The sequence below is a fragment of the Neopelma chrysocephalum genome, unplaced genomic scaffold (genome assembly GCF_003984885.1).
Source record: "Neopelma chrysocephalum unplaced genomic scaffold, ASM398488v2 Primary Assembly neopelma1_25, whole genome shotgun sequence".
Taxonomy (NCBI): domain Eukaryota; kingdom Metazoa; phylum Chordata; class Aves; order Passeriformes; family Pipridae; genus Neopelma; species Neopelma chrysocephalum.
This window is the reverse complement of record NW_020897694.1, coordinates 36485167-36549192: the sequence shown is the minus strand read 5'-3', so window position 1 is coordinate 36549192 and position 64026 is coordinate 36485167. Positions and strand designations below refer to the sequence as shown.

At 41.0% G+C, this 64026-nt stretch overlaps 1 protein-coding gene across 2 annotated transcripts; it reads right to left on the bottom strand.

The window, feature by feature from the left end:
- Positions 1-25787: 25787 nt before the first annotated feature.
- On the bottom strand, positions 25788-45750 carry LOC113963622 (interleukin-1 receptor type 2-like). Of its 2 annotated transcripts, none has more exons than XM_027674956.1 (9): positions 45651-45750; positions 37959-38089; positions 37606-37864; positions 35278-35452; positions 33698-33872; positions 32554-32619; positions 31121-31256; positions 29549-29694; positions 25788-28185 (listed from the first exon to the last, which is right to left on the bottom strand). In XM_027674956.1, the coding sequence occupies exons 2-9, from the start codon at positions 38035-38037 to the stop codon at positions 28058-28060; spliced, it is 1164 nt and encodes a 387-aa protein (XP_027530757.1). In that variant the 5' UTR covers positions 38038-38089; positions 45651-45750; the 3' UTR covers positions 25788-28057. The 2 variants fall into 2 exon arrangements, with proteins under 2 accessions (XP_027530757.1, XP_027530756.1); XM_027674955.1 differs by lacking the exon at positions 45651-45750 and adding an exon at positions 39758-39988.
- Between the last annotated feature and the right edge of the window lie 18276 nt (positions 45751-64026).

Sequence of the window (64026 nt, the reverse complement as noted above, 5' to 3'; positions counted from 1 at the left end):
CCTAGTTTTCAGCAATTAAATGAGAACATTTTTGTGTAATATAAAATCCAGCTGTTCAACAGGGAGGGATTTTGTCCAGGCCATAATAGGCACTACTTAAATCATGCAGTGATATTGCGGGTATTCAACTAGTTTTGGCTAAACCTTGAAACCTGTGCCTGAAGTGACTGTCATCATCCCAATGCTTATACATCCTTTTCCTTCCCCACCTAATCCTTTTCCTCTCTCTTTCATGCCTTAGAGTTTATTAACCCATGCATAACTTAGAAATACTTTAAAGTCCTTAAGAAATTGGAAACAGTCATTTTCACTGTATGAGTGTATCAAATTATGAGCAACTAAGATTGTCTTGGTGTTTCTGGAGATAGTGTTGGCTCTACCTCTTCACACTTCTCTTCCTCATTTCCAGGCAATTGGAAAAGTATAAAACAACGAAGGGATGTGCTGAAGGTTCCTGTTTTATCTCCTTCTTCCATGTGTGGCAGAGAAAAGGAGAGATGCTGCCAAACTGTCTTCCTCTGTTTTCAAGTTCTACATATTTTTAGATTAGATCAATAGCATTTGACTTGAGAGCAATTCCCTAGCTGCCTACAAAATTGCCATTATGCCTAAATATTTCCCTAACTCTCACAACATTTGCATCCCTTACAGGTAATTTTTCAGTCCTCTTAAAGCTTCAGAATTGGAAAGTGGCTCAGTGCTTCTTGTTTTCTCATGCTCTGCATCTCTGCGGGGGCCTGGAGGTGTCCCCAAGATGTGAGCTGAGTAGCACTCCCGGGCACATCTTTGCTCCTTCACGATGTGCATCAGCTCACTCTTTCCTATAACCTGCTTCAGTCCTGTGAGGGAAACAGAGGCTTCCTGAGAAATCCCACATCTCATTGGTGAGAATATTTGCACCTTCTAGTAGGTATGTGTATACACACCTTACAAAGCTGAGCAAAAATCTCTGCTGTGCCTTGATAGTCCAATACTGACAAAACTGACCACACCTAGACTGGCTAACAAGGTCATCATATCCATTATGAAGTCTGCAAGGGATGAACTTGCTGTACATGAGAGAGTCACATTACACTTTGTGTTGCTCCACATGTATGCCAGTGTAAGCAATGGTGTAGAGATTGAGAGTGGGTCTGCATTAGCAATGTAGCATACAACACAAATTATTTTTATATGAAAAAACTTTTCAGCATCCATACTTGGGAGTTACAGCTTTTTCCAACTGAAAGAGCCTTATGTTGCAGGTTTCAAGGCTGCAACATTTTTTGCCATGTTCTGCCTGTTTGCCCTGCCCCTTTCTCTTTTCTGCCATAAGAAAATTCACAAAAAAATTGAGAACTACTCCATAGACCTTCATTCCTGTGATGTTCACTCAACTCCTGCTCAGACTTTGGCTAACACACAGCTAATAGTAAGGCCTGATGTGTGCTGGGAACAATGCCACTAGGTCAAACCAAGGACAACACGTAGGCAGGACACAGTGGCCAGTAAGGGCTAAAGGTCATTATGCAGCCACAGTCACCTGCAGCTTACTCTTTCCAGCAGCCATCATGCTTCCATATCGACTGTCTGCCAGTTTCTTCAGAATAAAATAACTCATGGAAACTGTATAGACCAAACTTCCAAGCTAGAAGGTATAAATACCAAAAAAAAGATTTTGAAAGAGATCCAACAGTAGCTAGATTGCTGAGGCTTTTAAGCTTCACGGTGTGAAAAGGGAATCATGAAAAATGGGGTTTCCACACCATCAAGGAGGAGGAAGGGTAAGCACTCTCACCATCAGCTAGGTAACTCTTTTACAGAATCACAGAATCACAGAATATGCTGCATTGGAAGAAAGCACAAGGATCATCGAGTCCAGCTCTTGGCCCTGCACAAGCCCATCCCCAAGAGTCACACCATGTGCCTGAGAGCATTGTCCAAATGTTTCTTGAACTCTGTCAGGCTTGGTGCTGTGACTACTTCCCTGGGGAGCCTGTTCCAGCACCCAACCACCCTCTGAGTGAAGAACCTTTTTCTAATATCCCCTGACACAACTTCAGGCCATTCTCTCAGGCCATAGATGCAAAAGTTAGGATTTGTGAGTTATGAATTAGAGACCTTGTGAGTTAGAAACATCATGAATTAAGTGATGAATTAGTGAATTCACATGGTAGACTAGTCTGCACAAAAGGGAACGAGGCTTGTTTGTTGGGTTTGTTTCTTTTCTTTCCTAATGCTTATACATTAAAGTTTAATTTACAGATTATGTTGTGGTGTAAATTTGAGAAATCTAGATGGACCATGACAATCCGGAGTTATCTTAGCACCAACAAAGAACAGAGAGGTCTCTCTCCATTTGGCTAAACTAAATTCCAAAGGGTTGTCTCAAAAATTGTCCTCAGCTTCATTTCTGACTGGGAAAAGTCCCTAGCCTGGGCTAGTCCCTGTACCACAGGGTATTTCCTAGCAGAGTGCTAGCTGACACAAGCCAGAAGTGTGCCAGGGAGCATGCAGTTAAAAGACATGGTCATAGGACAGAGCTTGTGCCTCTGTCATGGACCACTTTCATTTATGAGCATGTATGTAGGTTGCCTATCTCCAAAGGAATTTCTGAACACCATCAGATAACCTTTCAGACAAAGACTTTTACCTGAAATTCCTCCATATATAAAACAGAATGAAGAATAGAGAAAATAGGCATGTACTGAATTTTTTCAGAAGTTTCTGGGTTTTTTTGAAATCTGTTGATGCATGTCAAAAGGATTTTTAGAGTCCGATAATCCATAGCAGCTGAAGATATGGCCATGCCCTTATTTCTTTGCACAGCAATTACACTCTTTTTTGCATCAGTAGAGAAAGTAACAAAGAGAAAATTTCAGTAAGAACCACAAATCAAAATCATAACACCCATGTGTTTCTTGCAGGCTGGTAATGAACCAGGAGTCAGGTCATGATGCAGCCTGTTTAAAAATGGAGCAGGAAGGGAGTAATTTGGTTTAATATGAAAAATATCAGTAAGTAATAAAACTCCTGATGTCCTCTTCATTGCCTGCCAAGAGCTTAGTACATGTTAAGCAACACACAAAGAGCATGAAAAAGAATTGCTTGTTTGTACTCTTTCAACGGGAGGAATTTAGTAAAAAAACATTATCAATTCAGTTCCAGGAACATGAAAATTTTGGCGTAAAAAACAAACAAACCCAAAGCAAGACAAACAAAATCCTTTTCCAAAAAGGTGGAAGAAATCTCGTCATCCCTAGTCTGCTTCCACAGCCAGAGAATGTACTAGTCTGATATTTTAATAGATTTGAACAAGGTGCCATGTATGAAATATCAAAATATCAAAACTTTCATTTGGCTTGCACACATAGCAGAAATAATAAGTCCAAATCTGTAAGTGAGGGTCTCAAGACACCATATCTTGGCTGACCTGGGTTTCCCCAGTTAGCTGCTGAAATGAGCTATCTGAAATGAGTGACTGGTCTGACTCGAGTTTACTACTTGAATTCAGCAAGATAAATGAAAGTTGGAGAACTTTAAATAATCTTAATGGAGGAATAGTCTGGAAACAAAAGTCAGAAATAATAAATAATTTATGGTCATCTATTTATAGTTCACTGTTTAAAATATTTACAGGGGTAATGGTGAAAACCTGTATATTAACCACATGAGCCATGGGACTATATTGTGTAAGTGGTAACATCATCTCGTCTGAAATAACATCTGCCTTTAAGTGTATCCCTCTACATAGCTATGAATTTTTTCATCTTTTTAAATTTTTTTCTACATTTTGAAAAGAAATTTCTATTAACACAAAGCTATTACAAATTGCAATATAAAAGAACAAATTATAATATGAATTTTTGCTTGTACAGGACAAGCTTGTGAAGCTTTCAGTGACTATTTTTCTTGTTGAGTCTAAAAATTTGAAGACATTCATCCCAATAGACTTTTTTTTTTAAACTTGAATGACCAGTGGTCTGCTCGTCAGAATCAGAGCCTAATCATTGTGAATGTCATCACTTTTTTCTACATTTTACATTGTTTTCACCTTTCACCCTTTTAATGTGATACACCATACTTGAAATTCTACTTCAGTTCCAGTTCATTGCCTGCAGTGCACCACCATGAAGGTTTGTTAAGTATTCATCTAAAAACATCTTAGTTTAGAAAGAAAGATAATAACATGTTATGCAAGAAGGTTTAAATTGCTGGTATTCCCAAGAGGAAATGTCAGGTGTGATCAGTGCTCAAGCCTCACAGAATGCAGAGTGCATGGTTTCTATCTACCTTTGCTTTAAAATCAGACAGAAGGGCAGCTTGGGACCTTTCTTAGCTAGAAAAACCCTTTTGGAAAGTGTTCAGGCATCTTCAAGTACCCTCCATAAAAATGTGCTATATTTCTAGACAGCTTGAGCTCAGGATGATTTCAAAGTGCTTATAAGATGCCAGGATGGTGTTGGCATCTCCTCTGAGTCTGATGCATTCCCAAGAGCTGTCAGCCAGGCACAGAACAAACTCAGTTAACTGCTGCCACAGCCGAACTCCCATGCATTTAGTGCAGTAGTTCTGTGTAAGCCTTTACTGGCTGAGCCACAAATGTCATTTTTTCCGAGAACAAAACTATTCCAACAACTTTCAAGCACTCTGAGTTTCAGTCCATCAGTTGATTTAAGCATTGAAAAGTCAACTCACTCTCTCTCTAATTAAATATATTTTTAACAAAAACTTATGATACATAAACAGAAACTATAGCAATAATACAGATTTTAATATATAGTTTATATATTGAACTATTTCTTTAAATGCAGTCTGAGAAAGATTTACAGGGAAAAACCCTATCAGATAATTTAAAGCATTTTAAAAAACAAAAACCACAACTGCCTAATTGTCCTGATTTTGGCTGGAATAGAGAAAATTTTCTTCCTAGTAGCTGGTACAGTGCTGTGGCCTGGATTCAGTACGAGAATAATGTTGATAACTCGCTGATGTCTCAGTTGTTGCTGAGCAGCGTTCACAATAAGTCAAGGACTTTTCGTTGTCTCATGTTCTGCCAGTGAGCAGGTGCACAAAAGGATGGAAAGATGGAGGAGAGCATGGCCAGGACAGCTGACCCGAAGTGGCCAAAGGGATTTCCCTTACCACAGAACATCATGTTCAATACGTGAACTGGGGGAGTTGGCTGGGAAGAGATGGTGGATGCTCAGGAATGGACTGGGCATCCGTCAGTGGATGCTGGGCAGTTTTTTTCTGCATCACTTGTTTCTCTTGGGGTTTATTCCTCTCTCCTCTATCTCTTTCTCTCCTTTTCAGGTTTGTTATTATTATTATCATCAACCCTAGAAGTATTAGCCCTATATTAGTATTATTATATTATTATTAGTAATAGTATAGTATTATTATTATCTCTCCTCTTCAGTATTACTACCATCATCATTATAATTAAACTGTTCTTATCTCAGCCCATGAGTTTTTACTTTTTTATGATTCTTCTCCACATCCCACTGGGGGTGGAGTGGGCGAGTGAGCAATTGCCTGCGTGACACTCAGCTGCTGGCTGGGGTTAAAAACCACAAAACCCATTTATTCCATTTCCTGTGACACCGTGTTTCAAACTTATTTAGGAGTTTTCTTGCTAAAGACTAAAAACAATTCAAGGTGATGACTAGATTCCCTTTAGTGACACAGGGGAGAGAGAAGCTCTGAAAGAGCACAGGCAGGCAGGCAGCCTTCTGGCATCCGGTAATCTCAAACAGTAATCTCAAATAGTGGAAGTACAGCGTGTACTTCAGCATTTGCAGGGATTGTGTTTTCACCCCTACTCCTGTGAATCCAGGTGAACTGAAGAACTCACAAAACTCCTTTGAAACCCCACTGAATATTAGCAGGGAATTGCATGGGGCACTTCACTTTTCGTTTTGCAACACTCCATCTCATTTATTTTCTCTCATCTCTTAAGTGCATTTAGTACTTCTATCTGACCTCTTCTGACTTCATCCAAAGATTCAGGGTTCTTCTGAAAGCATCATTCAGCAAAAAGAAGCCCTTGCTGCTCTGGTTTGCCCATGGATTCCCTAGAGCCTGCATATGTGGCTTTTGCACACAGAAGCCCCCACTGAAGAAGAGGATGAAGGACAACTGCTTAAATGCTGTGTTCAGCTTTTTTCCCCTTTTATAGCTGATCTTTAAACACTCTTTTCTATTCTCCTGGCTATGTTTTTAGTTTCTCCCCCAGACTTTGTTCAGGGTGCAGATTTGAAGTTTCCTGTTGGACAGCATGTGCTTCAAGTTCTCTGATTATTCATCCTTGGAGCTCTTCCATCCACTTTCACAATCCTGGTTCTGCAGTGTATGAACTACACAGGAAAATACATTCACAGTGCATATGGTGGGGAGTGCTTGGTGCTTAGGAGTCCGTAAGAGCTCTCTTCCGTTCTGCCTCCAGTTCCAGCAGGGTATGCTTGCAAGATCGTCATATCATCCCCCTACACCTCCTGTCAACATACCATGCTTTCAAATCCATATCTGCTGAATGTCCCTGAGGTCACCGTGTCTCTGAGTCCTGCCAGCTGTTCACCCCAAGCCTGGAAGCCCTACTGAAAGGAGGACTCTGGGATGCAATCTTGTCCCTTTCTGTAGTTCTTGTATTTTACTAATTTTTGGCAGAGCTTGAGCACAGGAAGACTACTTTCTGCCATTCTACAGTTCTGTGTCGTATATATATCTTCAGAAGAGAGAGCTGGGACAGAGAGCTGGGACTCTTAGCAGAGCTATGAGTACAATGTAGTAAAAACCATAGTCATGCTTTCAACTGTATGGTCATATAAACAGTATGTGGAAACTGTCACACAAGCAGCAATGCGTAGAATATGTGGAGCTCAGACTGTCCAAAAGTAACACAAAAGCTATGCAGGTAACAAGGTGGAGACAACACCTGTTTGGAAAGGTCAGTCATCAGCCTTAGGAGTGTTTGATGTCTACAGGCCACTGTACAGATTGTCTTAGACAAACACAGAGTAAGTATCCCTTCTCTAATATATCTCCCTGCCAGGTTTCAGCTCTGTAAAAACAGAAGATAGTAAGTCAGGTCAACTCTGCTGTCTGAAGCCATTGGTTCCTGCAATCCATACCCTCTCCATCACTTGCAGGAAATATAGCTCTTAGGATGCCAAATCCTACTGGGTTAAGTAAGACTGTTTGTTCTGCTTTTTCTTTGTTTTGCAGCCAATTCCTGGTGACTCTAGTAACAGTTTCAGTGCTGCAGGCATTCTAGTTTTCTTCTTTTTGTTAAAGAAAATACTACTAGATGACCACCTGCGTTTTTGTTCCTGTTGTTCCACAACATAGTATTGTACGGCAGTCTAACTTCACAGCCTTGCAAAAGATGTCTTGTTTTGATGCAATTTTCTATGAGCCCACTGCATCAAAGTAGTGATCAGTAGTAGTGACCAGTTTTAAGCTTGCTTTTCTGCACACTGTTCAAACACAACCATCACACTTCAGCTAATTGTTAAGAATTTATATAGCAGATATGCAGCATATAATTAAATCTGGAATACACAGATTCATTTATAATCCACAGCCACAATGAATCTATAGTTCAAGAATAAATTTCATAAACTATCAAATAAAACTCACTGAAAGAGGATTTGGAACTATGAGTAAAAACAGTTTCCTACACAAAGCGCTCTGCGGTCAGGAAATGACTTTATTTGCAGAACAAGAAGTGCATCAAAGATATCTGAGTCCTCCATCAATCTCTCCTCCAGATAGAGACAACCCACAGGATGCTGAGTTTTGGTTAACCAAGTGGGTCAAAAAATCAGCACAAGGGAGAGATTGTACAGGACATTTTTGAAGTTTCAAGAGATAAAGCGATCTTAAGTCATGCCAAACTGGAAAGGGAAATGGAACTGGTAACCCCATGGTAACATGGTGGCTCAGACACTACTGTCATTCTGTGCTGTGTATTCCCTTGGGGATGGGATGAGTTTCTTTCTGCAAAGAGCTTTTGTAATGTATCATTTTGTAAGGTAATGATATTACAGCAATGGGACCAAATAAGCCACAGGAAAAAAAAGTTTTGTTTTGTGTAGCATGGCGACTGAGAGCACATTGTAGCCCTTAGCATTTCAAGTTTCCTCAGCAATGTAGGCTGACTCTTGTGAGGAAAACCACAATTTATGAAAATTATTTTAAACCTACCTTCCAATCATGTTTGTCTTCCCCTTGCCTCCCATTATCATTTTGCATTGGTTTTATGAAGACAACCATGGCTTAACTTCCCTCTAGTCCTCAGGTCTCAGTACCCTAGAACCTGCCCCAGCTACAGACCTCAGCCATGCTTTCAACCCACATCAGGAAGGCACCTCAGTACACGGTAAGGACCCCTCATCCCTTGTTTTCCCTGCAAATTAAACCTCACTTTGAGAGCTAAAGTGTTATTTTTCCTTTATTCAGATTCACAGTGTATACACCTAGAAATTCAGAACTAAAGTCACAGCCTGTGCCTCCTTTGCGTCTAGAGAGAGGCTGAAAAAGTTAGTTAATTAAGAGTTCAAGTAGTTGGCCAAATTATGGTTATTGTACCATATGAAGTAGTTCATGCTTTCACCCTTAGAGTGAGTAAATTGATGGAGACTGAGCACCAGGTCATAAAGTTTTAATTGCTTGTGAGATTGAACTCATATCAGCAATATCATGGGCTTGTTCTGTGCATTTTAATAGCATAACTGCCAGGTTATGCTGTAATGACAATTTAAACATAGTAATGAGTTTATAATTAAAGGAAAACAGAGAGTAAATCTGAGCTGACAGAAGGTGAGCTTTGTGTGAGCTATGCAGACCTGCAGCTCTGGGCTATCTGGTGCACTACTTGGGATTTAAAATGCTGCAGTTTATGTTAAATCTTTCCCTTAATATGGTTTCTGTGACACTCGTGGGTCAGCCTGTCCAACATCTCTGAAAGACCATGGGTTTCCTGAATCCTTTACTTGTTAGTGTACTTCTAATTTTAGAAAGACGAGTTGAGTCATGTCATTTTGTTTTCACTGTGCAGATGGACAAAAACCCAATTAACAGCTGCCATGTGTTTGCTTGAAGTGATGATCTTAGCAAAGGACCTGGTCAGCAGCTGTCATTACTTGGAAGCGACAGTTTTATCTGAGCAGATGTCATGGGTATATCTGGAATAATTCTCACTGTTCTTGTATTTATCAATTGTTCATACCTCAGTATGGTAGGGTGTCTTTAGTCTGCCTTTCCCCATTCACAAGTAACAAAATTCACTTGATCCAATTAGCTGCATATTCTTGTTATAATGCCTTCAATGATGAGAAATCACCGAGGAATATAAATTCAATTGCATATCTATATTTACACCTTGCAGATCTCATTCTAAGTTTGTGATGTGGAGGAGAACTCTACTGTCTTCCACCAGGTCTGGTTTAGCTCCTAGCCAAGAGTCAGAGGACATCCTGTCAGCTTAAAAACACCCACAAAAATGTCAAATGTTTGACTAACATTAACTAATGCAAAGATTGTTTTGTCACAAGCAGAACAGGATCCATATCTTCACTTCATTGTTTATTTCTCGTGTGACAGGTCTAACTTCTAGCTAATAATACCAATCTGTGGCTGGTCCTTTAAAATAGGTTAATGACCGAATTCATTACAAAAGCTCTTTCATTAAAATGCCCTGTGGAGAAACTTGTGCAATCCAGATATTGAAGCACACAGGCAGCATAATGTCTCACTTTTGTGGCTCCTAAAAATGATTGCTCTGTTTGTGAAGGAGCCAAAACAGAAGAGAAATCACTGTCCGCGTGATAATCCCTTCTTTATGCTTCATCATTTACTACTTGTATCCTTTAGGAAGGCCAAACAGGAAACTAAACAAGCAGTGTCTCTAAGTAGCCCCAGAAGACAGAAAAACATAATAATTTGTTGTGTTATGATAAACAGGAAGCAGCACATTGTGTTGTCTTAACCTTATTCTCCTACTTTTCCACTAAATAACTGAGCTAGACCCTGTTTTAGGCACAGACTTATGGCATTAATATTTAATGTAGATTTGAAACCTTTTCATATCCATTCTCCACGGCACTACCTTCCCACTTTCCTTTATGTTGATATGTACAAATAGGGCATTATCTGATCTCATGTTGATTCTCTATCTGTTTCTATTAAAACTTATTTTTTTCCAGAAGCCACTGATTAAAGTGAAATCATTGACCTGCATTTGTTCTTCATAGTAAATTTAAAAATTGGCACTTGCTAGAGCCAACGGGTCAGAAGAACAGACATACAATGCCAAATTTAGGGGCCATAAGACCCCTGTCTCTGACTATGGCCAGCTGCAGGTACTTGTAAAAATAGTAGTGGAACAAGCCTAATAAGAGTTTGTCTGTATTTTTTATACTCTCCTATTTTCCAGTAATAACATTTCAGGCATCCCATTAGCAAAAGGTCATGCCCATATTCAGTAGTTACTAATTAACTTTCCCTTCATAGATCTGCCTAGTCCATTTTTAAACTTCTTATCTTGCCTCCACATCCCATGGAAATGACTTGCACATTAATCATTTTAACATTAGCCACACTCTGTGATTAAAAAGGAACACTGCTGCTTTTTCTTAATCTGCCACTCAGTAACAGCGAGGCACCCTTCGGTCTGATTATGTGAGAAAGCATGAACACCTCTGTTCTTGTTCACTTTCTCCATTACTGTTCATGACTCAGAGGATCCTGTCTGCATTTCCAAGCTGAAGAGCCTTCTAGCAAAGCCATTCCACACCACAAATCATCTGTGACAGCCTTCTCTGAGCTGTATTTTTTTGGTCATGGGAGGACAAGGACTATGTGCTCTTTCCAAGGCACTGGTGTGCTTGCTTTGACACAACCACTTATCTTTACACTATGTACCTAACACTACATTGAATTTGGACCCTTTTAGTGCCATTCTCTATTCCTTTCCTAACAATACCAGAGAGCCCATCTGACAGACTGCTGCTTATCACTGAGCTGTTGCTTTCAGAGAACTTTCCTGAACACAAACAGCTAATGAAGAGTCAGCTATTGGTACAGTTAATACTGTTCTTCCATGGGCATAAAAAGGCTTTGTATTTTCCTACATGAAATTTAAATCTCTCATTTATCAGACAGTTCTGTGAGAAGATTTAATAAAACGCTTCCACAGCCCTTACAGTATGTTTTAATGGATTTGACTAGCTTAAATAATTCTGAAGCACACATGGAGTCTGTCACTTTGCCTTTTTGAGAGCAACAAACTTGAAGTCCCAGATCCCAGCACAGATGTTAGTAGAATCCCCTTGAGAGCTCTCCTGGCAGGTCAGCAGCATCAGTGACCTGAATCTGCATAAGTGAGGTAGTATGAAATACCATCCTTTTTTACTTAACAGCACTCAGATAAAATTGCAGACTAAAGTACTGCTATCAACAGTGAGTGGGAAAGAGGATGCCACTCTCTTCTCTCTCTTGTAGGAATCCAGTGCTATCATTCAAGAAGAAGAAGAAAAGTGATTCCAGGCTAGAAGTGACAGAACTTTGCAGCTTTTCTCATGTTCATGTGGAGATCAATCCTGTTACGCTACAGATGATGGAGAAAATTCTTGCTAGACACAAGAAAAAAATGAAATGATATGCAAATAAGAAGTATGATGTAAAACACATTCCCATGGTATTTCTGCAGCTCAATGATCAACATGATAATCAATCCATTCTCGTGTGAATTGCATTCATCCTGCAGCTGACTCATATAAAAGTGCCAAATTTGATGTCGCAAAAAGCACCAGTTTCTTACTGTGACATTCTTGAAGCTATTTGTGGTGTGTGCTAATGTTCAAGCTATTGCAATCTATGAATGAAGAGCTCAAGAGTTGTGAAAATATTACTATTTCTTATTGCCTTATCAGTAGAGACTGAGAAGAAATCCAAAAATATCTATGGCAAGCCACACAATACATTCTTGAATAATACCTTGAACCTGAGTATGAACAGGAAGAGCAACTACCACAGAATTATCTGAATTAGGTCAAAGTGCCTGTGGAATCTCACTCCAAAATCCAAAGGATTTATGAGGAAACAAAAAAAATCCTTATGGTGAAGATATCAAAGCACTGGATATTTCTTTTCTTAGCACATTGGGTTGAAGATCAAATCTTCCTGAGTTTTTTACCAGAAACCGAAACAATATGCTAGTTCCTGAAGAAAAACCAAAATTGCAGGGGTGAGAGAGATTCAATCTCATGCTTCACTTGCTTTGGGACAAAGAATTCAGCTCGGCTCTCCCATGTCCCAGGCAAAGGTTCTTCCTGGAAATTATTATGGCCAAAATTAATTAATTTCTAAAAGAAGTTTAGGTTTTAATAAATTGGTGTTTTCCAGTGACTAAAGTCTTCCGTCAGATGGAAGGAAAACTTTCCATCTTTTTAATGAAGTTGTCTAATCAAGTAATTTCCTGTTTTTCTTTTATTTCTAAAGCACTTGCAGTCAGAAGTGTTTTAATTTGAGCCCAACCATACCAACTTACTCATTGGGCTACATACATAGCCAAAAATTATCCTAACTGCTTAAGCACTAACACCAGCTTCTTATGCCTTTGCAGAGCCTGCTAAACCAAAAGGTCTTCTTTGTGTTTTTGTCATTTATTTCATTTGACAGTGACATACAAAAGAGAAAAAAAATATGCTGAGGGCTGATCTGCTCCTTTCAATAGGGTTTATCAGGACCTTAAGCGAGCCACAACAGAAACAAAGCTCTGTTTGGCAGTCCATGTTACAGCAGGTAAAGCCTACCTGGAGCACCTCTCCTTAAGGAAGAAAGCTTTCATTCTCTTACTTAGCTACAATCTTCATATATTAGGAACTTAACAGTTAAATATTTCAAGGGTTGGTAAGGAAAGGTGGGAAGTTGCCAAACCCACATTTACGGTAGCATAAGTCAAGTGAGGGCTTGCCTTTCTGCAGTTGTATTGTCATACATCCCACTCATACTCATCATCTGCCAACAGGGCAATTCTCAGTGTGCGTATGTACGCAGGATAGGAACTTTGAAGTTAGTGGAAGCTTTGCCCTTAATTTGAGTGGGAATAGGATTGTACCTGGTTGTATGCCTCAAGTATCATTCATCCTTAGAAACCATGTGTTCCATTCAGGTTCATTGCAGCACCTAGTCACGTGTCCTACCAGTGACTGGGAGCAAGATGTGCTCTCCGGTAGCTAATTGCATATGCTAATTATTAAGACAAACCTTTAGACCCCTACTATGGAAGAACTGCATCAGCACAGAGTTATCCAGCATGCGTCCTGTTTGTTCTGAGCCTTTTGTGCAAGAGTTCTGGGCGAATGGATTTACTGGAAAAGGCATCAGCAGAGCTCTTTTATAATTCTCAGAAACAGTCATTTAAAGGAAGAGCTGTCACTTGACACAACCAAGTGCTGTTTAGGAGAATTCTGCCACCACCCCACCACCACCCCCTCCCCCCAAAGTGTTACTTGCTTTTTTTACTCCTTTTTTGAAAGTCAGGCTCATTGCACAGCTCCTCTTTGCACAGGGAAGTGCTATGTATGCCAGTGAAGCAGGCATGTCTTCCATACAGCTTCTTCTACTTACAGACCTGATTGGCTTCCGAATAAAGTTATTGGAAAGGTTTGGTTACTTACAGGGTGATGCTGATGGAAAACTGTAGAATAACTGGAGTTTTAAATAAGTTTGAAGAGCCACAGAAATATACATATCTGCATAAAGGCAAATCAGTGCCTGTTTTGCTTCATATTCTCTGAAGTACAGAAGACAGTCCTGATCCTGCTTGGCATACTAATATAGGAGGAATAAAATGCAGCAAGACTGCTTGTCTGCAATTACTGGTGTATTTATTTTTTGTGCAAGCTGCAGCCCACAAAAACAATCCACAATTGTCCTTGGGAATCTCAGGCTCAGCTAGAAACCTTCACAGTCTGTGCTGAAGATGTTTCCACTGGTTTTTACAAGACACATTTCTCAGTCCTTATTCACTGATTGTTTTTGCTGACCTAACTGTTATACTTCAGGGTTCAAGTTATCCACTGAGCTCACATACCCACCAAGTCCTCAACCTGAAGAGAAGTGGATTTGAAGCTAGGACAGTACTGAGAAAACAAAACAAAAATAAGATGCTAGGACCTAATCAAACACCTATAGGTATTCATACTGTGATTGTACTGCTGCCAACCTGTCTTCCTTTCCTCCAGGCACTGCCTCTTTTCAGATTCACAGCTTTGGGCATAGGTTTCTAAACTTTTAGAATAATAGACTATCTCAAGTTTGAAGGGACCTATAAGGATCTCTGAGTCCAACTCTTTGCTCCTTGCAGGACTACCTGAAACTAAATCATACAACTGAGAGCATATTGACACTACATCCTGTTTGGCTTTTGGACAAGGCTCATTTTGTTCTGCCTGACCATATCTAGCACAGTTTGTCCTCACATATATTTAATGAGGTGCTACCACCAAAGTTGTCAGGGTGGTACCTCCCTGTCTCAGCACCTTCAAAAAGCATAGCTTCTGAAAAGAAACAGCCCAAGAGCCTTCTGAGTTGTGCTATGGTGGGGTATGTGCTTGAATGACAGGCACATTTTGGTCAGCAGCAATCAGCAGACAGACTAGGTATGAACTGAAAGGGCAGCTGTGTGCAATTAGGAATAGAGGCAAGCTATACAAAATGAAGAAAAAGTGTTTCAGGTTTGATCTAACTAATTTCAGGCCAAATTCCCACTGAACATTTAGCCTTCAGCCAAATTATTACTGAACAATCTCTCTCAGTGATATCTTATGTCACAGGTCTATTTTTTTAAGAGAAAACTTGATAAAAAATCTGGGCTCTTCCCCAAGCACACTCCACTGCCATCTGCATTGCTGAATCAAAAGCTGCTCTGTGCTCTCAGACCCTGTTCTTTACATGACTGCTGGTGAGGACACCATCACACCACACTCAGTTGCTAATCACAGCAAATTTCACCCAGCCTTAGACTAATCCTTACAGGAATTTCTTCCCTATGTAATCCAAACTGTCTGGATGCCAAGCCATGTACTTGTAGCTGGTATATTTATGATATGTTCAACAAGGATGTGCAGGTAGAGTGTATGCAGATGGGAGAAGGTTTTGCTCTTCCTGAAGGGCCCATCTCCTGTTTTACCATTACAGGGCTTTTCCAGAACAGCTTCTTGCAGCCACTTATTCCAATGGGCCACTTGTAGACACAGCATTTCTCTCCACATGCAGGCAGAAGCTCATGATTTGTACCATCTGCAGCTTTATAACCACAGGATTATTGCTTGACCCTCCTGCAAGGGTGGAGGCAAGGGGAGGAGAAGTTCTTCCTTATGACATTGTAACTGGTTTTATCCCTAGAACATGAGTTACTTCCAGCTGATTTTCAACTATGGCATGTAAAAGTCCCATTAATCGACTAAACATGACAAATTAAAAAGAAAAGGTGGGCAATAATTTTATTAAAGGAGTTTGCTTTGCAATTACCTTTATTAGGAAAAGTTCCTGCAATGATCTGATTAGCACTGATTTTTCCTATGATGAATAACCATTAGAAAGCTGCACATTGGCTGTGACATTGTAGTTCTGAACTATAAATTTCGGATATACTTTTTTGAAGCCGTTTTTATTTCCTTTTTAATTTCTTCCAAGGTATATCAGGGTTTTACAGCACCTCTTATTGAAAATCCAAACGTGCTTTCTGAAATTGGTTACAAAACTACCAGAGGACAATCAGAACCCAAATTCAATAGAAAAGCCTTGAGCAACTTTTGCAGACTGCATGATCAATACAAGTATCAATGTGAATAACCTGACTTGTTTGTTACCTACCTGATGACGTCCAAATTCCTGCAGTCAAAATAGACATTGTGTAAATCACCCAAAAATCAAACACTAAAGTAAAGAAACTGCAGTGTTTTCCTGGTTAAAACAAATAATATAGGGTGGAAGTTTAGAAAGAAAGAAAATATTCAATAAATGTTCTTAAGTTCTTTTGGAAATGCAAAATCACAAAGTCAATTATATAGCTATATTGTTAGTTATCTGTGAACCTGAACTAAAACTGAACTGTATGTTTATATAAAATGTGTATTTGTGTTCAGAGACGTAAAAAGGCAGCATGCGGAAGAGCTGTTAAGGTGAATTTTGCATCCTGCTATTTGTAAATGTCACTGAAGGCTTCCAAAGAAAACCTCTCAGATTTTATACCATACTGAGTTCAAACATTCAACAATGGAACTCAGCCTCAGAGAACCAAAAACAGACCTGGCATTTCTGTCAAGAGGTTAAACCACATGTTAGTCCCTAGACAGAAGTAAAGGGAAAATTTGGGCTGATGAAAGGGACTTGAATCTCCCTTTCAGGTGGAGTCTGATTTTTGTTCATTTAAGTTTTTCTTGTTAAAGAATGTTTCCAGCATGCTCCAGGAAAAGCTCCAATGGATTAGTGGGGTAAAAAACAAACCAAGTTTTCTCCAGTTCAGTGCACACAGAGAAAAGTTAGACTCAGAAGTAGTCCATAGGAACTCTGATAAAGCTGTTGGAACTACAGAGAGAAGCATGTTAAACTGATGCATCGGGTACATTGCCACCTCCACAAACCCTTGCACAGGACCTTGGAGGTAAAAGCTGGGATGTACCTTGAAGTGTAGCTGAATATGTCCCCCACTTCCTTCTTCCTTCCACAGCTTTTATATGCTGAGCATGCTGCCATATGATATGGGATAACTCTCTGGTCAGCTGGGGCCAGCTCGCCTGGCTGTGTCCCCTCCCAACTCCTTGTGCGTCCCCAGCTTTCACAGTTACAGGAAGGGGTTTTTTTCTCTTTTATTCCCTTTTCCAACATTTTTGGTGGGACTGTCTTTCTAAGAACTGCCAGGAATCCCTGACAGCGCCAGGACTGCGGGATTGCCACTGCCCGCAGCCCAGCCAAACCAAGCAGGGCAGCACACAGTGCAGAGGCAACACGTGGCACAGAACAAAGGTTTCCAGACTAATAGCACTGCTACAGTGAACTTGACCGGATGACGTAGAGTGGGCAGTTTAATAGTATAACTCCTTGAGAACAACACAGTTTTCCTAGGTTTTCACTTTTGCCCCTGTTTCCCATTGTTTCTTTTGTTCAGTTAGGCAGAGGGGAGTGGTTGGCGGGGAGGACCCTCTGCCATTTTTTCCCCCTTTGTTTCTGAGGGACCACGTGGGGTGACAAATTCCCATCTTTTGTGGGTAAGCTGTTTCCTTTGTATCTTTGTGGTTGCTGCTATTTCCTTGTCAGTAAACTGCTATTTTCTCACTTATGCTCCTCGTATTTTGTCTTTCTATATTGGTGGGGAATGAAAAGAGGAGGAAGTTCATTTTATTGGAGTTCTCACCCCAATATTAGTCTTTAAACCAAGATGCCAGTCTCCTCACTGGTGGGGTGGGATGAGGAGCAGAAAAGGCCTGATGCTGTGTAAGCACTGTTCAGCAGTAGCTAAAACAGCCCTGTTTTAACAACACTGTTATGGTCACAAGTCCAGCCCCATACTAGCTATTATGAAGAAAATTAACTCCATCCCAGCCAAGAACAACACTACCACTATTTGAATTATAAATTCATGGAACTATTCCTTAGTCCATCCCCAACACTGACAACCTAAATGATTAGAGAAGGTAGAGTGAAGCAATTTCCAGGAATTAAATTTGCAACATTGCCTTGAAATATCCCTCATTTCACAGAAATTCATTATTGACTACTCCATGAGTAAAGTTTTTCAACTAGCTGAGCATCAACCTTTACATTCCCATCATCTCCACCACATTTCCCAAGCTTACTTACTGCATTCCTCAAAACCCTTACTAAATCTGAGACATACTACTGCTCCCTCTCTACACTAAGCCAGTTATCCTGTGAAAGAGGAAACAGAAGTGATAAGGCATGTTTTGTTCTTGGCAAATGCATCTTGTTTTTAATCAACTTTTTGTTTCTTACATGTGTTCTTGTTCCTTAGTTGCTCTTTGAAATGTCTTCCAAAGATATCCTCCTACCTGTCTGCCTTACATCGATTCAGGGCTTCCTTCCTTTATTTGGAACGCCATTGTTTTGTAGTCTCCTGTAATTCACATTACCATCTGACCTCTGTCTGAATTGAATTTCAAACAGATTTAATTACTGTCACTTATCTATTAACTTTCTCTGCCTCTGCAATAAAAAGTTGCCACTAACACATTGCCAGAACTTGCTGAATCATCTGTGTACCACTCTGTTTCTTTCCCAATAGATATTTGAATAGTTCAGATCTCCAGTACTGGCAAATCCTTAACTCTGTCTTGACTGTGAGACTGATTATATTCCATTTTGTATTTTTAAATAAAAACATTGAAGTAGTCTGTCTTCCACCTTTTTCTGGACTTCAGAAGAATCATGTGCAATCAGACTGTACAGCCAAAAACCTCTCATATTCCTTTTTCTATTCTCTCCCATACCTTTATAAATCAGCATCCTAGTATAATCTAACTATAATATTAACTGGCCACATTTTAATAAAATATCTTACAGTATTTTGTGAAAAAAAGAAGAAAAAGGATATAAGAAACTGCAGAATAAAGTGAAAAACAATATGAGATAAAGATACAGGGATAAACTGTATCTTATATAAACATATATATTTGTAGTCATTTTATAGCATGTATATATATGTAATAGAATAAATTCAGAGAGAATATATTTTATTTGAAGTAATGGAACATCAAATCTTTGGTTTAAAGTAGATATTAACTACTACAGATTTTTTTAATATTGATTTTGAAAGACTTTTCTCACATGGAACATATTTTTCTCTCTGACACAGCCTGTGAGCAGGACATTGACTAAAACAAAGTATATTTCTCACATTTCCTCCATTTTCTCTAATTGTGTTATTATGTATCAGGAATAACATAAGCAAATCAGTACTACAAGTTGCAGGAGACTGGAAAAATCTTTGATCCAAAAGAATGCAATTAGCAATTGGGAAGGAAATCTCAGGCTTTGCTATGGAATAAAAAGGAATATTGAAGAGCTGCCAGCTGCTGACAGAACTGACAAAAGTATCAGACACTCTCAGTGCAAAGGAAGGTTTTAAGGTAAATGAGGACCAAGGTTGCATAAGGTGCTACCTAAAGAGTGTTAAATACAAAATGAATTGCACAGATTAGAATTAGGATCAACAGCCATGGCTATAAATAAATAAATACTCTGAATTCATCAAACACAAAAACCTAACAGACAGAACTAGGCACAATTAGTTTGTTACTTCACGTGAAATACTAGAAAAAGAGGCTTAAGAAGGGTTTTCTTCATCCTTCCCAAAGTCTCCATTTTCCAGGGAGGAAGAGCCATGATGCACTTCAGGAAACAGGAAACAGACAGAAACAAGACAGGGGAAAGGGAGACAGACAGGGCTGGGGAGCTCCACTCCCTGATCTCTGGGATGTGCCTGCCTCCTACATTAGCCACTCATCAGAAGCAGCAAACCATGCCGGTCACTGGAGCAGACACTTGCACCCTGTCCCTACCCTCCCGGGGCAGCCTGGCACACCATGGCACTCTCCTGGGGCGGAGTTTCAGCTTCCTTGCTCTAAAAAACAGCTTAGATCTGGTCTTTTCCAGGGGACCTAGGGCTATGACTAAGTCCAGCTTTTCAGGCTGCCCCTTGGTGCCAAACATCTCTCTGCAGAAGTCTGAATATCAGCACAGCTCTAACAGCACATCACTCTGTAAACCTGTGCTTCTGTGCACATATTAGCATCCAGCTGCAGGCACTTAGGAGATTTTAAGGCCATACAGAATTAGACCTGGGAGGCTAGAAAATGCTAGAAATTAGGAGGCTTAGTTGTTGCTGTCTTGGATCTACAGACCAAGGTGCAGGATATGCAGAACTCAGATACACTGTAAGTTCAGGGAGACAATATTCACATTTAAAGAAAAATATGGTGCTTCATTCTGTAGGTCTGGTTGGCCTAGTGCAAGCCAGAATGGAGAATGGCAGATGACCTCTGTCTTGAGAGGTGCATGACAGAATATATTTCAAAGCCAAATACAACCTCTCCTCTTTGTATGTGCAGAGACATGCTGTATACACAGTGTAGAAGGATGCAAGCTAAGATGCAAAGTGCTTAATAGTTTCTGAAAAAAAATATCTCAAGAACGCAGTTGCCTTCAGCATTACCTTATTCCTTTCCAGAAAAAGTGTAGGTTTGTTCCCAGACAAGGAAGGAAAAGTACCTCTTTATGGGAACCAAGGAGCTATTTTCCAGTTTAGGCAGTCATCATCTGCCAGATGTTTGTGGAAAAGCTTTCCTACACAAATGAAGCCAGGAAAGCAGTGCAGAGATACTGACTGAGAACATATGACACAATTTCATATTTTATTTCCTCATAGTCAAATTACAAGAGACAGCTAGCCTGAAAACAGGAAGGAGAGAGGCAAAAACTGTCAGGGTGGAGACTGAGACTGGATTCAGTTAGAAGTGGACTGAGGCAGGGACTTATAAACAATGGTGGAAGGGTCAGGATCAGTGGAAGAGGTAGTCACGCAAGAGGCAAACAGTGGAAGTAACACTGGAATCCCTAATTTTCAATAGCAGTGTTTTTCCATGTCCACCCACAATAAATATGTTATGTTATACACTGTGGTACTATTTCTCTAACTGACATCATCCAGCCCTTTGACTCCAGCCAAGCCTGGCTCAACTAACATTCAGCTTACCACTGTGATTTTTAATAAACAAAAAGCTATTTTAGGGAAAACATACACAAAAAATGTGTTTGAAGAACACAAATAAGATTGCAAAATCAAGTCTTCCAAAATTATGTAATTTAAGAATTGAGGATTGAGACACATTAAGACAAATTCTTTAAATACATGATGCTTTATATTCTTTTTCCACCTTGGAGACCACACAATGGCCCAAACCATGGAAATTAATCAGGCCTGCACCATACAGGAGGGTTGTTCATGGGAGGATTCCTTTCTTATTCACTGTAAAATCTAGAAGTTAGTAATGGATGAAGCAGGGGTTGGAGTAAAAGAGAAGACTATTTTTTTAGGGATGTGAATGTTGCCTTTGAGAATAAGATTTCATCCTTAGATCTGCCACAAAGCTCCTTTGAAATGACAAACAAGTCACTTAAACTAACTACCCATGGGTGATTACTAATGCTGTGCCAATCCTTTGACAACAAGCTGGATCATTAAATTATTTCTTGCAAATGATGCAGCAAAGAAACTTTGAATTTACTGGTCAAAGAAGGTTAGCTGCATGTATGGACTGGTTGTTAATGTCCTTGACAAACACAAAGACATTGAAGATAAGGAATAGTTTTGAATACCTTAAGAAGGCTTTCCTGAGGGATTTTTCTTTCTTCTTCTGTAGTAGTATAAATCAGAGTCATTCTGTTGACCAAAAAAAAAAAAAAATTTAATGGAACTAAAGAACACAAAGCCAGAGGACATGATTCAGCTGTGCAGGAAGACCCCCTGCTGTCAAATCCTTTTCATAGCTGTACCCGCTCCGGGCTTAAAAGAATTTGTTTTCCTACACATTAGTCTTGCTGGCATGCTCTTTCAGGACCTCAGTGCTGCAATGATTAGAGGCTAGCTTCATTTTGGTTATGCATTTCTTATTGCCATCTCCTTCATTAGTGGAAATAATTACATGCCCTTGCTTTTTTATTCTCCCTTTGGATGAACTTATGGGCAGTTATCATGGCCAGGCACAGGATAAGCTCATATTGCCTATTTGCACAAGTTCTCCATTCCCCAGATGTCCTTGCAGCACTTCACATCTTTACCCATGAGAAGCAACACTCTTCCACTCATGTTTATGTTCTCCCACGCAATCCATATTTCCTAAATGTCATCACATTAACATTGTAATAATAATGATAATAATAATAATAAAGCTTATATTTTCTTTCCTAGCAAGGAGCAATCAGCCATAGAGTTCTGCCACTCTTAGGTGGAGATGTGAATCTCAGCTCTTTCACTACTGTGCTTACTGGTTTAGATTCAGCTGATAAACTGCCCATCAGCTGTGATCAAAGGTAGGGCATGTGTTTCTTCCCTGAGCTGATAGCTCTTCTCTATTCACAAGGGGGCCTGTAAAAAAGCTGGAGTGACTTTTTACAAGTAGTGTAAAAAAGCATGTAGTGACAGGACAAGGGGGATGTCTTTGTATGGAAAGAGAGTAGGGTTAAATTTGATTTTATGAAGAAATTCTTTACTGGGTGGATAGTGAGGCATTGAAACAGGTTGCCCAGAGAAGCTGGAGATGCCCCATCCCTAAAAGTGTTCAAGGCCAGGTTGGATGGGGTTTTGAGCGACCTTCAAGTGAAAGTGTCCCTGCCTGTGTCAGGGGGATTAGAACTAGATGATCTTTAAGGCCTCTTCCAAACTAAACCGTTCTACAATTCTATAAGAAGGAGGCCCTAGTCTCTAGCATCCACAGACTAGCAGAGTTGTAATGATGAGCTCAAAGAAACCACCATGGCTCACCCACTGTCTCCTCTGAAGTGTTCTCAAATCAGCTGAAGATTTGAGAACGTAAGGCCCAGTCAAAGCAAAATAAGGCTCAGTCAAAGCAAAAATAGTAGTAGTAACATATTGAGGGTACATGTAATGATACATATAATGATACCTTTTAATTATTTTGTTCTGTGTTGTCTCCAACTTGAAAGCCTCAAGTTACTCGAGAGGGTTTTTTTCCAAGTAAATAAACAATATCAACTATTTCCAGTTATAGCCTGGCCTCCTTAGCACTTATGACGAAGCACATTTGGGAGCCAAAGCAAGCAAACAGGATGATTCATTTATCCCAGAGCTTAGCAGACGGACAAATGAATTCTTGATAACCGAGGAAGAACAGGACCTCTACATCTTTAAACAAATAGAACCATTCAAGACCCACGGGACAGAAACACTGGCAATGCCTCATTATCCACAAAGTAATCAAGATGTGCATTTCTATGAAATTTACGTACATACAAGTGAAGTTCCTGTGGCACTACTCAAGAGATGGCAAATCAGTAAAAACAGTGAGAAAGAGAGGGCCTTCATCTCTTGTCAGGAATGTAAGACTTTCAACATGCTACACAGGAGTTTGCTATTAACACTTGAAATAGTCAGATTCTGAGACAATTGAGACTGCTGCAGAAACCTAAAATTGGTAGGAGGGACACACAATTATAAGAGCCAAACTGCACTTTGCAGTTAAAGACTCAGTAATAGATTAATTTCCCAAGTTCTAACAAGCCAGCTTGGATCTATGTGAGTTTTTTAAAGTTTCCTCATTATTAGGTGCCTGGCTGAGGAATTTCAGGAAGAGACTGACGTGTCCTTCTTGAAAACTGACTGGTGTTATATTTCATCTGCTTTACTAAACTCTTTACATTGTGTATACTAGTTAACGTATAGACTGATAGAGACTACAATTTCCAGTGCAATGAGCACACTAAAGCAGACTAATAATTTATTTTTATATATATACATTTTAGTGATTTTCTTACCAATAACCTGTGTTTGTCCACTGACAGAAGGCTGGTTTTATTATATTTCATTTTTATACAGCAATTTTTTCCAATCATCTGTTGTGGCCCAGCAGTGCCTGCAAGGAGCAGGCAGATGCTGCCTGCTTAGGGAATTGAGCTGGCTGAGTGTTGTGGAAGGGGTAGCAGCCCCTGCTGCCCTATGCATGCCCAAGAGCCCACTGCTCATCTGCAGTCACACAGCAGGCTTACTTCTGGTGCCAGCAGGGCTCTGTGTACTCCAGCCACACACACAGAGCAGCTCTTTCTTTTCCTCCTGTAAAGGAGGAAAAAAAAACTTCGGCAGTTCATGGCCACATGGTCTGTGAGCCACTAATGTTTTTCCAAGGCACTAGCCAGATATTTTCAGCCTGCCTCTTGGTTGGATTCCACTGTATATACCTTTGTGCCTGTCTCCTAGCCTCTTACAGTATTTTCATTTAGCATGAGCCTGTGTCCTTGCTCTGCACAATGAGCTGCCAGCATTAATGTTATTTTCCAAGGAAGCCCAGCAGCTTTGACTACTGAAGGAGTGTCTCTGGGCTTGTCTGTTTCTTTTTATAACCTCTGATAACCTGAAATCCAGCTATCCACAACCAATCGTTCCTGTTATGCATGGTGGTTTCTTCTCACTTTGTCATAAACTGGTGAAAAAAGACAGGCAGTTCTGTGGTGCAATTCATCCTACTTATTTTAGGCACCAGAGAGAACTCTTCCTACAGCGACTGGCGAGGAAACATCAATGGCTAGCTGTATTCCTTTCGGCCATGTGAAGACTGGATGAGAGGTACCACACCCTGGGCTATCTTTAGTGGCTACAATGTTATGAGTAGACAGGGAGTTCTTAGCTCCAAAATATAAGACCTATTTCTTACTTTGTTTTGCTCTGCTGGGCCTCTTGCTTTGCAGACTTCAATCAGAATAATCATAAACCCTTTAATTAGCTGTTCTCATACTTAAAGCACTATTCCTGGCAATGCTATTTCACATGGTCCTTGCCCTCTTGCATGAACACCTTCCCTCTCCGGCTACTAGAATAAAAAAATGTAAGCTTCTTGTCTTGATTGGGCAAGGTCAATTCTGTGCGCAGGTCCAACCCTTGTTTCCACCTGCTCCCACATTTATTTAAGGGCTTTGTTTGGGAACAAGCAGGTCTAATTATTTGATGCTCTTCAATTTATGTTTAGGGGTTTTTTAGGTGCTATACTGGTCAAACACTAGTTATGCTACCTATTTAGATTGATAGCTGATATCAAGATCACATATGCTGAATAAAACAAGAAAATAATTGTTAACTGAACTTGTTTCCTGAAAAGAACTACTTGCATGAGCAGCCTCTGTCCTGGATGCTAAGTCATGGCAAGACCACAGTATGTCAGTCTCTTCTTTGTGACTGTGTCTTTGAAGTTGTTGCAGATGGACAAGGTCTCTGGAAAATGCTAGAAACCCACGTAGTTCCAGGAACAGGGTGGCCTTGTCCTCCTTACATCCTTAATTTTTCAAAAGAGAAACACTGGGGTGCAGAGCCCTGGATCCTTGATGTGGTGTTCCCTAATACTGTATTTCTTTTCGAGTCTGATTATAAACCAGTAAAACGAAGTCCTCAGTTTCAATTTGCCTTGAGATTCAGGACATTGCCTTCTCAAAATACATCAAGACTAACAACTATGAACTTCCAGAATGGACCTACCTAAAGTACAGTGACAAATGGAGTTCTCTAATTTTGAATGAAAAAAAGGAGACAAAAATCTTGCATTTTGGGAAGCTGATCCCCCCACCTGGGGAGCACATGCAAAATTCAAATCCCTACAGTGACAGTCTGTAACCAGAAGTTTCCCCACAGAAGCCAGTAGGTGAACAGAATACTCAGGCAGCTGGTAGGCAGAGAAAGACCACCCAGTGCCACCTGCCCAGAGTGAGCCAGAAAACTTGGGGGACTGCAGAGCGAGGACGGTCATGAACATGGTGGCAGTCAGGAACAGAGCTTGGCCCATCAGGACAGTCCTCCTTCAGTGCGACCAGGCACAGTCACAAGGTGAGAGAAGCAGCTGAAAATGGAGCTCATCCTGCAACCCCACAGAGCAGGGGTGACTGTGCCTCCAGGGGACAAGTCCCTCTGCAGCAAGCGCTGGAAAAATCACACCTCTCCAGGAAAGTACTGCCACCCTCAAAGTCCCATCTCATATCTCCCATCTTTCTTTACACACAACTCACACACCAGTATATTGTTTTGGGTTTTATTTGTTTTTCATTTTTCACAGAACATTTTCAAAAACAATGTTGCCCTTGTGTATAATGATAGAAAGAAATGTAAAGCATTTACATTATGTAGACCACTTACTCAAGCCTACTGTAAAATATCTACATAATATAGTTCACTTGAACGTCTGCTTATGAGGAAAGCCTTCAGAATATTGATAGACCAACAGTTAGAGAAGCAAATATCACTTCATAAAAGATAAGCCTTTGTTTCTATACATTCCTTTTGTATTCAAGGTGCCACTGAGTAACATCTATTCTCTATATGCCTAATTTTTATCTCACATTCACATTTCTTTCTCCTGTTCTAGCTTGGAGGACGATCTGAGGTGTTTAACTTTCTTATGGCACCAGTACTCCACATACTTCTTTTCCACTACTTAGTGAAATCCAACCTGTACCTATAGCTGGATGTGTTATCCCACTACTCTTGGAGGATACAGATGGAAAGGAAGAACAAATCACATTTTGAAATGTTACACTTACTGACAATCCAAATTTATTCTGTAGCTACAGACTAGTGATTGCTTGAAAATAATGAGCATTCCTGATGTTCCTAAAATATTTTTCATGTTTTTTCCAGCATTGGTCAGTTCATCTATAGCTTTCTTCCTTCAAAGAACAGATATCCAAGTGGATTGACTGGTTTCCACACTTGCAGACAGCTTTTTCCCATCTGCCCATAAAATACATGTAGTCTTTATCATCATAGCTGACATTCTGTGCTTGGAAACAGTGAATTCTGTGGTCTTCTTTGGTTGCTCTTGACTCAGACTGTGTCAGAACTCTTATCTCCATGCCTTAGAATATTTGAAGGGAGGCTTTGGCTTAAATCTCATTACTTGCGAAGGTTCTGCTAGTAGATAATAAAGGTTTCCTAACTCAAGCCACATCCTACACTTTGAAGTTTTTCCAAATATTGATTGGACTAACTCAGAGCCAGCTATAAGAGATGGTGGAAAGGAATTAGATTATGGCCTCTCCCAGTTGGACATGAGCTGTTCATTTCCCTAGTTTGTTACCATTTGTTTCTTTGGAGCCAGTGTTTTTCCTAATTTTTTTTCCTACAGAGTTTGAAAAACCTCTGGGATGATTTACATGAACAAAAAGCTTTATCTTCAGAGTCTGTGAGAGGTGTCAGTTATGGCTCTGTAACAATGTAGTCCTTTAAGGCAGTTTTTTTTCCTTCCCATACAGATGAAGATAATACACATTATATGTCATGTAGCTATTTCTCAGCTATTATAAGTGGTGTCTCTTTGAAGAGGAAGTAACCAAGTCATTTTACTCCCTCTGACCCTCAAAGTACAGCATGGTCACTGATTATTTATTGCTCCCTTCTGATTTATGCCGAGACCAGAATCCAGTTAGATTAACCTAACAGGCAGTGTTTTGCATCATGAGTAATCAATTTGCATACTGCAATTTAAAGGACACAATTTGAAGCTACACCAGATTGGTCACAGAAGGGGTTGGAGGCACAAAAGGGTGAGACTGTATATTACTACTGGAAATCTGTCCAGCTACTTCCAGGAATAAAAGTTTTTTGTTAGTCAAATGACTCTGAAAACACAAATTCTCTCCTTGGCAAAGATAACAACATGTTACAGCTGCCTATGAATCTCTAGCTATGACATATTAGTAGATAAAACAGAACTGAATACTGCAGCGTACAGTAATCTGTTATGCAAATGTAGTTTTCTCTGGGGGAGGAATATTCTGAGACAGTCCATTTAAGCAAAGAATAATCCAAATGGTGAAAAAAATTAGGTTTTTTATGGCAAAGTTCATAGATATACAGTTGCCATGACAACTGCATTTGGCTCTGGAAAAGGGAAAACAAATGGGTCTTTTTAGGGGGTTTCTTTTCCTTCTGTACAAAAACCCAGTAAGTTTATTGAAATTATGAAGGGTGAGAGCACTTCCCTTTCCCTACCTTTCCCATATCCAGAGCATGATCCCAGTATTCTGTGTTCCAAAATTCTACAGATTGCACCCTAGCTGCAAAATAATAGAATCAGGTTTCCTGCATCTAGGCAGCATAAAAATGGAAACTTATATTCTTAACTTCATCAGAAGACTTGGAGAAGAGGGAAAGAGCTGATATATATCTGTCTGCTGGGAATGCAGTATATCAGGTCTGAAATGCTCTCTGTGCCTCACGTGAAAGATAGCCATGGTGATTTTTTGTTCTGTTGGCAGTTGGAGAACCAGGCAGAATTTAAACCTTTGCTATGCTATATCTTTTATCGTCTCTCCGCTTCCAGCACTTGTGCATGCATATCCCTCCCACGATCACACAGGCCAGTGCAATGGGAATCATTGCAATGTACCAGGACAAGCCAACAGCTGGAAAGGTAAAGAATAAATATTAATATTTTTAAAACAAACAAACAAACAAACCAAACCAAACAAACAAAACAACAACAACAAAAAAAAAACTCTCAGGAATATAGTTCTCTAAGTTCAAGAAGGAAGAGGAGAAATCACAATAAAAAGGCCGTGTGCAAATTAACCTTCCAGCACAGCTTATGCACCTGTGAAAGGAAGAGGTCTATTGATTGAACACTCTGAGAAATGTGTTTATGAAGATAGGAGGAAGAATTTGAAAACAACAGAGGGCGAGAATTTAAAGTTCAATCCTCTGCATACACCTGACTCTTCCCAACCCCTGATCAGAGTGGCTGTGTGCCACTTGATTTGTGGCACACGAATTGATTTGTTAAAAGCAGAGACACTCCAAGACGGAAGTAAAAGCACTGCGTGGAGAAGGAGTACATAACAGTTAATCTACCCGCAAGCTGTGTGAATAATTTTCTTCTACAGAGTGGCTTATAAATTAGTAATGATCAAGCCATGATGCTGAACTTCTTCCCAAATACAGCTAATTTCCAACACCAGTGTCTGTCCAGACTATTTTTGATTATTCCAGCATATACTGGTACGTGGATTGCCTCCTTTGTAGTAAGTAATACCTATGTAGGTCATGGAAGACAAGGCCAGCACATCCAGCAAAATGAGTACAAATCCCTCATCATAGAAAGCTGGAGTAAGTCATAACTCATAATGAAGTCTTAAATATGCCTTTCTAAGACAGTTTGAGCAAGCTTTGGTGATTCATCAACCTCATGCAAAGAAACAATTAGCATTGCTTCACATCGATTTTACAGCATGTTCTTTGGCCAATGGTCTATCATGCTGCAATATTAATTGCACTGAGCTTAAGTCTTCTCTTCTCCTCACTAGGAGCCAAAATAATAACACTCATCATAATTTACACTTGTTATTTTGGTGGCAGTCTGTGCATGAGGAAAAGGAACACTCAAGTAATTAATTCTGTTCTTGTCTTTTTTTTCTCTACTTGTTGAGGAACTGCAGGAGCTCTGGCCCTCCTTCAGCCAAAGGGAATTTGCCAGTAGTCTCACTGAAAACATCATTTCACAAAGTGTATCTAAATTGGAGTCTTATTCAATAAACAGATATACCAGCACAGCTGGATCTTTACCCCTGCATAAAATGTCGGTAAATGACCCATAAAAAGTGTATTTTGTGAACAGACTATATCAAAGACTACAGGTGAAAGAGTCAACCAGACTTTCCCCAGGCAATAATTCATTCTGGCACTATCTCTGACAGTATAAAAGGCTTGGATGATATGTCAGCATTAGAATAATAATAACAATTATCCAAAATAAGCAGTGAAAACAGCTACCTTCCTGCTTGACCCTTGTTGGCAGTACTTGGTATCCATATCTGTTCTGGGCCAGACAGGTAAAGTCTGTGTAAAAGTCCATTTCTTCAACAGAATCAAAAATCAGTGGTACTTCAATGAAGTTTTCATCATTTTCTACAATTTCTCTAGAAAAAATAAGAACAATTTAATGGTCAATACTTTTATAAGCTATCTTTTCTCTATTTAATATGTTCATTCTAAGAGCACAAGAAAATGTATTGGATATTGGCTCATTTCTGAACTAGCCACACAGCATTCAAGGTCACATGATGTCTCCCAGTCCAGTTCTGCTAACTAGTTGAGTCTCAATGGGCAGTACTCATCCTGCACTTCTTGGAGCCTACAGGAAAAAAGATCTGAAGTTGTCTTGCAAAAATAAATAAAAGGGAAGGAAGAAAGGCAAATAAAATTCTGTATATCTTTAAGCTCGCTACACAGTATTGGGGGAGGACCTAATTCCTTCTTTCTGATCACCTATTCATTTCTGAAATTAATTATTACTATCAGATGGAAGAGGACATATGGAGAACATAAACCTGCAAATGCTCTCTCAGAAAACTGAACCACCATTCCTGTCTATCACATGTCCCGAGCCAAGAGCTCCATACAAGAAAATGTCTAAGAAGTTTCCAGCTTATTTCAATATTATTGTTTCATGAATACAACTCTCTGAAAATGGTTTTCTAGCTGCAGTCAAACATTGTCCCTTGGTATCTTTTAGTCATTTCTGGAGCAGTTGTCCAGCTGCTCTTTAATGATCTGATAATGAGTCTGCATTGCACCATGGCAATGGAATTCCGGCTGTACCACAAGAAGGCAGGAACATGGCAGTAGGCTCTTTGCCAGACTGCTGCAGGAAATTTGTTTTCCTGGTGGTATTTGAGCTGTTTTGCCATGCAGCCATAACGGGGGCTTCCAGCAGAACTGGAGTGTCTCACACACTGTGGGTTCTACATGAACCTTAGCTGTCATAGTCACTGTCCTTGTGCAATTCCATAATAATATGTAACAGCAATAATGATAGTGATAGTCATAATCAAAGTAATTTTTGAAGTCCAAGTAAGAAAGTACCTGTGTGCTCTATTCTAAAGCCTGCAGAGATATTTTATGGTTCCTGACCACAGGTTTAATGCATTTTCACTTATCCATATAAACAAGATTATAAACTAATGCTGCCAATCATGGGATGGGAAAACACATAAAGGTTTGGGCATACAGCTGAGTGACCACGTTACCTCTGGCTGCAGCATGACCAGGTTATTATCTGGCACTGGCGGCCACAAATGGCCAAAACCAGCTCACATCCATAACTGTTAAACACTCTTGTCCCTCAAAATACAGATGCCACATCTCCAAACTCTGTTGGAAATGGTCCCGGACCCATGCTAAACCCTAATCAATAGCCAGGAATTCCTTAGGAAGGTGCTCTCACCTTTATTTCAGATCTATCTCTATCCCATTTCATTACCTGGCATTCAGCTGCACCAAGAGCCCTTGTTGCACTGCAGGTTAAAACAACAAGCACAAGGAAGCACTTTCAGCCAGACTTACTGTCGTTCTCCCTCTGTAACTCTGCTTTGTTTATAAACCACATCAACACTGGTGTCGTTTGCCAGCCATTCCACATCGGTTTGGACATGGCTGCTCAGCCCAACAAACACTTTGCATGGAAGAGTCATCTTGGAGCCTGTCAAAAAAACAAAGATTGAAAAACAATTTGGATACATGTGAAGAACTACTTTTTCTTCTTGTGAAAGCCAACAACTCCAGTGGGAGGTCAGGTTCCCACACGTCAAGCACCACTACATTCAAAACTGAAGTTAATCCCCAGATTACTTTTGATCCCCTACTCCTTGACAGAAAGCCCCTTCAGTTTCGCAGTCCTTCCCAGTGCTAACCAAATCATTTTCCTGTTGCAAGAGTTAGCAACTCTTGCACTAAACACATTCCTCAAGAGGCAAAGCTCTGTCCTTGCGGCCTTGCTCTTTCTGCAGCCCAAAGAGCACCATGTGATTTACCCCTCTGGAGCAATTGCATTAACTAAAAGTGTAGCTTTGCTTGGAGATGTTGTGGGCAAGAGCATTCAGCTCAAGGTGGGACCTCCAGAGATAAAGTGATTGTGCAAAAATGCTGAAATTTTGATAAAGTTATTGTAACTCAGAGGTAAGGATAAAGAGACTCCAGGCTGGTGTGGATCTATGGAAAACATAGGGCTCAATAATGCAAACAATGTTATTATTATACCTGTGCAGATGGTGATAAAAAGAACACAAAACACTACATGGAGGTAGACAGGAAACAAAACAAATCAAAATACAAAAACAACAACGAACAAAAAAACCAAAACAAAACAAAAAAGAAAAACAACCGCAAAACTTGGTAGGCCTACAATGATGGAAAGAAAAGTAGCAGCGAAAACTAACAACATCATAGGACAGAGCTGTGCGTATAGTACCCAAGTTAAAAAAGTTTAGTGTAAAATGTGTCTGGCATTGTCTAGGAGGAGGAAATGCAACAGAATTTTGTTGTCATAATGTAATCTTCAAGCAAAAATTGACATCCTATCAAGGTACTTGCTAACTAAAAGCTATCTCGTTCAAACAGTAAAAACTAATGAAAAAAGGTCTCTTTTCAAAAGAGCTAGATGGCTCATTCAAAGCTAACAGGTAACCAGACCAATTTGAGGAAATATGAAAAAGTTCTTAGTGAAGAGGGAACGGTGGGCAGCTAAGCTAATGGTGCAAACATGCCTTTATTGCTTTGTAAGGGGCTAAAATCTACAGTACTTCTGCAGTTTCTCCTACCTGGCAGACAGCATCTGATTGTAGACAGTAAGAAACAAAAACTACACCGGTACTGACCCTCAGGTAAGATAATAGAGATCAAAGAAACTACAACAATTTACACCAACAAATTACACCATAAGAGGACCTGCTCTAATTTTTATCTGATTAGGTGTTTCCAAAAATAATGTTGGGCCTTACCAAGAACAGCTGATGTTGTCTTTTGCGTTGGATACACAATGATTGGGGTAATTCTCTTCTCTCGTTCTGAAGTTAGAAAGAGAACAGTCAGTGCTAATGCAAGAGCAAACATGGGCACGGCCCCAGAACTAGAAACGTGACACTTCGCTCAACACCTGTTGTCTTCCACGGAAACATTTGATTGTTAAACCCACTGGCTAAAAGAGACATTCCCGTCTCAAGCCCAGAGACCCGTGTTTGTGGAGACAGGATCCCATTCTCATCCCGATCCCGAGGGATGCAGCAAAAGGAATTCCCGGCACGCCCGCCCCCTGCTGGCCGCTTTGCGCAGCAGTGCCACGTCCCTTCCGCCCCCCCCCCGCCGCTTTCACCCCTCTGCGAAACAGCATTTTGTCCTCGCCCTAAGCAACTATGAAGTGCTTTAACTCCTAACCTCTCTGAAGCCATTTGCAGTGACACCCCCATGCCCCCAAGACATAATTACTCGATTTAAAAAACACGGGTCCTCGCAGGAACGACCCCTGTCCTGCCAGGGGTGCTGTGGGAGCCCCATCAGTGCCGGGGCAAACACTGACGGTGTCCCTGTTCCCTTGGCATGCCTGAGAGATAGAGCATGACCTCCTCTCCCGAGTTGCATTAGCAAAGAAGAGGTTTTCTTAAGTGATGTAATGTTTTAAGGTGTCAATCCTTGAATCATAGAATCACAGAATGGTTTGGATTGGAAAGGGCCTTAAAGATCATCTAGTTCCAACCCCCCTGCCATGGTCAGGGGCATGTTTCACTAGACAAGATTGCTCAGAGTTCCATCCAACCTGGCCTTGAACACTTCCAGGGATGGGGCACCCACAACTTCTCTGGGCAACTTATTCCAGTGCCTCACCACCCTCACAGGAAAGAACTTTCTCCTAATACCTAATCTCAACCTGTCCTTTTTCAGTTAGAAACCATTCTCCCTTGTCCTGTCACTACATGCTCTTATAAAAAGTCCCTCTCCATCTTTCTTGTAAGCCACCTTTAGGTACTGGAAGGCCTCAATAAGGTCACCCTGAAGGCTTTTCTTTTCCAGGCTGAACAAACCCAACTGCCTCAGCCTTTCCTTGTCCCAGAGGTATTCACATCTCTAATCATCTAATATTATATTTACCAGCAGTCTCCAGCTGAATTGTCCTGGTGATTTCATACATCACACCTTCAAATGGAAATAGCATCTTGCAAGTGTAATAGCCAGCATCTGTTGGTAGCACAGACGTCATGATCAGAGAAGCTGAACCTTTCAGAATGACAAATTTTTCATTGTTGTCTTCCAAAGGCAGGGTATCCTGGAGAAAGGACAGCAAGTGGTGTTATGACTCAGATATGGTTACGCCCTGTGTAGGTCCTAAACAAAATTACTTATCAGTCTCTCTGTTATTAAATATCACTGGGAAATCTGAGCAGTTCCACTTTCCCACCAAAGGAAATGCTAAAATGCTCCGTGGCACTATATGAAGTGTGAAGAACCATTATTTTAATCTATTTACAATGTGTGTACGTAGTTCTTCAATAAAGAGCACATTTTAAGATGCAAAAGGTATAATACGCTCTTCTCTGAGTCCTCTTAAGAGCAATCAGCCAAGATATTCTTCTAAGACAAAACCATTTTAGTACCCATGGGTGTTTTCACAATTATATCACTTTCCATATATGACCTCGTAAGACTAATATTCTAAGGTGTTCTTTCAAGACAAATACTAGTAATCATAAAGGTTTTCACATAGCTGTTACTTACCCTACGTACCTCATAAACTGTTACAAATTCCTGCTCTGTATCCCTAAGGCTGTTTTCATACAAAGGTTGGAGCCCTTCTAGGAGCAATGATGTTCCTGCTCCATGAAGGCAGGGTAGCTCTTTCAGACAGTTGTAATGAGAACCATATTGAGGGGGGCAGCCTTTTGCTTAGATAAAGTGGCTTATATCCCACTTCTGAAGGGAATCCTGAGCAGCACAATTTTACTGGTGTGGTACCAACCACAACCTAGACACTGCTGTAGGAAGCCAGCCTATGTATTGCATCCTATGGTAAGACAACAGCTGCACAAGGCAGAGCATGCAAACATAGTGAAGCATAAATAAAAGTTAACCAAGGTGCTATGAAAATACAAGAAGGATCCCCTGCTCTCCAGTGAGAAATTGTACAGATGAGGATGATGAATTGAAAGATATTTGACCTTAGAGGCAAAACCATGCTTGCCTACTTGAAAAGCCACAAACTGGCAAGTTAGGCAAGAGAACACTCTAAATAAACATTGTGTAACTAACCTAGTATTTCCAAATGCTGTATTCCGGTTGATTAATGAAAGCTACCCCATCTGAAAAGTGAGGAAGCATCCCTGGGAGGTCCTACTTTATGAGATCCACTACAAGGGCCATAAAAAGAAGCACAGTGCCAAAGGGAAGAGCCTGATCTCAAGTGGCAAACCCTGGAGTTGGGTAAGTAATCTATCCTTAAAAATAGTTGCATTGCCTGGGAAAGCATACAACATGTGGAAAACTTCACCCTGTGCTGAATCCACCCCAGAGAACCTTTCTTAAAATATATACATCTGCCCCAAAATTCCCAGTATATATATATATTACACTGTGCTCATGACTTGACCAACATGATGTTCAGGAGAAACATAAAGTGGAGATTTATGTGCTAAATTGGAATTAGGCTATGCATAAAAAGGAGGTGAAAGTTCTACCTTGTACCACTTGAGCTCTAAGCTTGTCCAATTTGGTGAAAAATCCCACAGGTCAGGACAAACGATCTTCCCAGAGGTGAAAGTGAAGAGGACCTGGGGATAGGCAATCTCCTGAGCAGCTGTTTTCTCCACGACTGTGAGGTGGATGGAGACTTCTACGCAGTAGGAGGAGTTCCTGCAGACAGAGGAGGGAGAGGTGAGCACCCACCAGTGACACAGGGAACCTGAGTGACACTCAAGGTTTCCTCCTGGCTCCATTTCTTTCCTTAGCAGTTTCTAGGAGGCCAGGTCTGAGATCATACCAGGAGGGATGCTGGAAAAATCACTGGTACTGTTCTTTTGGCATAATCTAAACATGTGCTTGACACATGTCTGCCTTGGACATTCAGTCTTTTCTTTTTTGTACACCAAGTTTCCTGTGCACCCTTAGACTACAGCATTTTTTTTATTTTTTCACCTGAACTGTAGCAGGTGTGTCATGAAGTCTCCACCATTTCCTTGGAAAAGGTCCTGACTATGAAAACCCTAATGATGAAATAAAAACCTTAAAGCATGTATTGAAATACATCTGCAGTCACTATTGCACAACCACAGGCGTTTCTGTGAGTACATATATTGTGTAGAAAAGAAGGCATTCTGGTTTTGGAAGGCTTGCAATATTCAACTTTTCATTCTGGCCCAAAGTGACAGTCACTTCCAGTCCCAAGGAGGACCAAACTTGGGAAGACAGATGCTTAAATTCTATCCTCCACAACCTCTGAAGCCCTGCCTTGGAGGTGCCTCTACCCAGGGCAGTGACTGATCATTGAACGGGCCAACAAAGCCAGGCAGTTCGGCTGCCAACTCCAGGAGAGCAGCTGTGGGCTGCAAGCAGACAGACTGACACTGCTGCCAGGGCACTGTGGTCATCTTTCACTTAAAGGCTGGATGCCCAAATCCAAAATACTAGCTTCACAGAAGCAGAGATCTCTGACAGTTTGCTTCTACCCTTATTTTACAGTGTTGAAATAAAAAATCTGATAGCTTTCCCATAGGCTGATTTGCAAAGGAAATACAATTTGCTTGTACTCTATTAATCCTGTAATAGTGTTAGCAATGAAGTTATGTACTCGACTCTTGCATGTGTTTTTCAAATGTGTTTCAGAGCATTTTACTGTAGGTATTAGTAACACTGCCATAGTATTATATATTGACAAACTGAGGCAGAATAGTACAAAGAGGGGATTAAAAAACATCCTTGAAAGTCTCAGGCACTACTCTGATCTAGAACAATATTTACAATCTTTTATTACTTTGGTCTCACTATCAGTGTCTTCTCTTCTGCCTCACCATTTCTCGCTGCTGAGACATGTGGAAAGGCCAACCCAATATGCTGAGCATGATTTCTCCACTGGAGTTCTGCCTCTCCATCTCTTCTGCTTTTGACACACATCATTCACAAGGTGTGTCTTGCCAGCAAGGAAACCGTGCTTTACACAAGCAGCTCCAGGGATGTGGAGATACGTTCTCCACTATAAACCCCAGAGCAAGATGCCAGGGATGTACTGGGAGGCTGGCTGGCTGGAGGAGCTTGGAGGGGACAGGGACCTGGGACACCTTCTGGAGTTCAGGCTTCAAGGATGATGGGGGTTTTTGCCTTCTTCAGTCCCCAACAAATCCAGACCCTGATACCTCTTTTGAAATGGTACAATGGGCTGTCAGATTGTAAACACTCAGAAAAAAAACGACCAACAGGGCTGAAAAAAGCCATGCCTGAAGTCTCCACCCACTGCAATATCATAAGTCTGTTATCAATCTAGTAAATACACATCGAGTCTTGGTAAAGGTCTTCCAGCAATACCAAGGCAATCAAATTCTGGTTTAAAATGTGAAGGAGAAATAAAATGAAGACCAGGGATAAGGAAGAGGAAAGAAGGAAGCCACTGCAGAGCCACAGTGTCTTAGTATATGTTTCATAAGGCAATCTCAAGTACAACAAGGCTATTTGCATCTTGCAAAATCCCCTGCCTGCAGCATGTCGCACTTGCCGTAGCACTGACTGGCTCATAGGTAAGCCAGAACAAATTCTTTATACACTGTTTTCCCATGACATCATAGCCAAAACAGCAATCTCATCTCACAATTTATCCAGCTTTCAGTATATGTAATTGTAGAAGACACATAATGCACTTAAGATTCTGACCTTACACATTTTTTTCTCTAATAATGTCAGTGAGGAAATGATCTTACCCAGAAATGCTCTGAATGTAACTGGAGTTTCAAATCAAGCTAATGCATTTGAGACATAGTAAGCTTGTTATTTCACTGGATTTTCTTTTAAATACCCACCTTTTCGTGCAGATATATACTCCTGAATCTTCTAGCATCACTGGTAAAAACCAGAGTGCATTTTCTTTTGCCCAGATTCTTGGATCTTCATCTCTTCCCGATATCATGGTTTTTGAACCATTTTTATACCATGTGATATTAGGAGTCAAGGCAGAAAAATCCAAATGTTTGTAACTGGGGGAAGGGCACTTCAGAACCACAGGTTCTCCATGCAATTCGTAGTAGTGTTTGAAAAACACGGTGTGATCTGGGCAGTTTTCTATATAAATCAGAGATATTTTTACATTACTGTCAGAGAGGCACATTGAACAGAAGGGTGAGGGAGACAGAAAGAAAAAAAAGCATGCCCTTACCCATGTTTTTGACTTGCTGGAATCTGAAAGCAGAGGCTCCTGCTGTGCACGTCACCAGGACAAAGAAGAGCCCACGCATTTTTTTCCACAGCAAAGTGGAAGGAGAAGGTCAAGGGAAAGTCTTTTGAAATCTACAAGGAAGTTTATTACAAGGCAAATGATATAATGAAAATCGTCAATATTATCGTAGGAGTTGACTGTTCTTATCCTTAATCCAGACCTGGGGAGCTTTAGTTCACCCTTAGTGAGCAGAAAGGGGTCTTCATCCCTAGTTTATTGAGGCTGACTTGGTGAAACCAGAGCATCTGGCTTGGCGCACAGATATCACTTCTGTCCCTTCCCTTTCACTCCAGGAGATGAAAACATTATACCACAAGATGCTGCTCTGTCCCCACAGCTTTTCAGTGCAACAGCTAAGGGTGGGAAAATCTAGTTCTGCTAATTTTGCAATAAGATGTGACTGAGGCAAGGGTCAGCTGCTTCGAGTGAGCTGTAGTGCAGTAGCTTGGGTGAACACAGGAGCAAAGATGCATCAGAAGAGACTCTGGTTCTCTGAAACCATCACCTCAGGTGTCTCCCAAGGTTATATGGCCTTCACTAAATCCTGTGTCACTGTATCTTCCCCAGTGTGGCTACTAAAGTAGGCCAGCTAGTGTGGATCAGGCTGCAGGCAAACTTCCTGCTATAACCAGAGCCAAGATTTCAAAGTCTCCAGCAAACGTTTCTACTGGGACAAAAACATTGACTCCCATCGCATGCACACCCATCTTGCTGGTGGTGCTTAAGTGAGTTTTCAGCATGGACACTACTACATCTGTTCTAAAAAAAAAAGATAAGGAAAACGCTGAACAACTTGTCCTGAAAATCAGATATGGTAACACAAAGGGAAAACAAAACTATCTGCTGCCAGTCATTCATCAAACGTCATCTGTATGGACCTGGCACGGACCCAGAAGTTTCTGTGTACATCACTGAATGCTTCTGCTCTGCCACGAGGCTTCAGCTGCTGCTACTCAATTGATAATGTGTTATCTCAGTGTGCTGCAGGCAAAAATATATAAAACATGCTGCATAGAGGCACTAGTTTATGCTCTGTGTAAGGAATTCATGAGCAAATACAGTACACGTATGCATGTGATACATGCTATTTCCATTTTATATACCGAAATGGAAATCTCATACATTTAACATTAGCCGAACACTATGATGAATATTAAATGACTGGGCAACTACTTCAAATCATATCCAAAAGCAAAAAAACATTTCTACCAATATAACATAGCCATATTCATTGGTATTCACCTTTGGGCATCTTCTGTTTATCCTGTCACTCTCATATTTATGTCATGGTTTTAATCCAAATTTCTTCCTGTTCTGGTAGCTATACTTATCTAGCATCTGATAGTTTGACTACAGTAAACTATTTCCAGCTTATTGCCATCTCTGCATCACCACAAAGCCAACCTCTTTCTCAATAATACTGTTTCATAACCATGGGTCATCTCCCCTACTGCTAGATCTGCAAGGGTTTCCAAGGGCATTGGTACGGAGCTGTAGCCTCCCTCAGCTGCACCTGGACTAGGTGCTAGTGTCATTAATAAGCCCCATGATTCACACGGATACCCTGTAATAGGTGAGTTTCTCTCTCTTCAGTTTCTTTGCCTGATGGAAACACTTGGTTATTTTGTTTATAGCTTTCCAGTTCCTTTGCTTTAGTAACTAGAGATCTCCATAAGCCCTACACAATTTGAGGGTTTAGGGGAGGTTTTCATTCCCAAATTTCCATCAGATTCACTTACCTGTGTTTCTGCAGTCTTTCAGCCATTAGCTTTTCACAAAAGAAGCTATCATGGAAATTGCTAGTGAGGACCTTATATAAGGTTTAGCTCAACACACAGCGGAAATTTGTCTCTCATTGCCCAATCAGATTTGTGTCAGAACCAAACGACATTTTAGACACAGCTTTCTTTCCTTCCGTAGAGTGAGGATGAGAGAAACAGAGGCACAGAGAGAAAACGTGTTTGGATTTCCCAAAAAAGGGGAAATAACTGCTAAATGAGTACATGACTAATTTTCCTTTTTTCTGACGAGTGGTAGCTTGCATACACTCATGTCTTCACATGACTATTTCATGCTCTACCTCAAATAAAAATTTCTCATGAGTAACAGAAGGTGTTCTGCAGCATGGTCAGCTAAAAAATTGCACTGTAGTTAAATAATTGCAATCTTCACATTATGTGGTTTAGCAAGCTCTTCATGGACAACATAAATCTTCTGTGATTTCTCAGATCGCTTGTGAATCACAAATGAGTTGATTGCCCTTTCCTTCCATAACATCCATTTTAGTGTGACTGCCTACATTAAGGCTCTCTTGCAATAGGGTATAAAGAATTAACAGATATAAGCAGATCATTAGCAGAAGGAGTAAGAAATGGGCTATAATTTATGGCAATGATGGCCTTCGCGTGTCTAGAAGAGGGCAATCTAATGAGGAACTTCAATCTGGAACTGAACTACAAGACAGTTTTTCTTGTGCCTTGTCCTGACTTGTGATGCCCCCTCCAAGCAACCTTGCATCTCTTACAGCCTCGATGCTTCATGGAGCAGCTGTCATGCATTGCCTCATTGCAAGCCCAGGAAGGCAAGACGTGGTGTCTGGCTGACCTGCTGGACCTGGAGTCAGAACACAGGTCTAGCAGACTTCAGTAAAATGTCCTCACCTGCCTGGGCTTCGTAAACCTTGGCCAAGCAACCCTGGTCTGGAGCACTGGGGTCCTAGCCCAAGGCTCAGGCCTTGTGGTGCTCTGACTAACCAAATTATGACAGAGTAATAAAAATAACATAGCTGTTCATTGCAGTAAGCACATAAGAACCATTTTTTATTTAATCCTAACATAATTCATTGACTCTTTCTTTAATATCAGTCTCAGTTATATTGAAGACCTCAGAATATTGTTTAAGAGATGAAAAATTATCAGGTTTTGAGACCATGCTGCCCTCTACTATGGAAAGAAGAAACATATCAATGAAGACAACTATTAATATACTGCAAGCTTTGGGGATGTGTCACATGCTTGGATTGCATATATTCCTTTGTGCAGGCAATATTGACTGTATTATTACCAGTTCAGTAAATAAAAAGAAAAGAAAAATCATTAAGCCCCATATTTCAATCTGTAGTGGTCTTCATAGTTTCTATATCTTGACCAATGCAGTCATTGCAAGGATCTCTATAGCTATTAGCCCCACACACAAGCTGATCGATTTTCCTCAGTAGTCCTGTTATCCATAAATCTGAAAGGCTGATAATGCAACTGAAGTTACTAACTGCCCTGTAGCACTCCATCTTCTTGTAGAAAAGAAAGAACTCAATCCCCTCGATGCTAAACTCTCGCACTTGAACTATGAAACCCCTGATTTTGCCTTCCAGAATCTCTGCACTTCATTCTGAGAATCTGACCTCATGAATTATAAAACTATATCAGTCTTTCCATTTCCAATTCATTGTATGCAACCAGAAAGACAAGCTGTCAGATTGGGTGGCCTGTGTTATATTAAGTTCAAATATCAGGCTATTACTGTCTGAGTGACTTGCACAATAGATGTAGGAGCCTCTGATTGTAACCCTGGTCACCAAAATGAGGCAAATCCCCAGCAAATAACCCAGATGTTTACCAGACTCAAGAAGAGCAAAACTGCAGGAAATGAGGCTTGATATCTTTGGAAAGATTGTACCTACCCATTGCTGCAAACACACTCATTGCATGCACTGAGTAAAGATATGTGACAACAAGCTGTTTGATGAGCAGCAGAACTAGCATCACTTCTTTTCCACAGATTTGTGCCCCGTGCCCTCACAGACATCCTCCACTGCAGACACCTCATGGTCTTTCCCCACCATGCTCAAGTGCTTTCCTTCCCCTCATGTCGTGTCCTCTTTTCCCACCTCACCCACGACTAGTTTGTCTAGGCCAGGTGCAGTAGCACATCCTTGGGCTTGCTTGCAACTACACTGATGCAACTGGTCAACTTGTCATTGCCCATTACCATGTGTATGGACTGGTTGCTGCCTGACTTTCTCTCTGTGGGGCAATGCTTTGGGTCTCCCATCTGTACACATCAGCAGTCACCAACTTTCCTCATGCTGCTACAACTCCAGGCATTTTGAAAACACAGCCCCTTAGAGGATACAGCTAAAACATTCAAAGTGAGTTTATAATGCAGTAACATATGCTGACCTGCCTTAGAAAACTAAACTAAACACAAATAGCAGTGCAGTTCTCAGATAGCATCATGTCCTTGGATACATCTAACAAGGATCAACACAGTTAAACAGCTTTCTTTAGAAGAGTTCTGTCCTGGCTGTCTTCTTATCCAGAAAATGTCCTGATCACGTGCACCACTACAAGAACTTCAGGTTAAAATAGTTTATCTGGAGGTGCAAAAGTCTGGTCTAGAATAACTCAGGAAGAAATGAAAGATAGAACAAGCACTTTTTTTTAGGAGCTCTCTGCTGAGAAGGCCTTGTTATTTTTGCGGTCAGTTATCACTGAGTATTTATAAACAGAAATATGCAAGTCTAGCAGCTATACATACAGAGAGAGACTCTTTTAGGGAAGCTGGTGTCATTCTGTGGTTTCGTTGTGCTGATGAGTCATTTATACAGCTCAAAATGCTGGAGCATAGCTGTGAAATTCCTAACTTGAAGATCAGACTATTTCCCATATGTCTCAGCTGTTGCTCATCTCACTATATAGCTATTTCCCACACCAGGGCTACATGCAGCTGCCTTGCCACATTTGGGTGGATTTTGCTGTCCTCAGACATCCTAATAAAATAAACAAAATCTCAAGAAATATTTAGTGTTCTGGAAGTTCCTTGCAACAGAGACTTTCAAAAGGCCTCCACAAGCATGGTGTGTCTGTTCAGTATCTGTAGTCCATGGAAGGGGAAATGGAAATTCAGGCATCATGTAATGGAGATAAGACCATTTCTATAAGGGACAATTAACGTGCCAGCTTCTTCTAGCAACTCTCAGGTTCTGCTGTCTGCCTTGGAGGAACTCACCCAAGTGGCTCTGTGGCTGATGATGTTTGGCATCCAAGAACTGCACTCTCATAGACTTTGCTATTTATTCTGTTATCCAGTTTGGCTAAGTGAATTTCATGCAATTAAAAACTGAAGAAAATTTCTCTGGCTCACATAAAAATAAGGTGATGAGGGATTAAGAAATATTGAATGTTGAAAGCTGACTGGAAGCAGATGCAAAGTAAACCTCAACTATTGCACCAACACATGTTCTTGGGCTTATTGACACGATGGAACCTGGTTTTCATTATTTATAATATCCTTGTGCACTGTTCCCAGATGGGGTCCTGAGGAGCACAGAAATGGAGAGGGAAGAAAGAAAGGTATCCAACTCTGAGAATTACCAAATAGATGGAAAAGAAAGAGAAAGACTAAACAGAGAAATTAGCACAAGGCACAACAGATTCCAGGAATACGGGAATTTGCACGCTTAGCCAGAGGAATAAGTGCTGTCAAACCCAAGTTGTATATGACTAAGAGGAAGAAATAGGAGGAGATGCTCCAAGAGATACACTTTGCCATGAGGGAGTGCTAGTTTGGCCAAGGCAGCAATGGCTTGGTTGCAGATTGCCTCACCGCTACTTGTTCCTGGGATTTCAAGAGACTCTTTCATAGCAATAGAAGCCAGGCAGACTGTGAAAAATAATTACACTCTCAAGAGCTGGAAGGGACATGGAGGAGGAGACCCTCAGTGTAGAAATCAACAGGCTGAAAGGGACAAAGTAATAGCTAGAGAGGCCCAGAGTCGCTGTGCACAGACACACAGCCATAGACTGGTAAATGATTTCTGAAAAAGTAGGGTTTGCTGGATTTTATTTAAGGCAGAAAACCATCCTAGGGCACAGTCTACTTGATATTTGGTGCTATGTGGAAAAACAGTGCCAGAGGACTGTTGCAAAGCTCAGTTTGTTAAAACTAGTAGAGGTAAAGTGATATCTCTGTCTCTATAAACTGAACTGGAAACGGCAATTTAAATTGCTAAATAGTGACAATCTAAACATCAATATATCCTAATGCCTCTCTGAAATGACAATAAAAGTGAAAAAATATCTCTTACTGCCCTTCCTTCTGTCATGGATAAAATGGTGTATAGACATTCTGAATTTTGTTCAGGGATATGGTTCGGGTTAGTGTTGGGGTCAGAGAGTAAAAGAGCCTAGAGCTCCAAGGACACTGGGGATGAAAAAGTCAAGCCAAGGGGATCATGGCAGGGCCCCAACATCATTGCTGCCCCTACATCTCTTTCATCTGGTCCCCCCATGGTGATGGAGACCTCAACCACAGTGACTAGAAGTCATTAAGGTTAGTGGTAGGCTTTAGAGACTAAAAGATCCCACATCTCCAGGAACCCTGGAGCTGGAAAAGGCATGCCAAGGGGATCATGGCAAGTCCCCAACATTTCTGCTCCTATATCTTTTTTATCTAGGCTACCAGTGGTGATGGGGACCTCAGCTCCAGCAACAAGATGCCATAAGGGCTAGTGTTGGGGTTGGGGTTCAGAGAGCCACAGAGTCTACAGCTCCAGGGATACTGGGGCTGGAAAAGGCATGCCAAGGGAATCACAGCAGGAACCCAAGATTGCTGATACCACACGTTTTTATTGTGGTCACCTATGGTGAGGGGGACCTCTGCCACAACTTCAAGCCATTCGGGTTAGGGTTCAGAGAATAAAAGAGTCTACATTTCCAGGGTAACCAAGGCTGGAAAAGGCATGGCAAGGGGATCATGACAGCGACCCAAAACTTCTGCCCGTACTTGTTTTTTATGTGGGACACCTATAGTGGTGTCACTACATGTATCCATGTAGTCACATGGACAAGCTGCCATTGGGGTTAGGGGTAGAGTTCAGAGAGCAAAGCAGCCTAGAGCTCCATGGACACTGAGGCTGGAAAAGGCTTGTCAAGGGTATCAGTGCGGGGCCTCAACATTGCTGCTTCCACGCCTTTCAAATGATGGTCACCTGTGGTGATAGGGATGTCAGCCACAGTGAAAAGATGCCTTTAGCATTTGGGTTCAGAGAGCAACAGAGCCTACAGCTCCAGGGACACTGGGGTTGGAAAAGGCATGCCAAGGGGATCACAGCAGAGTCCTAACATTGCCACTTCCACACTTTTCAAATGATGGCCACCCATGGTGATGGGGACCTCAGCTTCAGCAAGGGGATCAATGCAGGCCCCCAGCATTGCTGTCCCTATATCTTTCTAGTCTGGGCCACCCACAGAATTATTCAGGCTGGAAAGAAACTCTAAGATCATCGAGCCCAACCATTAACCCAGTATCGCCATGTTCATCACTAAACCATATCCCCAAGTGCCATATCCACACACCTTTTGAACACTTCCAGGGCTGGTGATTTCACCACTTCCCTATGCAGAACATTTCAAAGCCTGTCCATCCTGTCAGTGAAGAAATTTTTCCTAATATCTAATCTAAACCTCTCCTGATGCAACTTGAGGCCATTTCCTCTTGTCATGTGATTTGTTACCTGGGAGAAGAGGACAATCCCTAACTTGCTACAACCTCACTGGGGTTCCTTCTGCTTCCTCAAGCTAGCAGCCATCCCCACTGCTTGGATGGAGTAAGCCTACAGCATACATCACCTACCATGCCTTAGTGCAGGGCTTCAGGTAAAGCTGCAGCACCAATCTGGTCACTCAACATAGGGCTGAGAGGTGGGGCTGACTGGGAGGAAGCAATGCCAAGGAGAACAGCAGACATTTCCCACAGCTTTGGCATCTTCTCAGACTGCAGGCAGTGAGTCACTAGGGGCACTAGGGGCATGCCAGAAAAAAAAGCAAACCTGAGATTGCTGATTAGCTTTTTCTTCCCCTCCAGTTCTGAAATCACAGTGTTTGCTTGCAATCATTATTGGTCTTTTTATGTATGAAGCTCTGTGGTCTTGCATGTGAAAAGTGTCAAGGGATTTAAAAACACAGCAGTGATTACAAAAAGCTCACAGTAACAGCACACAGGGGAGGACTACGTCCAGTTGAGGAGCATGAAGTCATATAGAGTTACATGACCCAAAACAACAGGGACAATAGATTTCTAAATCAGTTATTGTGCTTGGTTTAAGCAGCCAACCCAGCAAACAGGAATTCCAAAGGCAAAGAGAAAAACAGATGACAAAGATTTTTGTTCATAATTAACTTTTTGTTAGCTGAACTTAAATTTAGTAGGTAAGAAGTAACTTCATACTATGAAAAACAGTGACAAAAGTATGGCTTATGATTAGGGAAAAATTGAGGTGGTACAGATCATACATTACTGTAGGTGTACTGGGAGTGTAATATTAACCATTACTTTTACTTTTTTATTACGTGTTCCTGAATTAAATATTTGTCTCACCAAGAAGATGAAGTGATTTATGTAATGCAGGCAGTAAATCGTCTCATTTATCTTAGTTTTACTGTCCTTCAGACACACAAGTATATTTCACACACTTTTTTTAAGAAGCAGGCATATGAAACACACTTAGCGGATACAATTACCCAAGTTATTTCTTTCCTACTCCACTACAGTAATGTGTAATTGTGCTGGTTTAAAAGTTAACCAGCAAGGGAAAATGAACTCAATTCAAAAGAGAGATTTATAAGTCAGAATAACAATTTATTAAAATAATGCAATAAGTACAATTATACAGACAGACAATTGGTTTTAACCCACAAAACCCAAATGTATAACCCAGCACCCTGGGGTAAGAACAAAAGTGGTGTACCTTGGCCCACCCCCGAGTCCAAAGCAAAGGGAGAGGGGATAAACCTGCTGGTGGGAGAGCTGCTGCAGTCTGGTCAGAAGTGGTGATTGCAGTCCAGTCGAGGGTGGTGGTCCCAGTCTGCTTGAAGGCGGTGGTCTGCAGTCTAGTTGAAGGCAGTGGTCTGCAATCTTCCTCTGGATCCCACGAGAGGTGGCAAGGTTCTGAAACTCCCAGTTATATACTCTCCAGTTCAGGCGGGAGTGCTCAGTCCCTCCCTCAGAGTAGGGAATTCCATAAAAGGGCATGCGGATGCTCAGTCCCTCCTCCATAAAAGGGTATCAGAGCGGGGAATTCCATATAAGGGTATCAGAGCGGGGAATTCCGTAAAAGGGTATCAGAGCGGGGAATTCCATAGAAGGGTACAGGAACATCTTCCCACCTTGCAGGCCTCTACTGACAACAGTTTTTGGGAAATGGCATGGAGGCTATAGAATACACAGTTTTGGGTTACACCCATCCAGTGATGAATTGGTCCCAGCCGTTCTAACCAGGACAGTAATTCATTATCACAGGATTTATGGGGATGGGATGGGGGACACAGTGCAAAACACATGAAAGTGCATATGCTATAGAAATTCAGACAACAAAGTTTCAGTTGTACTTGGCATTCTCCCTTGGTGCTTGTCCTGTATGTAATGTCACAATGACCAACAATTCTGACTGGCATCAATAGTTGCTTGACAAAAAACACGACAAGATAGACTTGTTCTGGATCAGTGATATAATTGAAGAGGGGGTTACAAATAAATGAATAACAAATAAACAGATGCAACAGATTCTGCTTCTAAATGAAGAGGCGGGGGAAGAATCAGTGTATTCGAAAACACGAATCAGGAGAAATCAAGTCAGTTCAGAAGAAATAGAACCAATCCCAACAACACCATTGTCCTAAAAAAGAAATGCAAGAGCAACCAAGTGATGCTGCAAGATCACAGTTGCAATAAAGAGTTAGTAGGCTTAGTCTTTCTTTATATCTTTTGTGTATCTGTTCAGTTGATGCACACACACTGTGAAGCACTGAAGAAAGTTCAGATTTTGTACCATTTATTTAGGTTAATGAACACATTTGTTTTAATAAAAACAGTTACCATCAGCTGAGCTCATGGTGTTCTGTTATACTTTTAACAGCTGACCACATAACAGGAGTACAAATACACATGGGGCAGTAAAACTGATCTTGGGGGAATTTCAGACTTCAAATGCACAGTTAAGCCCTTCTGAAGCACATAATGTTCAGTACCAGCTTAAAAGCAAACTCATAATTTCAGCAACTTCAATTTCTTAAAGACTTTGGGAGGATTTAACACATGATGGAAAGCCAAGACAGTATTTAACGATATTTGTTTAAATCATTGCTATCAACTATATTTTGAAAAAAAAAAAAGAAGATATTTTGACAATAATATTGCTTTCATATGCATTTTCTTCTTAATCACAAGCTGGAAGAATTTTCATTCAGACTTTGTTCATTGGAAGGCTTTACCATTTGCAGGAAAATTTGGGCAACTTTAATGAAAGTTTGCAAGAAATGGTGGGGTTTTCCTTCAAAACATTCCTGGATTGAGAGCTTCCTTCCCAAAAAAACTGAGATCCTTACTGGTCCTTCCAGGCTGTAGCTTCCAGGATCTGTTATGACAGGGACATTTATTTCACTGGGGACCAGCAGAGCCCTGTACTTATTTTAAGGTCAGCTCATAATTGTTGAGCCATTCCCCTTGTCTTCGTGGAAAGCTGAAAGATCTCAGGACCTTTACAAGTTAGTGTTTTAAGTCATGTACAAATTTTGTGAATAGACTTGGCAGGGAGAGTGGCTTCAGCAGGATATATGAATAATAGATGTGGCTCTTGGCTTGATACCACAGTTACGGGAACAAAAGAGAAAAAAAGGGGAACTAAATTTAACCATTTCATATCGTAATGGTATGGCAGCAGTGTTTGGAACCTTAAACCACTGTTGGCTCCCTTGAAGTTGCTACTGGCCAGCTCTGCACAGCAAGGACAGAGCACTCAGTTGTTCAGAGCTGCTGTCTGTTTCACCATGTGTTTATGATACTGGCCTGAGATGAGAGGCTTGTAATTATACATCCCACACAGAAGTCACAGGATCTTTTGCTGGACTTTAAAATATCCAAGTGAAATACTGGAGATAAGAGATCATATGTAAGAAGGCACATACTCCTTTGCAGCTCTCTCTCTCTCAATATATAGACTGAGACAAAGAGAAAGAAAAAAAAAAATCAGAGACACATATGTATCCATACATGGAGAAATATAGAGGCTGTCACTTGCTGAGAGGAAAGGTTTGAATTCCAGTTGCAAAAGACCCCAAAAGTAGGGAGAAAATGAAAGCCCTGCAGAGTTTCTATTCCTGCTTTGCAGTCTGTTCTTCCATTGCCCCACACAAAGTGGAAGAGGTACAGGGTGCTGGCTGTGCTCACTGGGGACACCAGAGTAATCTGGTCAAAAATGTTTAATGTAAAATGATAAATGTTTGCAGTAACTCGAAATTATTCTACAGCAAAACTCCAGCAAGAAAAAGTTTACTTATTATTAACACAGCTAATAGCATTTTAGTGATGTTTACGTGTATAATAAGAACCCAAGGGCTACACTAAAAAGTATTTACATAGCACTGCACATTAAAAACTTCAGTAGTAGCAGTGGTGCGTCATTTTAGATCAAAATCCATTAATGATTTTGCTGATGATACCATGTTTATTAGGGGCTGACAACACCTGGCAGAGCCCCTGCAGCTAATCATTCACAGAACTGTCAGAACTAGGATGGCATCCTCCAGACCTTGCTCAGACCACTTGTCTCTTCGTCTTAGGATAAATTTACTTCTTCACTTTCCCGAATTCCTGCCGTAACAGAAGAGAATGATTTTTCTAGTATATCCTCCACTCATCAAATTATTCTAATTTTTGAAGGCTTGGGGGAGCAGAGAAAAGGTCTGAAACCTTCTGGCACTACAGTCTACAAAAGGGAGATTCTTAGTGTTTTTTTAACAATGTAAGCAGCCACTTGCCACGGTCTGAGGGGGGATGGGGCCACGACACAGCACGGACTGACCCAAAGTCAAGGCAGAGGTGCAAATGGAATGCTTTATTGAGGTGTGCCGGGATTTTACGAGTTCAGGTGGGGAAAGGGCTAGAACATGGGGTGGAGCATGAGATAGACAAACGGGGGAACAAATCAGGGTAGGGACACAGGCAAAGGGGAAGGAACGTGGGAGGAACCGGGGAAGGAGAGGGCGAATGGGAACTGTCTCCTCTCTGCAGCTTCTTCAGCCTATCAGAGAGGGGAGCGGGCAAGCAGGGAGCAGGCAAGACTCGTGGCAAGCCCGGGCAAGCCCGGGCTGTGCACTGGGTAGTGTGGATACAATGCAATATACATATCTGGAACCACATAATAACGGTAAAGTCCATATAATAAAGTCCTGTCAATTGCTGTATATCTTCTTCCATGCCTGGAACTACTACTCCCACTCTGCTTCCTGCTCCTTCACAGCCACTGTTTTTAACGCTCTACTTAATCTATATACTATAATAATGTTATAATGAAGAATAGTACACGGCAGAGCTCTTCCTTAAGGCTGCGCTTTCTGAGAAGATGAAGAAACACTACTTTGAGGAAAGGATTCTTTTAATGTGCCAAATTTGATGTTTATGCAAGATGGGTTTTCATCAGAAGCTGGTGCAAAGGACGAATATTGAACTGAAAGGCTCTGCTTTTAGCAGGGCTTATGCCTCACTTAGGATCTGCCATGGATAAATTCATATTGCTCTGGGTTCAGGTGTTTCATGTTCAATAAACAAAATGCAGGTTTTGCAAATTCTGTAGTATTTTATGCATATTATCAAGCTCGTCTCAAAAATAGACCTTTCCAGACAGGAGCAAGTTCACCTGCAGCAAAGTGGATTCAAAGTCATCTACACTCTGAGCCAAGTTCTGATGTGCCTCTGATGCATGTTCTTGTCCATCTCTTAAACTGCTCGCCTCCACAACCCTCACCTGTCAGCAGACCTCTGTCCTCCCAATCCCCAGGTTGCTATAACCAGATCACACATTTAAATGGGGGATTTTGTATAGAGGTAAGTTACCTACTAACACAGTAAAAGTTAGGTCATGAGGAAAAAATAGGGCCAGGACACAGGAGACGTTCAATGCACAGAGTGGTACAAATGCAGGAGAGGCTGTTGTTACCATAAAGAGATTAACTGTATCAATCTCCACCTTTGCACCACTGTAGAGAAGCCTCTAAGCCATACACCTGGTTCATCCATGACAGCTGCCCATATCACAGACAGCAGCTCTTAGATATGAAGAGGAATGTTTCTCAGGAATGTTCAGCATTGATCACAAGATCCTTTACTTTTCTGCTCTGAAAATGCATGCATAGATACACCTACGTGCGCACTGCACTCAGGAAATAGCTAACTCTTTTGCTGGCAAAAGGCTTTGTAAGACAAGAACAAAAGACAAGTGGAACATCAGGAGAAAAAGCAACACATATATGTATGGGAAAAAAACTTCTTAATAAACAAAGTAGTGGAAAACACTTCCAGGTCTTCTAAAGACCCTATAATTAGTCATATGGCATCCAACAAGTCAGGGGTCTCAGCTTGCAGCATCTTGCAGAGAAATATTCATGACAGCTGGGGAGTCTGAAACCATAAGAATGTCAGAGCAGTCACAGTAGGCCAGACAGAAAGTCTGCAGAGCCTCGTTTCTGGCTGACAGATATTTAAGGAGATTTAAGAACATGGTACACGTAGTGTGACTTTTCCCTTTTGTATTTTCTGGCAATCAGCAACTAAGACCTTTCAGAGCCTCAAGAAAGCATTGATGCCAACACCTACTAGCTTTCAGGAGTCTGGTTTACCTCCAGCCTCTAGCCATGACCATGTCTTCCAAATGCCAACTCTTCTCTGTGCTATCAACTACCTAATCTTGCTGTAGGGAATGTAGCTCTGGATCATCTGTCATTCTTGCTGCCCATGTGTGTACATTTTATAATTTTGCACCACACTTGAGGTAGGATAGCCAGAACCACAGGTATGCATAATATGGATTCTCAAAATTCTGTAGAAATATTTTCTGTCGTGTCCTTTATTCTCTTCCTGCTGGTTGAATCCAGCACCATGCAGCCCCAGAAGTCCAGCCATGTCTAGTTACAAAGAACTTCCAGTTTGCCACTTAGTCTTAGTTTTGGACAAAGGCACTTCATGGTGGCACATTCCCCTATCACGTATCATCATCATCTACCAAATGGATTAGCAAAAAATAGAGAACGAATTTGCAAAGAGCGAAGTCCACATGCAGGAGTTCTCATGGTGACAGGCCATTGCAGCAAGGACTTTCCACAGCCCAAGGAAAGTAGCTTTTGATGTAATGGGGGTCTTTCCCTGCCATCCCATCCCTCTGACACCCAGCGCTGCACCCCGTGCCTACTTCAGGTTGACTCATCTCCAGAGGTAGGACTAGTTGATTACAAGTATCTTTCTCATTACTGTCAGCTACTCACCAGTTCCCTGTTTATATGCCTGACTGCAAAGACCACAAAGTACATCAAGGCTTTCATCATGCAAGGAGGCAGAATTTTTAAAAAGGCACCCATTTGCAGGAACACTGGAGTTGCAGGAATGATAGCAGTGGGCCCAGGACATCCTGTGCTTTCTAGGGCACTGTGCAGAACATGCACAGGTTTCCCGAAAACTTGTGGGAGCAACACTTCACAGCTGACCGGAACACACAGCACTTACTGGCAATCTGTGCTCATGTGGAAGGTAGTGAAATGAAACCTATGGACACTGATTGCAGAACAAAATGTACTGTATGTGCACTACTCACGCAACCATACGTTGCTCCAGCACACGTGTGGAGCTGAAAGTGTAGAGATACCTTTGAGGGCAACCTCATGTTGGAAAACAATTCAGCCCATGCTGAACCTCATGCTTTGCACTCTGGCTCATAAAGTTGTAGACCTCAGGTTTTCTAGGTGAGAAAGGTAGCCATAAGGTACCCAGAGTTCACTGTACAAAGAGCATCCCATTACTAGTCAAGTAATAGGAAAAGACGCTTGTGAAATAAGACCCCGTGACTGTGTTTACTTAGGCAACATCTCCGTGCAAGTATTCATTGATCTGTTGTCCCCGGGGGCCATCCCAGATTGCACGTCGCCTGCCCTGTTCCGGAAGAATTGCCACACATCAAGAGGCTTCAACTTGCTTCCTCTTTACAAATTTGATTTTGATATGATTGCTGCTCACTTGACAACAGAAAGCTCAGCCTAGCTGAACTGATTCAGTTTTCAACTAGAGCAAGTCAGCAATGCTGTGAAATTATATGAGAGGAAAGCACCCGAGAACATTTAGAATTTGCTTCTGGAAATACATCCTGGAAGAAACCAAGCCAAAAGGCCATTATAATCACTCATGGCTTAAAGTTTAATGTGGCCTGCTGATGTATATTTTCAGATGTTTCTGCAGTCTCTAGGATATAGGAATTTGGGAATCCTGACTTAAATTACTAATTACGACATTCTGCAGGACATCTATTGCAACTAACATTACCTGCATATTTTTCTCCTAAAAAATACAACAAGGAACTTATTCCATGTTGTGGGATGCTTCCAAGATACATTTCTTCAAATTTGTTGGATGTAGGAAGCATTTCCCTTCAATAGCCTCAGTCATCACTGCACTCCACATAAAAATACTGAGAGCCACGACACAACAGTTTATGTGAATGGCAGGCACATCTATATTGCCCTAAATATGACGTAGAACTCTTGTTAGTTAGGCTGGGTGGTAGCATGACCTGCTCAACATAACAAGGTATCAAGGCAGAAGGCTGGTTTTTTAACAAAAATTGTACACCAAGTTTCTTATATAACATTTCTTTTCAGCAGCTGGAGTTGGAGGAATATACTGTCCTATTCCTGCTGGTAAGATTATGAATATCAAATTGGTGGCTGTGCATCCCTCCAAGTCTAACCATGTCACAAACTCCAGTGGAACAGGGAAGGCAGCTGCAGCAGTGGACACACAGTGCAATTTTTTGCATCAGTCTTTCATTTACCTCTTCTTTCAGCCCTGGCTCCTCATTCTTCTGTTTCCTTGGTGGGTTTTTTGTTTGTTGTTTTTTTGTTTGATTGGGGTTTTTTTGTTTGCTTTTAATAGACTGTTCTCTCCACTTTGTCAAGTTTGAATATATGATATGAAATTAATGTTTTCTAGTGGGTGGTCTTATACTTTTTTGGTCTGCTTCCAGTTTTCTTTTTGTGATAAATTGAATCAACACTTCAACAAAAAGAAGCCATGTCTTCAAAAATAACAGTTCCTTCCCCATTTGTGATACACAGTAAATATTCATTTTATCATATATCCAGAGGTCTTATCATGTATCCAGCAGCACTAAAGGCTGAAACAACTTGAAATATTTCCCTATTTGAACATTAAAGAAAAACATACTTTACACAGAATATGGCCCTAGTTTAAAAAAAAAAATAAAAATCTAGGTTTCATGTTTTTACAGATGTCTTTTATTCTATGGGGTTAGCAGTGTTCGGTTAGAGTACATTTTGCTTCCTCAGTTCATACATCATATCTAAGTATCTACCAAAAAAGACAGCTGGTACCCATCTGTCTGTTCCCAATGACACTTACACTGCTAACTTTACTCCTTTTTTAGCTGCTTATTGCCTCCTTTCACATATCACATGCTGTTCACTTCAAGGATGCCGTACTGTCTTTAAATATGCCTCAGATGCATCAGTTCCTAAAAATAATTCTCAACAGTGGTGAAATAAATAAATTTCAGTCCATCAGTTTAAATCCCAACACATCAGCACAGACTTGAGGTGGAAAATAAGCCCATTCATGTGTGCCTATTTACTCATACAACCTTACGCAAAATGGTTAAATAGACATGATCCAAACTGAGACATTTGGCCTAAACAACCTCAGACCTGGGCACTGAAAAAATCTGACTCTGACCCTGTTTCAGGAGTGCCCGTTTCAGCACTGCACCAGCCAAAGGTGATGGTGGGGGGAACTCAGTCAACCATGGCCAAACTGGTTTGCTCAAGTTCAGTTCTTGAAGAATTCAGATGTATTTCTCAATGGCAAAGAGCCTAGGTCTCTAGGAGGGTTTATTTAGGCAGTATTTTGATTTCCCTGCAATATCTTTTAAATATCATAAGTAAGCTAAATATAATTTCTCTTGCAATAAAAAAGTAATATAAAACTATAATAAGTAAAGCAATATAAAAAGTGCAATGTAACTATGTGAAAAGCTACTGACATTTACACTTGCACTATTTTAAGATTAACTTGTGAAATTATACACTCACAGTTCTACAGTACTTGAGAAATAACAGGCATGCTAGTTCCTAAACCTGGAGATCAGAGACTTAGCCCTACAAACCATTTGTTTCAAATCTTGAAGAAATCCAGCTACTGATGGATTCTGCTAAAAGCAGAAAGGGTTTGTCAGTGTTTGGGTGCCATAGTAGGCTGTGAGCAGCACATCAAGTCAATATGTCAAGGGCTCACCTGCTCTCCTGAGCAAAATTAAACCCTATGCTTTTCCAAGCTGTATGGATGTGGCACTCAAATCATACTCAGCTGAAATAGGCTGAAGCTTTTAAGGGTAGTGAAGTGAGAATTTTAATCTCTTAACAGATGAAGATATCAAAATGTGTTCCTAACACATCTAAATGATAGCACTTAGACAAAACCTTTGGAGATTTGGGGTTTTTTTTGGACAGGATAGAAAGAATAATCCAAAGGAGAAGTTAAAAGGATATCTCCAGTCTCACCCAATGTTTAGAGGCTGTCCCCTTCTAGCTCCTGTAGGCAGTGTTGTTCCAGGAATCTCAGACAAGTATGAAGGGGAAAATAACAAGGTGCCACAAGAGAGTTTTCATGGTTACCAGCTCTCTCTATTGAAACTTTCTGCCACAATACATCTTATAAACATATAGTAAGAAGATGGCTACATTCCACCAATATACAAAGACTGTATATTAAAACCATGCCATATTTCTACTGGAAAACGATTGTTCCCTTCTATCCACTATAGGAGTTTACCTGAACTAATCATCAAAGCAGCAGTACAGTAGTGACTTTGAAGGTCCTTCCAGGAAAAGTCTCCCTACTTTAGGAAAAGCACAATAGAAATCCCAAGTGCTAGAATTAATCAAACTGCTTTTTAACTGTGGGTGAATGAAATTTTGGGTTTCCTGGAGTTCTTTTTAAAGCAGTCTTAAATATGAAAATCTTATGAATCTGAGAATGGATACAGTCATCATTAAAACTTTCCCAGATGAGATTCACAGCCTCTTACTATGAAATAGCAATGAAATTTTCTTCTCCTGAGATGTGAACCTCTCTATATGGTGGCTTGAAGCAGGCTATCTTAATGTGCTCATTCAAAAAAGTGAAAAAAGAGAAAGGAAATATTTGCCACACACAGAGTGGTATTTGATATTGCCAAGTGATGTTGCAAGAAGAATTTGTCCATTTACATGCATAGCATCAATGTTACTCACCTGACAAAGACACGCTTTAGTTTTTTATCTCTGACCCATGACAGCCTTCAAAAAATATTTACTGCCACTGCCTCTGCAAACTTCAGATTTCTGAGCATCTCCCAATCTACTCCCATTGCACAAAACTCCCACAAAAAGCTACCCTATGTGCCAGCAAGCAGTCAGCATTCATGCTGAGAGATACGAGCTCAGCCCAGACCTTACAGGAAAGAAACTCGATGCACTTTTCTGATGGTCACATCTTTACATGAATGGTGTTTCCAGGGGTGAGATTAGAACTTGCAAAATGCACTTGCTTAATAGCACCGTTTTTCAAATCCAAAAGGAACTTCTAGGCCTCTGCATTTGGTGTGTGAGAAATGTCAGCACAGACAACACTTTCCAAAGTAGTGAAGATGGCTATTACAAAATGCATTAGTCGAGCCTTAGAGTTACCCCAATCAACTTGAAACCAAGTCACGTATGTGAAAATATAGCATTTGTTTATACACTGTTTGCAAACAGCTGGCCAATTTAGAAACAAGATTTGGATTTTGCCTGTTCAAAACCTTTTACAATCATAGAATTGTTTAGGCAGGAAAAGACCCTTAAGATCATTGAGTCCAACCATAAACCTAACATTGCCAAGTCCACCACTAAACCCTCTATACTTTTGATGCTGAGAAAATGCCCCAGCTGCAGTTTTCCAGGAGGTGTTCTATTTCTGCAGCGCTTATGTCTTCTGGGATTTGCAAGGTGCCTGCCAAGACAATGCTGCATATAAACATTCAGCCTCCAGCCGGTATGTCTTTCACCTGGATTTGGAAAAGTGACCACAACTTAAAACTCATCAATCCACATAAAATCAAGTATTTCAATATTTACATTATATGGTTCCTCTGGTGTGTTTCTTGTAGGCTGATATTCAACCTACAGAGTATCAAAACTTCCACAGACAAGAGGGAAATGTATTCTGCAGCCTCATCCCTTCATGCAAATACTCCTTTGCTTGCATATTAGCCCAAAGCTGTTTGACTATAAGCTGGAGTGTCTGCCCATCTGGGGACAGTTCGCACTAGGATATATGCACAGTTACACAGTGCAGTGCAGTGCAGAAATACAATCCCGGTAGACACAGTCGCATTTTGCTAGAAGTAGCAATAGCTGCATCCATTAAAAGAATCTCCAGTGTGCTGCCTCAATCCCTTACATTGCAAAATAAACAGTGCTTTTTGGCAGAAACAGAAATATGATAGCTAGTTAAGGAAGGAACGAGGGAAAGTCAGACAGCAGAAAAAAAGGAGCTGAGAAAAGCAGAAGGGAATGGGAACAATAACACTTCTTCACATAAGACTGAATTTACAGCTGCTGCAAAAATACAACCATCTTAAACTTCTGAGAAGGTAATGAGTTCTTCAGGCCCTAAAGGCATGGTTTGCAGAGGGAAGAAAGCTGCATCTCCTGCAGCAGATGCAGCCAGGTGTGGGAAGATCCTAAATAACAGATCTCACCCAGCAGTGGTATCTGCTGACGGGAGTTTCCCCAGCTGGTGGCACCCAGCTTGGTAAACCTTAAGGTGCAGCACCAGGTGCAAAGCCTCACCAGCCGCCCCAGAGTCTGTGTCCTCCAGCTGTGGGACACAGCTGTGGGCAGCATCCAACCCCAGCTCCACTGGCATGCAGTCCCTGGCATATCTACTCCCTCTCTTATGATTGTCAAGAGAGGTCTTGTATATTTGGCCTTGCCATGCAAACATCTCACAGATACTAGCAAATCACATCTTCCTCCTCCCAGTGCTGTTATCCCAAAGGAATGGGATTTTTAGCCATTTTTAGCCTTTCAGCAACAGGAATGAGAACACCATGGTCTTCATGACTAGAAACAAAACGGAAGCTAAAAGGGTTGGTACTGTTTACAGAAATGGGGCAAAAAGGGACTAACAACTTCACTTTATTCATTTTTGTTGCCTCTTGCTCTTTTTCCTGCTCTCCATGGTGGAGCTGACAGGGAAACACGCATGGAATGGCTCACTAGGGCCAGCCCTCAGGGTCACCGGAGGGTCTCTCATCCCAGCCTAGGCTACCCGCTGTGGCAGTCCCACATAAGGAGACCACCAAAACACAGAGGCTTAAGAGTACTTTACCACCTTCCACAAAGAGGGCCAGCAAACGTCCAGGTGGGCTTACTGGGCTGGCCAGCCCTTCCCTCCAGCAGTGGCAACAAAGAGTCTGGTGAAGGAGGTTTGTCTGCCTTGCAGGAAGAGATATGAGCAGATCCAGGCACAGGGATCTCTGGGAGGGCCGTCTGCTCCCTTGCCTTGGTGCATACAGGAACTCACAGATGTGTTTGGAAGTATCTGCATTGAGATCACTGGCTGTATTAGGGTCATGGGGTGCATAAAAATTAGAGAGCAGAAGATGGAGCTCACCACCCATAGAAAGTAGCTCTCTGTTGCTCATCTTCTCACAGTTCACTCAAATCAACCTGAATTAACTTTCATTGTCCTGAGGTATTAGGAGTGTGATTGACTTTAAAGAGCAACAGAGGTTTCCAGATTGCTTCTGGTTTACACTCCATCCAAGTTCCTGCAGAATCCAGATGCAGAGATTTCACTTCCAGACAATTTTCTTACTGGGAAAAACCCATAAAGGAACACTTTTACTGTTAGTTGCTTTCTAGACCCTCCATTCTGATTGGTCTTTTAAAAACAAATAATCTGCTGCAGTGAATGTCAGCTGCAAACTGATCCCAGGGGATCAATATATTGGAGTGATTTCAGTTAAGAACCCAAATTGTGAGATATTCTCTGCAATGGTGTAAAAAACAGTGCTAAATAATGCTCTTTTTCATTCTTAGACATATGTGCATGTGCCACAAGGAACACAATGAGTTCTGCTCCTTTCACCTCTATGCTGTGGCATGAGGGGTTGTGCCCAACTCCCATGCCATCAGTGATGCAATTATTCGCTCTTTAAAAGCTCCCAAATGGAACTTGTGGGAAAATCTATTTTGTACTGTCTTCACAAAATAAATATTAAGGGATGCATCTTTAGGCAGAAGACACATATTTAAAGGCAGTGAATAAATCCTCTTTGAAAGACAAGTATGAGAAACAGGTAATAGAGATCAGGGCCCCATGGTAGGCACTGGTGTTACAGCATAGCACTATCACCCTTTTCCTCATTTTCAGCCTAAACCTCCCTTTATTCTACTGGGCACATTTTTCCTTAGAAAACAACCAGCTCTAATTAACAGTTATCTGCCACTAGCTCTCTTGTCCATCAGTGGGCTGAAGACACAGCCCGCTGAACTTCAAGGACTGGCTCACAGCTTGTGTTTAGTCCATCTGAGGAAGGGCTTGCTTGCTTGGCAGTCTCGGAGTTGTTTATGCTTTCCCCCTTCTGCCCCAACTCTCAGTTGTTCTAACAAGAACTATTATTCCAAGACATCTACTCCAATTAGGGGTGACTGGCACTTGTTTGTCCACAAGTCTGCAGCTGAGATCTGTGTGTGCCTGAAATCAAGAAAGGCTTCTCACGTGAGGCAGATGGCAAGGCACGGTGCAGCTCAAGGAGCGAAAACTTTGGCCAACTGGACAGAACATCACTTCAGTGCTTCATATACAAAAAATCACAAGGGTCTTATGCCTCTTCCATCTCAGTCTTTTCTTCTTTAATTAGAAAATTATTTTGCCATGTAACTGATACCTCTCATGGGAAGAAGTGCTAGTCTTGTGAAATATAGGTACTCCGATCAAGGAAGGAGAGAGGTAAATTTTGGCTGAGGTCAGTTTGACTGAGACAGAATATTTTGTTTAATTGATACACCCTGCAGTACTTAATCAACACCATAAAATTTATAAAACATTTTCTCTCACCTGCCACTTAGCTATTTATACATATACCCAACCCCTCAAAAATGTAAATGCAGCCTGATGCAACACATTTCCTTTGGAGACAAACTTTGTGAGCTGAACCACAAGAGAAGTTGTCCATTCAAAATGCACTGCATATAGGGATGATGAATGTAGCAACACGAAAATACCTTTAGAATTCAAATTACAGTTAACATAATGATATACTGGTGGTTATTACAGCAAGCAAAATATTACAGTTATTAGAAAATAAGATATTAGTTTTGACCAAATACTGCAATGTCTTCCTTTGATTTTTCCTGAAACAAAATGCTCTTTAAATTTTCTTCCATAAAAAAATATAACCTTTTGTTATTTCAAGTTAGGATAATAGAAAAAATGCTTCTAATGATACCCCTCCTTCAATAGGAATGCAGAGAATTTCATTAGTATTTATGAAGTGTACTAAATTGATATAATTTATGAAAAAACAAGTACTTCAGATGATATCAAGATATACATAAGGCTCCAAATTAATTAATGAGGGTAAAGACAGTTTACAACAGATGGTCCTCGTGAGAGTGTTTAAAGAGTGAATATGCTCTTCAAGAAAAGTCTATAAATGTAATTAAATGCTGAGCAGTAGAAGGAGGTGTCTGGATTAAGTTAGGAACATTAAACCCCAGTATTTTCCAAATTTTCAGCATCTTTTACAAATCCTTTGTCAAAAGGTTTGCATTACAACATTTACTGGTTAGGTTACACATGGTAGTACACAAACACACACAACAGATGACAAGCCCTACACTGAGGAGTTTAGCATCATGGCAAACACGTTGAAACCACTGATGGGATTTAGGTACCTAAACCTAAGCATGCAGTTCTCGTCCAGACATCCCCATCTCCCTGGGAACCCCAACATTTCTTCTGCAGCAGCTGGAAGCCAGTCAGAATACCAAAGGGCATCCAGGTTTTAGGGACTCTGAGTAATCACACTGCAAATACCCCTACCTTGGGTGATCCATATAGAGAGAGTGCTAGGAGCACACCTAGAATTCATTTCCTTGCTCCTTAGTGCACGATACCACGCAATACAGGCAAAGTTATCCTCTATCTTCATTTTGTGTTGTCACTTCTAACACCTGAGTTTGTACACTGGTACCAGTGAGGAGTTTCTCCCCAGCTGCAAAGTCTTCAGTGCCTTCAGATGAAGAGAGGGTGGCCCTCTGCCTTCCTGGCTCATCGTTTGTAATCCACTGCCATCTCGAGTCTCTGATTTCATGAGCAGAACTACTGATCCTTCACGCACCACACCTGTTCATGGAGCAGATGCTCACCCGACACGTTTTACAAGGGCCCTTTTAAGGCAAGGTGACACCAATGAGCGTTTGTCTCAATTTTGTAAAGTGCAGCTTTTTTAGAGTTGATTTCCAGGTTCCACCATCCCAGCACTGCAGATTGAACCAAGAACAATGATAGCCACTCTAAACGGTGCCATCCTTGCTCTGAATTGGATTACCAATTTACCAAACCCCTTCCTCTTAAACATGTGAAGAACTCTGTTGGAACCTGATTGCTGGCTTCTGTGATTGGCAGTGGGCATGAGTTTATGCACCTCACCAAACAAGAGTTTAAATGATGCCACTGAACAACTGTGTGACGTGAAATCAATCACTTCATAAAAATCCCTGGTGTTTTCTCTAGTAAAACTAAGATCCGTCCCACTGGCACATTTTGAAAAGCACTAGAAAAATGTTTTTATCTGAATGGCAGATAATAGATGAATTCATGCTTAACTTTCCATTTTATTCCATTATTCCATTTTTTAAAAAAATTAGTTTAAAAAAATCTATCATAGCAGCACAGTAATGATAATTGCAGCTTAATTACCCATAACTGATTCTTTATGCCCTGAAATAATTTATTCTCCTTTTATACTTGTCTCTGATATCCATTAGAGTCATTACAACTGTGAGTCTATAATTACATACTTTGGATTTTAACATTCTATGCCAGTTTGTGCTCTCTTCTTATCTTTCAGCTAATTTCATTACCAAAACATCAAGAAAATTTCCATATGAATTTTCCAGAAGTTCTTGCAATTTGATTGAGGTAGGTCTAGCACTTAATGAAGCCCAAAGAGACAGTCCTTAGGAAAGAGCTTCTGTTTGTGCCCACCAGTCTGGCTTTGCCAGCTGCTCTGCTCTGTGTAGGCTGCACCATGATAGGATCCTTCGGTAGGAAGTCTGCCTTCAGGTTTGGGATTACATTTAGACAACAGGTGGAGGTTAGGACACAACTAAGTGCTTGGGAGAAGAGAGGTTAGATTGTGCCTATCATGTTTGAAGATAAAACAAATGCTTAACCCTGCAGTGAGGTTGAAAAAGCTCTTGACAAGGCTCTTCTAGGAGGACTCAGGTCCGCTTTCTGCCTGGTGGCACCATCAGTAGGAGACATGGGGTTTCCAAAAACTAGGACTTCTCCTTGTTGCAAGTAGGCATGCTTTATGCCAACTAACATGCACATGTATCCTTAGCAGGAGTAGGAAATGCGGTAAAATCATTGCAAGAAAACAGAAGAGGAAAATGTGCATTCCCTCTTCACTTCTGCTGTCCCACAGATCTCGCCTTGCTAATGGCTTCCTGTCTGAATTGCCAAAGTTTAGTCAGCATCAGCATCTGGCCCAGAAATGTGACCCTGTGGATCACACTCTATTGCCTTCATCAAACATCAGGGAGACATCCATACCCAAAGGGGCCGAGATGGTTTAATGGTTGAGTTGAAGGATCTTAAACTAAACCATGTTTTCTTACAATCTCTCTGACTCACTAAAAGCTCCTAAACACACCATTTACTCTCTTCTGACTTTCAGCTTTACCTGTTTGTAAGACTAGAGTCTTGCTACTATACTGACGAGACTCTACCAAAAATTGTCTGTAACCTCCTGGTGACAAGAGTCGACACAAACAGTATTTTACAATCCCTTTGATCCAACAATTGTTTGAGAGCCCAAAAAGCATTTTCTCCATGGTTAACATGGCCTGGGCAAAATTGCTTGGGAGATGCAAACAGTAAAATAAAATCTAAGTGCAGTAATGCCTTTTAAGGGACAAATTATGCTGAACAACAAACATGAGGTTGTGAAATAAAAATTTCACACAGAGGGAAAATAAAATCTGAGTTGTATATAGCAGTTGAAGCAAATTAATCTGACTTTCCTGTGCCACATATTTACCCCATAGAATCACAAGAGCCTGAGAATAAAACATTAAAAGTGAATTTCCTGTTAGAATATAACAAAGGAAAAAACCCTGTCACTTCCTCAGCTGGAAAGGGCATACTTTGACTGAGTCAGGGATTTACTTTCTTAAACGATGAAACACCTTCCTCCCTCCTTCTCTCCCGAGTTTATTATTGTTTAGACCAAGAGTGGGATAAACCAGAGAGGTAAGGAGAGTAAGATGATCAGTATTTCTAGAGCAGAGTTTTTACCCTTTAGGAGCATGTGCTGCATGAAGCCACACCATCACAGAGTGAAAATGAAGTGACCTGATGTTCTCCTTTAATTCCCCCAACCAGTAAGCTCCACAGCAGTCCAAGTGGCTATAACAGCTGTGCTGTTTTTGGCCTGACCCTGTGTTTTCACACTTCCCCGAGCAGCACTAACACTGTAGTGTGTTAACCTTTTTTTTTAAGTCTTTTTTAAGTCAAAAGAAGACAGTTGTTACCAGCTTCCCCACCTTTAACGGGTTGGAAATAGGCCAACAGCTGGGTGCTGGCTCAGCAGTGAATTTGCACATATTGGGAGACAGCTACATCCAACATTTTTACAGCT

What these genes read in the sequence shown, in the direction of transcription:
- LOC113963622 (XM_027674956.1), bottom strand. Translation starts at nt 38,037, where the DNA reads ATGCGTGGGCTCTTCTTTGTCCTGGTGACGTGCACAGCAGGAGCCTCT. An exon ending in AATTCAGCTGGAGACTGCTG is followed by an intron (nt 32,620 to 33,697) that starts GTAAATATAATA and finishes TTCTAACTTCAG; the next exon opens with AACGAGAGAAGAGAATTACC. An exon ending in AACAAGGGTCAAGCAGGAAG is followed by an intron (nt 28,186 to 29,548) that starts GTAGCTGTTTTC and finishes TTACCTTTCCAG; the next exon opens with CTGTTGGCTTGTCCTGGTAC.